Source organism: Ursus americanus, chromosome 22 (assembly GCF_024610735.1).
Source record: "Ursus americanus isolate L20-20 chromosome 22, mUrsAme1.1.p, whole genome shotgun sequence".
Lineage (NCBI taxonomy): Eukaryota > Metazoa > Chordata > Mammalia > Carnivora > Ursidae > Ursus > Ursus americanus.
Window position 1 is genome coordinate 26,923,716 of NC_142148.1, and position 54,548 is coordinate 26,978,263.

Genomic DNA, 54,548 nt, shown 5'->3' on the forward strand with positions numbered 1-54,548 from the left:
TATTTTCTTTCTTTTTTTTTTTTTAAGATTTTATTTATTTATTCGACAGAGATAGAGACAGCCAGCGAGAGAGGGAACACAAGCAGGGGGAGTGGGAGAGGAAGAAGCAGGCTCCCAGTGGAAGAGCCTGATGTGGGGCTCGATCCCAGAACGCCGGGATCACGCCCTGAGCCGAAGGCAGACGCTTAACCGCTGTGCCACCCAGGCGCCCCCATTTTATATTTTCTGATTTTTGAAACATGTGACTACATTATCTATTCAAAATAAATTAAAAGGAGGGCTAGTGGCAAGCAAACAAACCGCTAACGAGAAGTGCCAGGACCAGACGTTCTCTAAGCACTTGATTTTATTCATTTCTGAGCTCAACCTTGACCTTCAAACTAACTGAAAACTGATGATATTGATTTTGGGGTTCATGTTAAACTTTTTCTTGGGAGGGCTGATCTTAGTGTAAAAGCAGGGAATGTCTATCTAAAAAAAAAAAGAAAAAAGAAAAAAGAGAACAAAATAACAGTCAGTGAATGCACTCCTTCCCAGACTTCCCAGAGTTCTCAGGGTCCAGTCCTGGCCTTGGGGAGTGGGGGAGGGGATGGGACTCACTTCCGGAGGTTTGGTGTAGCCCCTCCCCCCATCATCTCTCTGCCTCCCAGGAGGTCACTCATTTTCCAAGGAGCAGGAAGGGGTGTGAGGGGTACAATGTCCATCCATATTGGCAGCTGGGGAGTCGGGATGCCCAGGATTTCACCGTTTGCCATCTGTCTTTGAGAAGCTTCTCTGCGAGGAGAGTGGGAAAAGGGATACGAGGCAGGGGTCATCTCTCAACCACCCTGGCCACTTGACGGCTGTGTAGGCCAGCTTCTACCTTGTTATTGTCGTTGGGCATCAGATCAGGAAATGGCCCACGAGGGCTTGCTACATGCTGGGCACTTCTCCCCTTGATCCCTGTGCTAAGCCCGTGAGGTAGGTGCTGTTTATCATAATCCCCATTTTAGGAAACCGAGGTACAGAGAAATAAGTGACTTCCCCGAGGTCACACAGCCTGCGAGGGCTAGCTCACCCTCTCAGTGGTCTCCCTTCCGACACCCCTGAGCCTGCCTCCAGCTGGGTCTGCAAACCTGCCCTCTCTCTCAGTAGTCCAAAGGAGTTCTGCAATGGAGTTGCGGGCACGGAGACACAGCATCGGGGTAGGGGTGTGTTTTGCAGTTCCCGGTCCCGTGGGAGGCCTTGTGGCGTTCTCCGCCGTTCCCGAGGGGAGCTGGCGTGGATCTTAAGTACTCAGCCTCTGCCTCCCAGCTCCCCGCCACTTCCCCCTGTGACGTTGGGCGTGTGCCCTGCTCCAGTTGACGGTGTTAGTAATGGGGGCGGGTCAGGGTCCTGTACTGGACTGCGCCAGGCGTCCTAGGCGGAGCACTGCAGGCTGCAGAAGTCGGCGGAGGAGAAGAGCCTCAACACGTTGACCAGCGGGAACATGAGCAGAGCTCCGAGCAGGGAGCCCAGCTGCACCGCCGCCCCGCACCACAAGAGGGCGCTGCGGCTGCGGTCACGCAGGATCACGCCCAGCATCACCTTGACGTAGCTCAGACAGCCAATGAACAGCACCCACGAGGCCACCTGCGAATACCGGGCGGCAGAGATGCAGAGTGAAGGGAGCTTTGGGGTGAGCCCTAGGGGAGAAGGATGCTTGCGGGGTGACCTAACTGGGCTCAGGGAACCGCATGGAATAACCTTTAAGGTCAATAGTCTTTGGGGGCGATCCCCTACGGCTAAGGGGGCCCCATGAGTTGACACACACCTCCAGGGCAAAGGAGAACCCAACAGCCTTTGTGTCCCCCCATGATCAAGTCAGGGGCATCTGGGAGAAGGCCAGGGCGGAGGTACACATGGCAGGAAGCGTGTAGCATTCAGGGGAGAGGTTGGAATGTCACCTTGGACCAGCCACCTCATCTTTCTAAGCCTCCATTCCCGAATGAGAAGCACCCCTTCCCGGACCCAACCCCACCTGGGGCTTCCTTCAGAAGCAAACACAAAGATTTTGGCCAACAGAAAGCACCTTGGCTCGGGGAGGGGTAGGGAGGGAGGCAGCTCCACAGGCCAGATACTTACAATGAGGATCTCTCCAGCCCAGTGGCCCTGCATGAGGGGGCAGGGGCTCATCACGGCCATGGCCATGTTGTAGGCCCCGAAGCCAGTCCCGAGCACGGTGAGGACCCCCAGGAATGGCAAAGACCTAGGGCAGAGTAGAGGAGGAGAATGGAGGAGAGGACCTCTGCCTCTCCTCCCCTGGGCACTGCATAGAACGGTCAGCGTCTCTAGGGTTAGAGGTCAGATCCATGTGGAAACTTCCAGGCCACCTGGCTCAAGCGGGTCAATGAGGTTCCTGAGGGGCAACATGGGTCTAAGTCACCCTGCGCATTCATGGCAGGAGAAAGAGAATGGACTGCTGCTGCGGGGACCTGGTTCAGATCCTACTTCCCATTGAAGCTGCAGGACTGGCCCCTGAGCCTGCTTCCTCACCTGCGCGAGGAGCCTTTCAGGGCTGCCGGAACCATGGAACAGAGCGTGCAGGGTCTGGCCCGGGGCCCCACCCAGTGTTTTGTCTGCTGCCATTTCCTCCTGCAACATTCCCAGCCTCAGCCAGGAAGCCGGCCTGACAAGAATGTGGCTTGGAGCCTGGCACAGCAGGCTGTGCTGTGCGACCTCAGATGACCCCTTCCCCTCTGGTGTCATCTACAACACGAGGTCTACATGATCTAGGGCCCTCCTGATGGCTGGCTTGGATGCATTCCATCGGTGTGACAATGGAGGACCCTGTCCTGTATCCCAGGTCGTCACCCCGGGGCCTCCCTGTGCACGCTTTTCAGAACACCAAGTCCTGGGTGGGAGCGGAGGGCCTGCCCCTGCCTCTAAGGACTCTTTCTACTTCAAGATTCTTGGAGTCCCTGGCTTTCAGACTGGGTATTTCTAACATTCTGGGCCCTCCTATTCCACACATCAGTGGCCTCTCCTTCCACTTCCCCAGAAATCTCCAGCCTCCTTCCAGTTTCAAGCCCTAAGGGAGAAAATTCAGGTTTCTGGCAATGTGACATTTTCTGTCTGACTCTCCTATCTTGTTCTCCCTCCTTCCTGGGCTGGGGAAGGAGGGTGCGAGCAGGTCAGAGAGGCCCACGAGGGCACGCAGGGCAGAGCGGGGGCTGGGAGGCTGTGCACCCTCAAGTTTCATGACCTCAAAGTCCGGGTGTCTCCTCCTAGGGTCTGAACCCCTGCCACAGAACCACTTCGGTTGTGTACTAAAATTTGAAATCTCGGGTCCCCATCTAGGCTGGCTCGATGTGCATTTATCAATTTGCCTAGCCAGTCTTCCAGAACTACGGCTGTAAAGGAGCCAGTTTGAGCTGGAGGCGGGAGGGCAGGGCTGAAATGCTGGGAATTAGACCACGAGATTAGACCCCTTCTGTGAGCCTCAGGTTTCCCACTTATAAATGGGACCCTCAGCTCCTATCTGCACATTCCTCCTCCAGGGCCAGTGGCCCGTCAACACCTCTGGACCTGCCATACACAGGTACTGCCTAAAATCATTACCAAATTAGCTCATTTTATGCTCCCAGCAACCCTAGGAGGTAGAACTATTATCCCCATTTTCCAGATAAGTATCCCTGAGGCACAAAGAGAAGTGATTTGTCCGGGACCCCATAGCTAGGAAGTGGTGGAGCTGGGATTTGAACCCAGGCAGTCAAGTCCTAGAAACCATGTTCTGTACGCAGAACCTGACCGTTGGGGTTTGGAATTCTGACTTCTGGAATGAAACAGATCCCAACAAGAGTTCCCCAGGGCCAGCTGGGGCAGACCTGTACGGCAGAAACATGGAGAGGAAGCAGGCGAGAGGGTTGGCCATGGAGCTGAGGGTGGCGGACAGGTGGTAGGCCACAGGCCCGTAGGAGAGGCAGGAGTAGGTCTGCACGGATGGCAGCACGCCGTTGGTGAGCGCGTTCACAAAGGCCACCAGGACGTAGATGAAGGCCAGGTGGGCTGGGTGGTCGGAGGCCGTTTTCTCCTCTGGAAGCCCCTGGGCCTTGCTGCTAGGCCCTGGGTCTGGGGGGCCCAGGTCGTCCCCTTCCCGTGGCCGGATGGAGTGGAGGGTGACCTGGGAGGTGAGAAGGTCTTCTATGGAAGATTCCCTGGGTCTGGGTTGACGCTGGAGGAGAAAGAACGCGGCGAGGCAGCAGGCCATCATGAAGGAGAGCAGGAGGAAGAAGACCAGGGGCGAGAAGTTGGCCGGGAGGTAGCGGCTTTCTAGATGGACGGCGGAACGTGTCGTTCCGGTCAGGTCCGTCCCCAAAGTGCTATTAGCCCCCTGGAGAAAGACAAAACGAGGGTCAGTCAGCTCCCTGGGGGATGTTGGGACACAGGTAACAGCAGCACCAAAATCATATCCGATAAACAGCGCGCACTGTTAGTAAGGAAGGGCGGGAAAGCTGCCTCCTCGCGGCCTGTGCAGTGGCACCATTAGCCCCAGTTTTGGAGGGTTTGGGGGTGTCAGAACGGATCGTCTTCCCTGAGGCTCACGGGGAGTATGTGGCAAAGCCAGTCCGCTTGCTTCTTTCGGACTTAGAAGCTATACCGTTTCCCACGCTGCCGCCCTCCAGGGGCTGGTGACCCCAATCCCGCCAGAGGAGGGGCAGTGCCACCCCAGGTTGCCCTGTGGGGATGTGGCCTGGTGTGGCCAGATCTCTTCTCAAGAGACGCCGTGCACCTAGACCATGCCTGTGAAATTTCAGAACATTTACATGTCTTAACTAATTCAAACACTTCCAGGTGGAGTGCTTGTAGGGTATGGCGGCCCGGGGCCCCTGGTTCGCACCCATGGCTGGCCTGCTGGGGTCTGGACGATGCCAGGCGTTATGGGACGTGTCCAACACCCTGGGGTGGAAAAAAGCTGAATGTTTTAACCACATGAAGCATTGAAGCAATGTCTAAAGTCTACGGTTCTGGGGTGCCTGGGTGGCGCAGTCGTTAAGCGTCTGCCTTCGGCTCAGGGTGTGATCCCGGCGTTCTGGGATCGAGCCCCACGTCAGGCTCTTCCACTGGGAGCCTGCTTCTTCCTCTCCCACTCCCCCTGCTTGTGTTCCCTCTCTCACTGGCTGTCTCTCTCTCTGTCAAATAAATAAATAAAATCTTAAAAAAAAAAAAAAATAAAGTCTACAGTTCTGGGCGCCTGGGTGGCTCAGACAGTTAAGCATCTGCCTTCGGCTCAGGTCATTCTCATGGGGTCCTGGGATCGAGCCCTGTGTCCAGCTTCTTGCTCAGCGGGGAGCCGCTTCTCTCTCTCCCTCTGCTGCTCCCCCTGCTTGTGCTCTCTCTCGGGGAACACTTGCTCTCTTTCTCAAATACATACATACATACATACATACATACATACATACATAAAATCTTTAAAAAAAAGAGTCTCCAGTTCTTAGCCCTCAAGTACCTTAGTATCAGCTGGGGACTTTTGAATAAATACAAGCTCACCATCCCTGTTTTGCAATTCGGAAATGCAAAAAGCTCTGAAAGTTCAGATTTTTTGCATGCCTCCGTTGGCAGCCACACTTGAATGCAGGTAGTCTATTTACAGCCTTCATGTGCCCCCCCCCCCCCGGGCAGGAATGCGCCCCCCCCCCTGCCGCAGGCAGTGACGTCACCGCCCTGGGCTGCTGTGTCCCAGGTGCTATGACAGACCAGGCCAGGTGTCTTCTAAAATCTGAAACTCCAGATTCCAACACACTTCCGACCTCAAGGGTCTCAGAGAAGCTCCAGCCCCCAGAGGGTCTGATTTCATTGGTTTGGATGCGGGGGCGGGGGGGCACTGCTGTGTTTCAGGAGCTCCCCCAGGTAGGTGCTCTGACGTGCAGCCATGTCAAGAACACAAGCCCTCTGCGTGGCCCTCCTTGTGACCAAGCATGGAGCGCCGTAATGGGTCATGCCGGGTACCTGTAGAAAGACAGTCCTCCCGGTGGTTGCAGTGCTTGGGGTGGTGTCTAGTGGCTGAGTGACATTGACACAGGTGGTGAGACCCGAGCCCTGGGCAAGAGCCACCAGGGCAGGCAGGAGGCCGCTGAGTCCCTCGCCCACGAAGAAGGTGGTGAGGTAGCAGGTGGGCAGCCGGCTCATGAAGGGCAGGAAGGTGACGGAGGAGGTGCAGTCCACCAGTGCCAGGAAGAAGGTGAGGACCATGAAGGCAATGCTGTGGTGGCCGTCCAGCACCCAGGAGGTGACATTCCAGAGGAAGGCGAAGAGGGCGCAGGCGACGGTGCCCACAGCCAGCACGGTGAAGATGATGGGCACCTCGGAAAGGCAGCTGGGCTGGAAGTGATGGAGCAGCGTGACCAGGAGGGGGCCGATGTTGGCCAGCTGGATGACCACTGTGAGGTAGGAGGGAAGATACCACCCCTCGGGCAGCTCCGTCACCAGCAGGGGCAGCTCCACCCACAGCCCGTTGATGGCCACCCAGGAGCCCATCCCGAAGGTGCAGACCAGCAGGTGCGTCAGGAGAGCCATGGTGATGTCTGTGCTGTGCTGAAGCCGCCGCCCCCCAGATCAGCCTGCAGTGGGGCCGGGGAGAAAAATGCCGAGTGAGGGTCACTGTCCGCCGAAACACGATGCCGTGGAGCCCAGGATTTCCCTGATCCTTCCCCTTCTCAAGAACAAGTTGGCTTTTTACGATAGGAACACACAGACAGATTCTTTTATAACTAACCTTTCCAGAGGGGCAGGCTTCCCTAACCACAGCTCATAATTCCAGAGACCACCAAAGAAAAGTCTGACACACGAAACTGTGTAAATATGAAAACACATAAAAGTAATCCAAGAACAAACAAAGCACCTTCCTAAAAAAAAAAGGCCAGAAATACCAACAATAAGATCAAAAGATGACAACCTGAGGGAAAATATTTGCAGTGTAAATCACAGACAAAGGGAACATCTTCCTCTTACGTAAATAGCGTGTAGAAATTAAGAACAAAAAGACTGAACGGATGAGTGGTCAAAAGATGTGAACAGTTCAGAGGAAAAGGTACAAACAAGCCTTAAACATACAAAAAGATCTGGGCTAGCACCCAGCTCTGCAACCAGCTAGCAGGGTGACCTCGGGCAAGTGACATTGCCTCTGTGCCTCCTTTTCCTCATCTGTAAATAGAGGATGACAGTCTTGACTTTATGGTTTGTAATGATATGCAAATATGTTAATGAGTCAATGCTTTTTAAACAGGGCCTGGAGCACAGTAAGCACTCACTAAGGGGGCTAGCTGTCACCCTCATGGTGAAATGCTGGGTTTGGGGACATGGTCATTTTTGTCCAATTCACATGAAAATTAATACATGACAATTACAATTTTTTAAAAGAGGAAAAAAACAGTTTCCCCTGAGGCACCACTTTGGAGAGAAATGTTGATGGGGCCAATCATCTCCCTTTACAGATGGGAAACAAGTTGGGGTCTGGGGAGGTGGGATTTGGAGCAGGGTCCTTGCAGCACTTGGTCTCCTGACCAACCCCCCCCCCCCCAGCTTAGTTCTCTTCTAGAAGCTACGGAAGCATCCCATCCCGGTGGCTAGGCCTCACCTGGGAAAGTCCCCACACCCCAGCGGTTCCTTTCCGGGTTCCCACACACAGAACTGACTCTCAGCCCCAGATGAACTCCCTTCCTCCTTCCGCTGAGCAGAGTGCATTCTGGCCTGCTTTCTGTCCTGCTCCCCCACCGTCTGTCTACAGGACTTAGGCAGGTGGCTTAAGCTCTGGTCTCTCACCTGTGAGGCCGGCCTGACAGACAGGCCTGGCTCTGCCCCCCTAGCCCCCCAGAGGACCCAGGGAGGGAAGTTCCAGGCAGTTGTCGCATGGGGAGGACTTTTTTCCAGGTCAGTTGTGTGCAGCTTCTTGGCTGTCCACTCCCGCCTGAGACCAGAATGTGGTACAGAAGAGGGAGAATCCCATAGAAAGAAAGCTGTCCTGCTCCAGCCCAGGCAGAGTTGCGCCTCTGATGTTCGAAACGATAGGGAAGGACAAAAAGGTAGAGGTTGAATGATATTCCAAGGCAGAGGCTGCTAGCTGTTCCCATTACTCACTCTTTCCTTCTTCCTTAGTTGTCACAGAGACCAGATTTCTGGCTGGGCGAATAGCCGCCCCGCTAAAGCGGAACATTTCCCAGCCTCCCTTGCAACGGTCAGCGGATTGAAGCCAGGCCCGTGAGGTTGTGAGGGACTTTGAGAAGTCTCCTTCAAGATGAGGGAGCATACCTTTCCGTCCTTCCTCTGTCCTGCTCTCTGGAACTCAGACGTGAGGGCCAGACCCCAGTGGTCGTTCTGTGCTAAGAAGGATGGTGTGGGGGCTAAGGGAGATTAGACCTTAAGGCTTTGTGACCCAGAGCTGCCACACCGGTCCTGTGTCGCCTGCCACTGAACTATTTTGTTTGTTCAACGCTGTTTACCTTGTAAATCAGCTGCTGTCTTGTTTAAGCTACTCATTGTATATACAGCAGAACAGTGGCCAAGTGTACAGAGAGAGATGTTCAAGGATATAGAGAGACTGATTATAGCAGCCCCCAAACTCAGGAGGACATTTGTCTCCTTTACTCTTGATGTCCCGACTTAGAAACTCAGGTCCTGCCCCAACCGGGATTTGATCAAAAACCAAGATCAAATAGGATTAGTTGTTGAAATAACACCTTGAAGTGACGTAGAGAGGCTAAGCGTAGAAAGGTTAAGCGTAGACTTGGGGACAAAGGTCTTTCAGAGAACTGCAAAGAGTTGGAGGGAGGGAGGGAGAAAAAGAGAAAGAGAGAGGGAGGGAGGCATGAGAGAGAAACAAAGAGCTCTCAATATGGGATTTGACGCCAAAGGTATAAATTAAGCCCCCGGGTCATTTCACATCGATACTGTAGTTCCCAGCGGAGTCAAAGCAGCCGCGGGTGTCTCTATGCTGAGTAACATTCCCTCACAGCCCCAGACAAGCCGGGAGAAGCAGCAGCGCAATCCGCGGCCGCGGCGGGGTGGTGACTCACTGCTCTCGGCCTTGACGGCAGAAGGTTGTGTAAAATAAACAAGGAAATAGAGGAGGCAATAAATGATATTTCCAATAAACGGGAATAAGTAAATAACTCAAGGGAGGAGGTGGATTTGCTAAAGATGGTTACTTTTATCATCTGAAAAGCTATTAAAATAATGAGAGTTCAGCCAGATATCCAGTTATGCATTTATAACTATGTGGTTTTCTTGCCTAGAACCAGTCAGAAAGTGAGACTTGCCATGGTAGTCATTTGGAGGAAAAGAAATAAAGCTGGATTTCTTTCTTACTTCTTATCCTTCACCCCTGAGAAAAAGGATTCCAGCTGGATCAAATGTTTAAATATTTTTTTTAATTAAAAAAAGAATAAAAATGCCCAAAGAACATAGAGGCAGAGGGAACTGCTTGTGCAAATGTCCTGGGGCAGGCGTGAGCCTGGGCCAGTGTGACTGGAGCAGAGGGCTTGATGGGGAGATAGGGGCAGACGGGCGGGTGAGGAGCCTGGGACTCCTTCATGTGCAACAGGCTCTGAGCACCGACAGACTAAATCCCCACACCCCACAGAGCTGAGCTGTCTGGGTTCTGATGCAGGCACCACATGGTTGTGCAAGTTGGGGGAAGTGATTTGGCCCTGCAAGTCTCTTCCATTGGCCGGAAAACAGTCGTGACGGTGGTATGGCCCAGCGTGACCCATCTCCTCTGTGGCTCTCCTGCCCGGGCCTGCTTCCAGGCAGCCACACCAAGTGCCCCATGCTCCGGGACCTGGGAGACACAAGGACCCCACTGATGGGGAACACAGCCATCAGTGACAATGGTAGGAGGATGTCCTCGCAGAGGGGCTGCATGTGCAGAGGTCTGGTGGCTTCACAGCGCTACGGGAGTGGCTTGCAATGAGTATGTTGGGAATATTTTTTAATATTTTTAATATTTTAATTTTAAGAGTACATAGCTCTTTTCTCTTTTTCCTATAGTGACCTTGCAGTTCTTGTTCATTCATTCGACCGGTATTTACTGGCCACTTGCTGTGTGCTGGACAGTAATTTCTGCTCTCAGGAAAGTGTGAGAAGTCACTGAGAGAAATAAAACCCAGAAATCTAGAGCAAGCCAGCAGTGATAAGGGCTGTAGGAGGGAAGCAGAGCTGGGAGGAGCGGGTGCCAGCCATCACAAATGGGGTTGTCAGAGGGAACATGAAGGAAGTGTGGGAGTGAGCCAGGCCAGGGGAGAGTGGTGCAGGGGGAGGGAACGGCAAGTGCAAAGGCCCTGGGGTGGCTGCAGCAGTGCGAGGTGGGGGGTGGGCAGGTCACGTAGGGCCCTGGAGGCTAGAGTTTGGGTGTTTTCTCTGAGCCCAAATCTCCATTCCTAGCCAGAGGGAGGACTGGCTTTAACTGTGTTTTAGCAGAAGCACACTGGCTGTTGTGAGGAGAGTAATGTGGGGCCAGGGCAGAAGGAGGAGTGAAGCCTGTTCATCTCTTAGGGAGCTGGTGTGGTAATCCAGGCAAAAAAGAGTAATGCCAACAATAGTAAGAACTCTAACAGTAGCCACCATTTACTGGCCAAGCACTTTACACACATTATCCATCGGATCCTTACAACAATCCCCAGGTAGGCAGTATGACCATCTCCATTTTATAAATGAGTTAATGCAGCTCAGAAAAGTGATTTGCCCGAGGTCACCCAGCTGGCCCCCTGGGAGCTGGGATTGGAACCTAGGCACGGCTGACTCTGCAGCCAGCCTGAGTAGAGTCCAGGAGGGAGGGGGTTACGAAGAGGTGGCAGGGGCTGAGCCAGATCCCTTTCCATTCACCCCCCCCACCTCCGCCACCCCACCATGGGCTGGGAAGGGGAGAAATAAGACTGGGAGACACGGCTGCTTTCTGGGCCCACCAGGGGCGCTCGGGGACCAGAAACCTAAGGCTCTGGAAGAGATGCTTAAGGCTTCACCCACCCCATGGCAGGTGTGCGCCAGGTACGGAGCCAGGACAGCCCCCCGCAAACGTGTCTCTTTCCTTCAAATTCTTGTATCTAAAGCTGAGAGTCCCAGGCCCAAGGGAGTGGGGCTGGAGGCCAGTGTGGCCTCAGTGTGTGGCTGGGCCACCTGCTGCCCCAGCCGGCAGAAAGGGCCCTGTCTTACCTTGACCATCCCGCGCGGCCCGCTTTGTTCCCCCACCGTGTTATCCGGCAACCGCTCACTTGCAGAGCTTTATCTGTGTCTTATCATTTGCGTGCTGACTGCTCCCACTGGAATATCATCTCCTTGTGAGCAGGGCCCCATCTCTCTTCCAGGGTCCAGGTGGCCACCTGGTTTGCAAAGGGCTGGGCCATCGACCGAGCCTGCCTCAGCCTTGTGGGTTGAGTCGGCCAGTGTGGCCCAGGCAGTGCCAGCCAGCAGTGTGGGCCCTGTCTACACCCGCTCCTGGACAAGTCCAAGTCAGTATTGTCCCAGAGTCCTTGGTGAATCCTGCAGGCCCCTGCCTGGGGCCTGGGATGTGGGACCTGGCCTGTCCTCATGAGACAGTGGGGAGGTTGTTCGGGTTGGAGGAAGGGTGGCTTTGAGTAGACAGAGCAGGGAGAGAGAGAGAACCGAAGCTAGAGTGACAGAGGGACAGAGGCAGGACAGGAGGAGGAGGTGGGGCAGAGAGGGCAGGGGGCAGGAGGGGAGCAGACAGAGGGAGAAGAGCAGCTGGGTGTGCTGGAACCCTGGCCCCACTCAGTCACCACGCTCACCTAACCGCTCCCATCCTTGTGGCTCAGGAGGCCCTCCCTTACCTCTCCTCACATCAGAGTCCCCCAGCCTCCTCCAACGCAACGTTCCCGTCTCACTAATGTGGGGAAACTGAGGCCCAGAGAGGAGGCAGTACATGCCCACACCGTGTCCCCCCCCACTCCCCCCATCTCAGCTTGTGGTGGTCATCCAGGCCTGTGCTCACTGGCTGTGTGTCCTCAGGCCGGCTGCTCACCCTCTCTGGGTCTTGGTTTCTCCATCGAAGAAAGGGTGTGGGGATGTCCCCGTCTTGTTGGGCTCGGCTGATAGGGAGGAAGCAAGGAGATAATGCGAGCCCAGGCTGGCTGGCAGGGACTTTGAGTTCCCTTCCTCCTCCTCCTCCTTCCCAGGGCCTGGAAGGGCTGCAGGCCTCCCACGAGGCTGACCTTGGCGAAGCAGCCTCCCTTCAGTGCCCATCCCAACCCCCAGCCCCTATGCCAGGCTGGTGAGAGTCCGGCCCAACCTGGCAGGAGCAGCCGTCTAGACTTCCCAGCGGCATGGAGACGCAGCCGGGCAGAGGTCAGTGGGGGTCCAGTCTTTTGACCCAGGAAGGAGGGGGCTGAAGTCCACCAAGCCAGCTCCAACCTGACCACAGAGGAGGAAGCCCTTCTTCCCTTCTATCCCTCCAGCCTCCAGCCCAGGAGTCTGAAACCAGGCGAAAAACCACAGACCACTGGCTGTCCCCAGATAAGTGCCCCCTGCACCCTCAGTGCCCAGTGCCAGCCGGCCCCTGCTATCTGCAGCTGTGTCTCACAGCCCTGAGCCACCCAGCAAGGCCTCCTTACCTGCTGGTCCCGTTCCCAAGTGGCTCTGCCTGGGAGGGGTGGAGGCAGACCAGTTAGTATTAACCTGCCCCGCCCAGCCCCGCGGAGGGGGAGAGGCAGGGGGTGGTGGGCGGGGCTGTCCCCGGCACCAAGAGCCTACTGTGTGTCTGCAGTCGCCCGAGAGGCCCAGTCCCTGTGATCCCGATGATACCACCGTACCAGTAAAAGGCTCACATTATCAGCGAGTGCTTCCTGCCATCCAGGTTTTATGAGGGCTGACTCCTAGAAGGCAGACGGCCTGCCCAGGCTGGCTCTGGCCTCCCCCAGGGCCATCCTAATTCCTTTCGCACAAGAACAGGGCTCCCCGGAGCAGAAACTCTTGGTTCAAACACTGGAGCTCAAGCAAGTCACTTGGAAAGTGGGGGTATTAATAGCATCTTCCCGGTAGGGCAGAAATCCTAACAGCCGCTGTGTGCCAAGCTGACTCTGTGCCAAGCCCTGAGCTTGACAGGCACGAATACATTTACTCTTCACCACAGCCTTTCGGGGGGAGACAGTATGATGATCCCATTATACAGATGAGGAAACAGAGGCCCAGAGAAGTCAAGAGTCTCGGCAGAGCTGGTCTCTGACGTCCACTGACAAACACCTGTCGGACCTTAGTAATAGTTCATATCTGATTAAATCGCTCAGGAATCCTAGGCAGTAGGCAGATGCTACTTTTAGTCCCTACTTTACAGATGGGGAAACTGAGACTCACGGAGGTGAAGTGACTGGCTCGAGGTGCTCTAGCTGGGAAGTGCAGGGTCAGATTCGAAGCCGACTCCAACTGGCGCTCACGCCGGGTCTGGCACCTACCGTAAACCCTCCCCTGAGAATTCTCGGCCCCTTTCTGCCTTGTTCTCTGAAATACTCATCTGCTTGAGGAGCGATCGCTCTCCAGGCAGATGCTTGGGATGAGAGGTGAGCAGAGCTCAGAGGAGGACACCGGACCCCTCTCTGAGCTGGCAGGGGCTCAGGAGCACTTTGGGTGGTGGGGACACAAGAATGTGCTCCCCAGGGGAGCCGCCACCAGGCCTCCAGCAGTGAGAGGCCGCTCCTGGCCCAAATCCCTCCCACCCACTGATGTTCCTTTCTGACTCCCACCGAAGGGCTCCCAGCTGCTGTGGACTCCCTTCTCGCCATCTCACAGGTGCCTCTTGTGGTATTTTTATTTTTAATTTAAAAACATATCTTGGGGCACCTGGGTGGCGCGTCTGCCTTCGGCTCAGGGCGTGATCCCGGCGTTACGGGATCGAGCCCCACATCAGACTCCTCCGCTGGGAGCCTGCTTCTTCCTCTCCCACCCCCCCTGCTTGTGTTCCCTCTCTTGCAGGCTGTCTCTATCTCTGTCGAATAAATAAATAAAATCTTAAAAAAAAAACACAAACAAACATATCTTTATTATCAACCCGCAAGGACTCCCCCGTTGCTCACCAAATTAAAAAAAATGCCTAAGCCTCACATTTACGTCCTTTCTCAGCTGGGACCAATAAACCATGACAACTTTTTTTTTTTATTTTTTTTATATGGGTCACTGAGGCCTTTTTATTCTGCACACAAAACCACTGGGGATCTTGCCTGTGGACACCTCAAGATTATAAAGTAGACAGACTTGGCTCCAGACACTGGGTGGGAAATGAGGTGAGAAAACAATGATTTGGGCCAATCACACGATTACAGAGCTCGGGTTTCCAGCAGGGTTCCAGATGGTCAAGTGGCTTCTGCAGCAGTTCTAAGGAAGCAGTGAGAACATCACAGGGAGGGGAGAGGGCAGTTGACTAGCAGAGGCCCTGGCCAGTCTCGGCTTGGGGCACTGAGCTGCCGGCGGCGGGGGGGGGGGGGGGGGAGCAGAGGTCTAATGAGCCGACTCAGGACCGCAGGATTCGGGGTGCGCTGCCTGGAGCTTACTTGGCGAGGGGGTTTCTGAAGTTTCTGCCGGCGAACTCAGCCTTGCTACCCCGTTCCTCTTCAATCCTGAGGATCTGGTTGTACTTGGCCAAGCGCTCAGACCGGCAAGGTGCCCCTGTCTGGATCTGCCCAGTGCAAAGTCCCACCACCAGGTCAGCAACGAAGGTATCTTCAGTCTCCCCGGAGCGATGCGACACCATGACGCCCCAGCCATTGGACCGGGCCAGCAAGTGGCCCTCCAAAGCTCTAAGGCTCAGAATCCTTTTCTTGAGTCGCAATGGGAACATCGTCCCGTAACCATGACAACTTTTATCACTTGCTCTTTCTTATATGTAGCGTTTCTTGCTTCCAGCCAGAACTGCTTACCGTTCTCTAAGTAATTACAGTAAGCGCAAGCCACCAAAATTTCCATATGAATTCTTCTGTTAGAACACCCTTTTTGGGGTGCCTGCGTGGCTCAGTCCGTTAAGCATCAGACTCTTGATTTTGGCTTGGGTCATGATCTCAGGGTTGTGGGATCGAGCTCTGAGTCGGGCTCCGTGCTGGGTGTGGAGCCTGCTTGGGATTTTCTCTCCCCCCCCCCCAAAAAAAGAATACCCTTTTTGCCCCATCTCTCTCTCTCTCTCTTTTTTTTCTCCATTGGTAAATAAAAAAACAAAAATGCATTAATTGAGTTCTTTGTGGGAAGCACTTTGGGGAACATAGAAGACTATATAGCTTTTCCTAAGAGCTTATAGGCCAGTGACAAGGACAGGACAACAACACACAAATGCTCAGCAACAGTATCCTGGCAACAGCTGCACCGTCTACGTGGCGTGTGTGTATTTCTGGGAGCCTAGCTCGGTGCTGAGCTCAGAGCAGACACTTAATAAACGGATACAAAATGCATTCATAAATGTATTTGCCCTGTCGACTTGTTGAGAACAACATTCCTCAGTTCTAACACCTGTACAGCGTCGCTGATTTCTTTAAGAATTTAATCTTCTCTCTTTCTCTCTCTTTTTTTTTTTTGAAGCAAACTTTCCTAGATTTTAATACATTTCATGGCTTTTCAAACCCAGGTATTATAAAGGAAGATCAATAAACTAAATTTTCAGATTTTATCATTATGCTCGTGTGAGCTGTTTTGTGTGAGCTGTTTTCCCCTGAATCGAGAGGCCTGCGTAGATCGACAAGGCCTTCACCTTTCCCTCACTCTCTGTAGCTTCCAGTCCCATCCCCGTCCACCCTCTCCCGAAAATCCAGTAAAGACTCAAGACCCCTTCCTCTCCCCCCCCCCCCCCCCCGCCTCCCGCAGGCAGATTTGAGATAGTCTCCCCTCCCGCCCCCATCTCCTCGTTTAGCTGCCTTGCAAATTAAACTTCTTTCTTACTGCAAACCTGGTCTCAGTGTTTGGCTTTGATGAGCACGGAGGGGGTTTGGGGGGCGGGGGGCTTCGTTCCCTCATTCAGTTACACCAACGGTGTCAGGCACTGTGAGAGATGCTTGGGACCTAAAACTGAACTGAAGAGACAAAGCCCTTGTCTTTGGAGGTCTGACGTTCTTGGGGAGCGAGAGGGACAAGAAACGTAATAAGTAAGGACATTATTTAGTGCGTTAGATGCGGTCGGTAGACAAAAGAAAGCAGGGCAAGGGGGACCCGGAGTGGCAAGCAGAGGCAGGCTGCAGAGTTGGGGGAGGGGGGAGCCAGTAGAGGCATTCTGAGAGGGACAGAGTCCCAGGCTGGGGGAGGGCAGGACTAGAGGTGAATCCATTATCCCGGTGCACTGGGATGAATTTAGGTGGCCCCCCACTGCTGGGCACATATAATTTACCACCGAGAACAATGCAGCAGCAAACACTGGCAATCTGTCTGTCTGTTGATGTGCAGTATACCTGAAGAATCCACTCCTAGCAGTGAACTACAACACTCAGAGATCATCCAGTTGCTTTCCAGAGGCTGTGCACCACGAGCACGAGTTTCCCACAACGAGCTGCCCTCCGGGAGTTCTCAAACGTGTACATTCTTCAGGCAGGTCACAAGGGCGCTCACATTCCACTAAGAGGGTTTCCAGAGCGGAGATCAGCTAATCCGCGACCGGGCCCCCAGGGCAGGCGCGGGAAGGTTCACGCCTAGGTGGTGGGTGGGCAGGGCCTCCAGATGGGTCTATGGGTGAATGGAAGAGGGGCTGGAGGCGCCGCTGCAGCTACCCATAGAAGCCACCAGAGGGCGCAGGGAGCCACCACCTCCACAAATGACCCTTTCCCGGGAATCTGGGGAATTAGGACCTTCGCTCAGGGGGTCCTGTAGGGTTTCAGTGCCAGGGTGAGGAACAGGTGGGGGGTGGGGGGTGGGAGGACGATGAGCAGGCGAGAGGGGGAAAGGGAGACGTAGGGTTGGAGAAGGTTAGAGAGAGGAGCTTCTGAGAGTGACTCTAAAGAAGTTTGCTCTCTACAAGGGCCAGTTTCTCGAAGCAACCCCTATCGAAGTGACTATGATCCCATATCTGTGAGTTGAATTCAAGAGCCCAGAACATAGTGGAGGAAAAAGTCACAGGACAAATACGTACAGTATGATTCCATTTGTGTGAAAAAAATAATTTCACAGTAATTCCACAATAATCCACACCAAATAATCCCACACCAATTCCACAAATAAATGCTACATATTTATTAGGGCTGTGTGTGTGTGTGTGTCTGTGTGTGTCTGTGTGTGGTGTTTACAGCATATAAATCCATAGGAAAAAATCTAGAAGGAGGAATTTCAAATTGGCAGCAGCAGTAACCTTTGAAATTGTGTGTGTGGAAGGGGTCAGGGAAAGGGAAGGGTGATGGGGAGTGATCAAAGAGGACTTTAGCCTTACCTGAAATAGTTTAATTTTCTGGGAGTCTAAACCCTGCTAGTTGTGTAGGCCAAAATTAAAAATTACTTAAAAAAAAAAGAAAAATGAAGAAAAAATAAAAGAAACCTCAAAGTCCGTCTTGTGTTGCATCAATAGAGGTCTTACATGCAGCTCAAGGGAGGTGACAGCCTCCCCTGTTCTGCTCAGAACACACCTGGGACTTCCTTCCCTCTCCTTGGCTTTATCTTGTGTGAAGAACAGTGACAGCTCAAGGGCATGCCAAGAGTTGAAAGTGGGGGAAATTGTGGTGCCTTCTGAATGGGTGCAGATGGGTGATCATGTCCTTTACTCAAGCTGGAGTCACTGGGCTGGGAGGGATATGTGTGACAGATGCATTCTTGCAGTCAGATTTCTGCCAGGTGCCCAGGGGCAGGGTTCCATGGGTGAAAGATGGTGGAAATTCCAGCCCAGATGGGGTAGAGATTTCTCATCCAGCTAAGTGGGGGGTGGTATGCGCTAATTTGGGGATTTGGGAAGTGCCTCGACCCAGAATGTAAGCCAAGGCAGCATGATGCTTCCTAGGAACTAGGAATACCTAGGGTGGACTCCCAGCATCCTATGGGAGGGTATGGGGGGGCCCCCTGAAAGACACCCTCAGCCCTGGAAAACAATAGCTGGGAGACCAGAAGGAGTGGCCGTTGAGATGAAGATCAGACCTGAACCCTAGGTGGGCCTCAGTATCTTCATCAGTAAAATGGGTGTGGGGTCGGTGTGGTCTCTGATTTTATCCAGCTGGGGATCTTCCAGGGTCTCTTCTGGTCCCTTATTACTCCCAAGCTGAGGACTTGCAGTTTCCATATTTGACCAGCAGAGGTCGCCTTCTGACAGGCTGAGAAAAGAAAAGCCAGGCTGGTCTAAAGGGGGAACCTGAGGCTGGGATTCTTTATTTGCTTTTTCACTTCTAGTAACTACTGATTGAGATCAGCTCTGCTCCATGCACTAGGGATATGGTAAGGAGCAAGGTCTCTAAAATGGTGCTGCTATCTTCCCTCCCAACTCCTTTTTTTCCTTCCATACTCCACATCTCACCCCTTAGCAGATCCAGAATTGGGCCACTCTGTCCCCCTCCACTGTCACCACTGCTGGCCAGCGCCTTCATGTCCTGCCACCTGTCACAGTAGTCTCTTCACTGGCAATCCCACTTCTTCCCTTTCTCTGCTTTCTCCCTTTCTTAGCCAAAGGGGCAGTCTTGAAACATGTCAGAGCCTTTCCTGCCTGGCTCAGAACCCTCACAGCCCTGCTCAGTTCTCCAATCCAGAACTTGCCTGGCCCTGTGTTATCCTGCCCCATTACACCTGACCATATGGCCCTCCCTTCTGCCCAGTGCTCTCCACTCCAGCCACGCTGGCCTCCTTGCCATCCCCTCAGGTGGCAAACTTGTTCTCTGCCTCAGGGCCTTTGCACATGCCCTCTTTCCCCAGGTAGCCCCATGGCCCCTCCCTCACTTTATTCAGGTGTCTGCTCAATCTCAGCCTTCAGAGGTGGGCCTAAATTAAGATAATCTGGTCACTGCCGCTCTCTACCTCCTCATGCCTCTCTAGCTTTGCTGGCTGTGCCCTGGATAGCATGTTGTGTGTTCACTGATTCACTGTGGGAGTGTCCATCTCCCACCAGTGTCCACTCGGCGTTGGGGGGACTGTGTCTGCTTTGTTCACAGTGGAGATCCTGGGCCTAGTTTGTGCCTGGCCTGTGGAAGGAGCCCCCTCTGCCTACGACCCGACTTGCTGAGGGCCAGACTTCAGCTTCTGTTTTGATGTACCAGACCTTCTTCTCTCCCTCTTCCCTCTGTAGGATTATGTGTCCGGGGTCCTCAGGAAGAGTCCAGGCCCTGGAAACAGGAGACCTGGGTCAGGACTGGGCCTCAATGTCCCTGCCTGTCCAATGAGGTAGACAGTACAAGAGGGCAATGCTTAGGCCCAGATCCTAAGGGTGAGATGGGCTGATGGGAAGAGGCTATGTCCTTCTGCCCCCTTCCCCCTGCAGACACCGGCAGAGCGGTCTGGCCTCTCAGGGCCTGGGGGCAGCTAAGCTGTTCCTCCTGCTGGGCCCCAAACCTGAGAGCAGGTATCCTGGGGAACAGGAGAGGAGCATCCAGCGGCAAGGGCCCTAGAACCCATCAGAGCACCAGAGGTCAGCACTGGGGCCGAGAATCAGGGTGTCCCAGTGGAAGGGGCCTCAGACAGCGCAGGGCTGCACGGGGCTGCACGTAGGCCTGGCTTGCCCAGCCCAGAAAGGTCTTCCTCTCTGGCTCAGCCTTTCCTGTCTCATTTCATGCTCACAGTTGCGACCACACCCAGGCCCTGCCCTCATCATTCCTTTTTGTGTTTTTCTTTAAGTCAATTGGCTTGCATTGAATGACATTGAATAATTTTAATCAATTAATTAATTATTACAATGAATAATTTTAGACACACAGAAAAATAGAGAATGACATTATGAACCATACGTCAACTCCGGATCAATGTTAGCATTTCCCAGAGCGCTGCCTCTATTTCTTTTTGAGATAATTTCATATGAATTATAGATATTATGAATTTTCACCTCAAATACTTTAGTCTGCTTCTCTAAAAAATAAGGCCGTTACCCCACATGACACGGGAGCATTGTTTCGCTCTAATATATTAATATTTCTCTGATAGCTATTATTTAGTCCACAACTGACTTCCCCAATTGTCCCCAAAACGTGTTTCACAGTTGACAATGGATTTACTTATTTATTCATTTATTTTATTTTATTTTTTATTTTTAAAAGATTTTATTTCTTTATTTGAGAGAGAGAGAGTGCGAATAAGAGAGCGGGAGCATGCCCACGAGCTGGGGAATGGAGAGGGGCTGAGGGCGAGGGAGAGAATGTCTTTTTATTTTATTATTTTTTTAAGATATTATTTATTTATTTGACAGAGAGAGAGAGACAGCCAGCGAGAGAGGGAACACGAGCAGGGGGAGTGGGAGAGGAAGAAGCAGGCTCCCAGCGGAGGAGCCTGATGTGGGGCTCGATCCCAGGACCCTGGGATCAGGCCCTGAGCCGAAGGCAGACGCTTAGCGCTTAACGACTGAGCCACCCAGGCGCCCTGAGGAAGAGAATCATCTCACGACCCTGAGCTGGTGACCTGAGCAGAAATGAAGAGTCTGATGCTGAACCGACTGAACCACCAGGTGCCCCAACAATGGATTTACTGTGGAAGAAAACTTGATGAAAGCCAGCGTCTTCTGCCATAAATAGAAGGTAACTTTGGCCCTCCTGGCCCGGCCTGGCCTGCCCCTGCCTCCTCTCAGACCTCACTCCTGCACCTGTTTCTGTCCCTCTGCCCAGCCGGCTCTCCCTTCAGAGCCTTTGCCGACACAGTGCCTGCTGCCAGGAATGCCTTTCGCTAGCTCTTCCCCTGCCAGCTCCTTCTCACCCAAGCCTCGGCTCGGAGAAACGTCACCTTCTCAGCAGGGCCCTGGAACACTGTTCCACAGCTCCTGTCTGCCTTACACACCAGGAGTAACTTCTGAGGCTATTTTACATACTTGTTTTCTTGTTTTTGTTTGCCGCCCCGCTGACTGTCGGTTCCACAAGGGCAGCGCCTTGCCTGTATTTCCCATGCCTAGAACACCACCTGGCACATAGTAGAGAATCAACAAATATTTGTGAGAGAAGGAAGAAAGGGAGGGAGGAAGAGAGGGAAGGAAGGAAGGACCAAATATCTACACGGAGAGCCCTGAAGAGGCAGACAGATTAGAGTGGAAAATGTAGTAATCATCATTTTTTTCGTTCAACAAATTTACTGAGCTCCTACAGTGGTGAACAAGACAATCGCTCTCCGCTTTCCGTGCCCACAGTGGTCGGGGGAGAAAGAGGAGCCACAGGGGTTACAGGGGGAGGGAAGGCAGGAGAAGCCCAGAGCGGATGCAGCGTCCAGGCAGAGACCGGTCAGCGGAGCCCATTTCAGGCCCAGCCCTAGTGGGAAGGGCCTGAGCACGTGCTGAGGGTTGGGGCGGGGGGCGGGGGGGGGGGGGCTTCCCGCCCCTCTGGGTGTCGGGACCTGTGGGATGGGCCCCAGCAAGAGGGAAAGGGAGGCGGGGTTTGGGCAGCGGCTGTGGGCTCATTTGCACTTGATTTGCATGGGGAGTGGAGGGGTCAAGTTGAAAGCTGGAGAGGCCTGAGCCAGTCCCTTGGGTGGAGGGTCTTGGGTGTTATGACAGACAAAGATTCTGTCTCCAGGCCATGACCTTCCAGTTCCAGAGGGTCCCTGTTTCTCCACCTGCCTCTGGCCTGGCCCTGCCATCTGGGGTTGGGACACTAGGAGGACAAAGGCCCCTTACTCTCTGAACCCTTTTCCCCTATAGAATCCCATCTGTCAGGCCCAGCCTCTGACCTGGGACAGCTCCATTAGCTCAGGCACAAGAGTGGGGGAGGGGACAGCCCCCTAACCCTAAGGGGGACCCAAGCCTCTCCTCCCAGCCTCTGCCATCTGTTCTGGGCAGCACTAGCTCCTCCTGCTTCTGCCACCTGCTTGATGTGATGGGGGTGGGGGGCAATCAACTCCCCCTCCTCCTCCCCCTCTGGGCCTTGGTTTCCCCATGTGTCACATGCAGAGGTGGGTTTGAGTTGCTTTTCCAAAGAGGAGTGACTTGGGTCTCGGTCTTGTAATTGTTGCTATACCCATAATCCACATGTTCTATTAGTAACTTCAAGTCTTTAAAGGGAACGTGCTTTCCTTTGCTTAAATGGATTTAATTTGAAAAGACATCTCATACTATCTCTGTAAGTGGAAATTCAGTATCACTTGTCATCATTAGAAAAATTCTGGGGAGAAAAAAATAATAGAATGGGACTAGAACAATGTTATTAAATTCTAGTCTTGCTTCAAGCGGAAGAAGCCCGACTCGTTTATATGATATTGCAGAAGAGACAAAACTGTTGAGAAAGAAGGCAGATGACTGGCTGCCAGAGTGAGGGGGAGGGAGGGGTCCCAGGTGCTGGAAACGTCTCCACTGTCGTGAGTGCAAGTGTATACATTTGTCAAAAATCAGGGAAGTGGACACTTGAAGTTGGCGAATTTTGTCATCTTTAAATTTCCTTTAACAAGACAAGTTTTTATAAGGAAACGAATAAAGGGGCGCCTTCTTTATAAAGAAACAAATAAAGAAAGCGTCTGCCTTCGCCTCAGGTCATGATCCCAGGGTCCTGGGATCGAGCCCCGCATGGGGCTCCCTGCTTCGCTGGGAGCCTGCTTCTTCCTCTCCTTCCCCTGCTTGTGTTCCCTCTCTCGCTGTCTCTCTCTCTCTCTCTCTCTGTTAAATAAATAAATAAAATGTAAAAAAAAAAAGAATCAAATAAAAATTCCAGTTTGGCCCTGAGTCTGAGGGCCCCTCTTGTGGTGAAACGGAGCATGTATAAGGGAGGGGCTAACTGAGGAACAGCAAACTGAGGCTAGAAAGAATGAAAGCCTCGAAGAGAAGACAGCTCTCACTCAGGGGCTGTGCTAACAATAGCCCCTGGCCCTTGTGTGGCAAAGAGCTGTTTAAATGAATTCAAACTCAATAAAATTTAAATTTCGGTGTATGAGTCACATTTCAAGCAGCTGGTGACCACTGTACTGGACAAATACAGAACATTTCACGCTCACGGAGAGTCTGGGTAGACAGCGCTGCCCTACAGGATTTATTTGATGCATATAATTTATTTTATTTTATTTTATTTTATTTTTTTAAAGATTTTTTATTTATTTATTTGACAGAGATAGAGACAGCCAGCGAGAGAGGGAACACAAGCAGGGGGAGTGGGAGAGGAAGAAGCAGGCTCCCAGCGGAGGAGCCTGATGTGGGGCTCGATCCCAGATGCCCTGAGCCGAAGGCAGACGCTTAACCGCTGTGCCACCCACGCATCCCTGATGCATATAATTTAAAACAGTCATGCCTCCATCTCCTGCTTCGGGAAACGCTCGGTTGGGTCTGACCTCAGTCTGTGAAAGCCACCACCTCTTGCCACATTGGATGGTGACCCGAAGACCATTTCACTTACACGGTCTAAGAGCAGAGTGTGGTGGGTATCTAGAGTTTTAGACTGAGGGGATTCTAAGGATTTGAAGACCTCAGGATTAAAAACATTCTGGGCTATTCAGATTTGAAATTTGTCCCTGCCCTCCCCCCACCCCCCACCCCGGGGGGAGTAGAGAGCCATGGGGACTCAGGGCCAGATCCAGCCGAATCCTCAAGCCTATCTGCTCCTTCTCCTGTTTCCTGCAGCTGTCAGCCTGTCTCTAAGCCCCAGAAGATTTCTGGAAGCCCCGATTTGTTCCAGACTGGGCCCCCGTTCAGCTGGCCCCAGGGTGTGAGCGTGTATGCTCTCTGCCAGGGCTTGGGATTTACCAGGGGCCCCCACGGTTGGGCTGTAGACCCTTTGATATTGTCATCAGCAAGGACGCAGTGCATTTATTGGGCCGTGTTTTGGCCAGGTCCTGTGCTAAGGGTCTTGCGGGCATTATGGGGACTCAAGGGAATTCCTTCCAATGCAGGCGCAGTTATGTCCATTAAAGACAAAGCGGCCGAAAAGTCCAGCGTTTAAGGAACTTTCCAAGTCTGGCAACAGGTGGGTGGTAGAACTGGGATCGGAACCCTGACCAGCCGACCCCAGAATTCCTGATCGTGGTCTTGGACTGCTGCTTTGTATCTTTAAATTCTTATTCTTTTTTTTTTTTTTTTTTTTTTTTACGATTTAAGCTCCTTTTATTTCTCTTTATAGACTCATCACCCTGCCACTTCTTAGCTACCATAATCACAGTCAGGAATATGGTGACTATTTCTTGAATCCATGTTTTATAGTGTATATTATGGTTTCCATGTGGGAATTCCTTCTTAACGTTGCTTGGGATATTTGTATATTTTTTCAAATCCCAATCTTTGAGAAAATCAGTTGAGAAATTGGGAAAATGGGAAAATACAGCTACCTGGCAGGAATGAAAGCTCGGTGACCAACACAGAGACATTGCCGGTTGGAAGGAATCCATTCATGTCAAGTTGGAGGCAGAAATACTGACGAGTGGAGCTGGAGGTTATGGTTACGACCTTCAGAAACCAGGTCAGGAGTGTGTAGGAGAGAAGTGGTCACCATCTGACTGGATCGTCTTGCGTGTGACTGGAGCCAGACGTGAGTGTGTGCTCGTGGTTCTGTCTGCTGCTAAGGGTGAGTCATTCTTGCAAGTAAAATGAATAGTTACAAGTTTATATGCATAATATACTTTAGACAAATGATGTCCCAAGAAATAACAAGTTTGAGAAGCAAAATAAGTCCTTTAATTGACAATTTTGGCACGTGGTTCTGTGTAGTGCTCTCACCTTGCCAGGACATTCAAACATTACATTATTTGAATATTGCCCGATAATGCTCATTGACATTTTTCAATATTTGAATATTCATCATAAATTATAGCTTACTGCAAAGCATATAAAATATTTTCATTGGAAGCAAAGGAAATTAGTTCACATTTTGCATCATGTATCCTAACATCCAACTTGAAGAGATCTTGTACACACCTTTAGAATTTGACTAGTGTTAATAGAAAATGAAAGCAATTTTCTACATGTGGAATCTTAATTATCTTTCACTTAAAAACATGACTTTTATGGGCATTTTTTGTGTTAATGTTACCTTTTAAAATGTTTTCTATTATTATCTTTAAATTCTAAACACCTCCCTGTGACCTAGAGCAATTTCACATCAGTCTTTTCCTGTCCCTCCATTCCAGCCATTGGCCTTTTGGTTCAAATATACCAAACTCATTCTTGCCCCCAGGACCTTTGCACATGCTTTCCCTCTCAGCTTTTCTCTAGATTTCCACATGGCTGTCTCTCTCTCTCTCTCTTTTTTTAAAAAATTTATTTGACAGAGAGAGTGAAAGAGCACAAGCAGGGGGAATAGCAGAGGGAGAGGGAGAAGCAGGCTCTCCACCAAGCAGGGACCCCGACTCAGTGCTTGATCCCAGGACCCCTGGATCATGACCTGAGCCAAAGGCAGACGCTTAACCATCTGAGCCACCCAGAAGCCCCCACATGGCTGTCTCTTTTTTCCCCCCTTCTCTCTTCTTGGGACAGGGGGAGAGGGTGAGGGAGAGAAAGAATCTTAAGCAGGTTCTATGCCGGCAAGAATCCAACGCATCTCGCCACCCTGTGATCACGACCTGAACCGAAATCAAGAGTCGGCTGCTTAACCAACTGAGCCGCCCAGGCGTCCCTGCCTCTTTTTTACGCCTCAGGCCTCACTTCCGAGAGGCCTCCCTGACCATAAAGCAGCCCCTTTTCCATCACGCCCGTTGCCTTACTCTGCTTTATTTTTATTTATAACATGTCTCGTTTGTTGGTGCAGTTACTCCTCTATTGTTGTGTCTCCCTGACCAGAATGTGACTCCCGTGCTCCCATCTCACTTCCTAGTAACTGGCACAGACCAGGGGCTCAGAAAATATTTGTTGAATGAGTAAATACATCCTGGAACCAGCCGAGAGGAGGTGAAGAGGGGAGGTCTGCAGGGGTGAGTGCAACTTGCAGAGTCCTCTCTCCAAACTGGCAGCTGCTGTCTCCTCATTGTCCAGACGGAAAGCCGAGGTTCAGAAAATGAGAGGCAGAGGAACGCCCAGCCCAAGCAGCAGCTCAGGGACAAGAGCCCCAGCTGGAGAGCCATGCTTATGCTCCCCAGGCCCTTCCTCAGGTGGCACACCGTGGGATTGTCCGGGAGGTCAGCTGGCTGCTACCATCACATCTGCTTACCTGATACGAAGTCTGCAGACTGTGAGGTCAGAGGACGTGCCGCAGGCCAGTTTGGCCCAGGGAGCTGTGGGAGCCCAGGGGAGAGCCATTTGGCCCAGGGGGCTGTGGGAGCCCAGGGGAGAGCCGCCTGGGCTGGAAGCTGAGAGGAGCTCCCCCACGGGGTTTCAACCTTGGCTGCTCGAGGAAACCTGATGTCCCCTCCCCTCTCCCAGAGGTTCAGATGGAGTTGCAACCTGGACATTGGGATTTGCAAAAGTCCCTAGGTATTATCTACTGCCGAGTAACAAATCATCACGAAACTCAGTGGCTTCAGACAACAAGAATCTTTTTTTTTCATCTCTCTTTTGGTTTCTGGTGGATAAGAACTGGGGGAGGGGGGGCTTGGCTTGGCTGTTCTGTCTTAGAACCTCTCATGAGGCCTCACCTGCGGGCTTGACAGGCTGCCTCTCCTGGGACCAGAAAGTTCAGACCCAGGAACTGTCCGTGGTCTCCAGTTCACCCCAGTGCCTGCCTCTCAAACCACCTCAAGGCCTCCAGAGGGCCAGGTTCCACCTGCCAAAAGGAAATACAGCCATGGGGGTGGGGGGTGCACAAAAGATAGGGAGCTGGTGTCCGAGGCTGATTTCATCTCCGTTTCAAGTTGAGTGGAGAAAACACTGCCAAGGTCGGGTGCAGGAGGAGGGACTGAAGCAGCTGCAGGCCTGCGGATGGGACAAGATGTTTTATTGTTGATCACAGGCTGGGTCAGGATGAGACCGTAGCGATCGTCTAGCTCCCTTTTATCTGGGCACACTAATGACAGCTTGTCCACCTTCTTTTTCTTGTGGGCTGTCCCGCCCCACCCCCACATGGACCGGGGTGGTTTTAATCACTGTGAGCTGGCACCAGGGGCTTAACAAATCCTTGAAGACAGGGAGCATTGCCAATATGCTGGTGGCATGAGAAGATGCTCAGAGTTCTAGAATCTGAGTGTGCCCCAAGAATGTCTTCTTCATGGGGCCTCATTTGGAGTCCAGGGGAAGTTCCTTCTGCCCTCTGTCTGCCTGAGGGAATAAGGCTCAGGATTTTTGTGTTCTCCTGTTTGTTTTAGACTCTGGGGCGGGTAGGGCAGAGGCAAGTTTTGAAGATGCAAGGATCAGCAGGACCTTTATCCAAGCATCTCAAATATCTCCCAACCCCTGATTAAAGTTGTACATCTCAGAGAAGACTCCAACCATGACACCATTGTTGTCATTCCCATTTTAATGACAGGGAAGCTAAGGTCTGGCAGGCTCCCTCGCAATGTGTTCGCAGGGTCATATGCTTCTGTAAAACTTGCCAAAGCGAGGTATTTAAACCTCACTCTGTTAAAACCACCATCTCCTTCCATTCTGACTTCCCCTCGTCTCAGATGATGTTGGAGTGAGTGTGAGCATTTTGGGGATTTGGCCACGGGGACCTTGACATTTAGTGTGGGTTTTGTGGGGGTTTAGTGGTTTTATTTATGTTGTTTCCAGTCACTTTTGTGAAAAGTTATTACCAACTGGTGATGACTTCCAGGAATACCCCTACCTAGCACACTGAAGTGTGTTGTGACATCTGCCACCACTGACACTGTGACATGAAAGTGCAGGGTCAGAGGTCATATCTCAATATATAAATATGAATGGTTTTACAGTGCCCAATACCACCAATATGTAGTAGAGGAGAGGTATGAAATGTATCCATTGAGACAGAAGAAGCTTGTTTGTGAAAAGTATTACGGAGGTATGCCAATTATGTAATTCACAGAAACAATGTTATTTTTCTGGATTTTGCAATCTTTGTGGAATTTGCTGTTTGTTGAGGTTTCTTTTATCTTTCTTTCTTTCTTTCTTTCTTTTTTAAAGATTTTATTTGTTTATTCCACAGAGATAGAGACAGCCGGCGAGAGAGGGAACGCAAGCAGGGGGAGTGGGAGAGGAAGAAGCAGGCTCATAGCGGAAGAGCCTGATGTGGGGCTCGATCCCAAAACGCCGGGATCACACCCTGAGCCGAAGGCAGACGCTTAACCGCTGTGTCACCCAGGCGCCCCTTCTTTTATCTTTCTAACCGAATAATCACTTTATTACCTAATTTTATATTTGTAATTTTCTAGTTCTTTCCTTAAACAAATCTCCCTTCTTTTATCTTTCTAACCGAATAATCACTTTATTACCTAATTTTATATTTGTAATTTTCTAGTTCTTTCCTTAAACAAATCTCCCTAAATTGTGTAAGCCTCAGGAAGTACGCGGTCTAGGTCTGCCCCTGCTCAGTTTTCTCTGTGTTTTTTATGATCACAGGATCCTCCTTGCCTTTCCTCATTGCTGCTGCCAATAGGCGCTGTGCATGGCAACATAACAGAACGGCTCAGAGGACTCCTGCGGGGTCCAGACAAACCTTAGTGCTTTCTTTTATAAAATGAAGTATCTCTCCCTCCACATAGTAATGAAGTCAACTGAGAAAATACGTGGAAAGCCTCGAGCAGCCCGGTGGAGCAGAGGGCAGTTAGCGTCACATCTGCTGTTTCGCTGGTCTTCACAGATATAGTCAGACTCCCGGGTTATGACGGTATCTACTCTGATTTGATCGGTGTCCATGCCAGAACATGCAGTCATTGTTAACGATTGATATATTATTGGTCCCTCTCCCCCTCCGGCCCAAGGTATGTATATAGTAAGTGCTCAATCATTGACAGTCCAATCAAAGAATGAAAGTCACCATCTGGATTAGAAAACACAGTTTGGCTCCAAATTCAACAATGCCCTAGACCCAAACAGTGACTCACAGCTATGAAATTTCCTCACCTCGAAGAGTACTTAGAGTTATTTTATTCCAATCCTTTTTTAAAATGTGTTTTTTTTTCTTGACATAATAAGTGTTGGAAATTGGAAAATCCACAAAAACACAAAAGAGAAATGAACTGTTATTATTATTTTTTTAAGATTTTATTTTTATTTATTCGACAGAGATAGAGACAGCCAGCGAGAGAGGAAACACAAGCAGGGGGAGTGGGAGAGGAAGAAGCAGGCTCATAGCGGAGGAGCCTGATGTGGGGCTCGATCCCATAAGGCCGGGATCACGCCCTGAGCGGAGGCAGACGCTTAACCGCTGTGCCACCCAGGCGCCCCTGAACTGCTATTATAAATAGTTATACACAAATACATGTGATATTACAATTACGTATTTAATACATAGTTGTGGGTATATAGTGCTTTGAAACACACTTTTAAAAAGCTTTCTTTGCATTTTCCTCATACTTTAAATATCTTTAATTACATCATTTTTAATGACTGCATAACATTCCTCATCAGGAAGTGGGGATAATTAAAGGCACCTATCTCAAAGGGTTATGCCATGAGCATTGACAAGAGTTATGTCATGTGAAGCTACCTGGCATGTAAAAAGCTCAATAAACTTAGCTCTTCTGCAGGATGAATTTATAAAACCAATCTTCTTTTGCTGAGCATTGGAATTATTTCCATTTTCCCCCCTATGGTAAATAACACTGGGCTATATTAATCTTTGCCCATATCTTAGGCCATTTCCTTAGGAAAGTTCAGGACTGCTGGGTATGCACTTTTACAATTTTCCCCTGTGCAGTTAGGGGAACAGAGAGGGAAAGGGGCTAGTCCGGGCTCACACAGCAAGCAGCGAAGTCGGAACTGGAGACTAGCTGGGGACCCTAAACGGGGCCTCATCTTGTTGGGGACCAGGAGAAAGTCCTGGTCAAGGGGAAAAAAACTAGCCTCCCGAGCTGCAGCGCCGCGGTAAGAGCAGGCCGGCGGGGCTGAGCCGAGCCTGAGCTGGGCTGCCGAGGCGGGCCGCTCACTCTCCGGGCCGAAGCTAAGCGGTCGCCTGGCAACCCGGGCGGCGCGGCGTTCGAACGGAAGCGAGGAACCAATCAGGATGTCCGGGGCAAACCATTCCGGCGACGGGGGGGAGAGCGGCGAGCTCACTTCCCCTTCCTCTGCGCCGCTGGGACCTCCGCTCTGGCGGGGGCCTTGGGACAGTCCGGTGCCCCAGTCCAACTCCCGTGCGCACAGCAGTTCCGAAGAGGCTCCTGCGGGCCCCCAGCAGTTCCGAGCCGCGTTACGCGCGGCCGTTCCCAGCCCGGGTCCGAGCTGTCAGCCTCTCCAAGACCCGCACAGGAGGAGCCAGGACTTGCCCGGCGCGGGCTCCAGGTGAGGGGGCGGGTGGTCTGGGGCACGAGCCCGGGTCTGGGGGGCTCCGTTCACCGAGCGCCTGCTGTCGGCGTCCTCCCCGCATCCTAGGTGCGGGGAGGCGGTGGTACCCCATTTCACGGAGGAGAACGCTGAGGGGTAGAGGGGCAAGTGTCTTAGCCCAGAGAGGTCTGCTGGAGAATTCAATTCGGGTCTTTCTGCTCCACCTCGAAGTCTCCAGTCTGGGTAGATCTAGATTTGCCTTGAGGGGCCTAGACGCGCAACTGGTGGTCACCTTCTCAGCCTCTTAGGCGCAAGGCTGCTAAGCCCCGGAGCCCTGGCTGGATCACCTCCCTCCTGCCCCGCTCCCGCACCGCCCTGTGGGTGCCCCTTCTGGGCAGCTGTCTTCCCTTCTCCAGAACGCCAGAGGTCAGACTCAGGGCTCATTTGGGGTCCGTCTGCCCACGGGGTCCTGAATCGCAGTGCTGTCTCTCTCAGAGGGCTGTTCTGGGGGCATTCGGCAGGACTGACATTTCTGGGCTAGATGCTAGGTGGGCAGCAGGTGCTCTGGCCCTGGAGCCGCTGTTAGATTCTTGGGAATCTGCCCCAGATTGGGGGAATGGGTAGAGGCAGCCACTCAACCCGAAGCCACTCGTCACCAGAGACTTTGGAGTTGAGGATGGGGCCGGGACGCATCCGGCTGGAGCATCTGACCTAGACCAGGCCTGCCTCCTGGGGATGTTCTGGGAACTCAGAAAGAAAATAAGTCTTTCATTTATTCTTTCAACAAATATTTATTGACTTCATATACCCTGCCCTCCCCCTTGTCTATTTTGTTTCTCTCAGTGGCATTTACCCATCTGATGGCCTATGTATTTCACTTATTAGGGAGCTGATTATCTTCCTGGACTGGAATGTGATAGGAGGAGGGGCTAGCGTGAGGCGAGTGAGGCCGTTGCCTCCAGGCCAAAATTGAGGGGTGCCAAAACCTCTAATCAAGATAACTAAAGCTAACAGTTATTATTATTTTTTAAAGATTTATTTATTTTAGAAAGAGAGAGAGAGAGAAACAGACAGAGAGTGTGTGAGCGGGAGGAGGGGCAGAGGGAGAGGGGAGCCCAACCCCCAGGAAGGGGGCAAGATCCCAGGACCCTGAGATCATGACCTGAGCGGAAACCAAGACTCAACCAACTGAGCCACCCAGGCAGTTAACCGTTCTTGACTATCTGCTGTGTGTTCTGCTGGTGGAGATCAACTCACGTGGCCTCTGTGGAACACAGTGCAGCGTCTCTGTCACGATCACAAGCATGTCCCCAGCCCAGCTGTTCCACTTCTTGGCGACACAGTGTAGGTGCAGTGACGGCCGCAGGGTGGTTTGTAATGGGGCAGGTCTGGACACACACTAAGTGGTCATCCGCGGGGGCTGACGGCTCTTTAGGGACTGACGTGCCTCCACATATGCTATTGAACAACCTGTATTATTAAGTATATTAATAACATATATTAGAATTAATAATATATTAACATTATTAAAACATGTATTATTGAGTAAAAAGAGCAAGGTGAAGACAGTACATGCAGCGTGTTACCATATGTGTAAAAAAGTAGAAAGAATATATGCTTATTATTTCTTGTGTCTGCCTAAAATCTCCCTGGAAGGACACACAATTGTCTGGTTTACAGTGGCGCCTGCAGGGAGGGGAACTGGGTGGCTGGGGACAGGAGTGGGGAGGAATTTATTTTTACTTCATTCTCTTTCTAGTTTTTGAATTTTGAGTCATGGGCATATAGCACCTGGTTGAAAAATTATATATATATATTATTTATAATAATATTTATTATTATTTATATAAATATAAATATGTAAGATTATATGTCATTACGGATTATATATTTAATCATAAGATTTTATATATATATGTATGTGTGTGTGTATATATATATATGTCATTACAGATTATATATTTAATCATAAGATTTTATATATATATGTATGTGTGTGTGTGTGTATATATATATATATATGTCATTACAGATTATATATTTAATCATAAGACCACTGCCCAGTCTGTGATCTGCCCTTGACTTGCCGTGTGACTTTAGGCAAGTTTCTTCACGTCTCTGGGCCGGGATAAGAAGCCATGATGGTGAACTCAGGCCTGGGAGGAAGGCAGTCCGGGACAGGAAGTGGACTTGCCCCTGAGTCTGCCCCAACCTCCACCTTCCCCATCCTTGTGAGCCAGGCCCTTCCCTGAGGCACTGCACGCGTTCTCTCTGTGTCTCCACTGCAAGTCCCTTTGTCCTCATTTTGCAACTTCAGATACACACCGAGGCACAGATAATTGAGTTGGTGGAGTTGGGCTGTCCGTTGGCTGATAGATCAGTGCTTGAGGCGCCCGTGCCCACAGCCCTCCTTCAGCCTGCTGAGATGTGTGCAAGGGTGCCCTGGGCAAGGCTGACTGCAGGCAGGCCGGGGCATGAGTGTCTGCGGAGACGCCAGAAATAGCATGGGGCCTGGCGTGGCCCTGGAGGATGCCCAGCTGGGTGTCTCTGACCCGGACAGCTGGGCTGAAATCGAGCCGGGCTGCCCTATTGGCCGGCCCCCTCCCTGCTGCCTGGAGCCTTCCTGATCCTCCTCTGGGGCAGGTGAGGGCCTCCCTGTCTCCACCAAAGTCAGGCCCTGGCTTCTGCTGAACGGAAAGAGAGAAGCAGGTGGAAGGAAGGGCTGGGGTGGGGGTGCAGAGTGTCATGAAAATTCTAAACATCGAAATCACACCTCTCGCCCCCTCAGCGAAGAATGAATAATCACTAACGCCTCCGGAGCACTCACTACGTGCCAAGTACTTTATAAACACGCACTCACATTTAATTCCCTCAATTCTGTGACGTCAGGTAGTTACCGCGGCTGTTTTTTTCTACCTTACAAAGGGAAACTGAACTCGAGAGAGGTTTGGTTTAGTAACTTGGACCAGGTCTCCCAGAGCAAGAATGCGAATCTGGGGGTTCTGGCTCCAGACTCTGGACTCCCTTTTTCTTTTTTTGGAAAAATATATATAATGTAAAATCGAGCATTTTAACCATTTGTAAGGTACAGTTCAGCGGCCTGAAGTACATTCACACTGTGTGCGGACCTCACCACCTCCAGAACTTCCTTATCTGCCTAAATGGGAACTCTGTACCCATTAAACACCAGCTCCCCATTTTCTCCTCCCCCCAGTCCCTGGAAAGCCCTTTCTACTTGCTGTCTCTATGCATTTAACTACTTTACATACCTCATGTAGGTGAAATCATACAATATTTGCCCTTTTTTCCCTCAACATTTGTCCTTCTGCGTGTGACTTATTTCATTTAGTATGCTTTCGAGGTTCACCCATGTTGTAGCAGGTGTCAGAACTTCCTTGCATATAAAGGCCAAATAATATTCTATCGTATGTTCATCTGTACATCTGTCCGTGGACCCTTCGTTGCCTCCACCTTTGGGCTATCATGAATACTACTACTATGAGCATCGGGGTACAATATCTGTTCAAGTCCTTGGTTTTAGTTCTTTTGTGCACACACCCAGGAGTAGGATTGCTGGGTCCGATGGTGATTCTTTTTTACAAGTTTTCCCTAACAGCCATACCGTTTCCAGCGTGGCCTCGCCATGTTATATTCCCACCCACAGGGCAGAGGGTTCCAGTTTCTTCATATCCTCACCAACACTTGATATTTTCTGTGGTTTTGGGTTTTTTTTGTTATTTGCTTGCTTGTTTGCTGCGGTATTGGTCATCTCAGTGGGTGTGACATGTTATCGCACTGTGGCTTGGATTTACGTGTCCCTAATGACGCAGAGGTTGAGTACGTTTCCACGTGCCTATTGGGCATCTGGACGCTTTCTTTGAAGAAACGTCTGTCGAAGTGGCCCTGCGTGCTTAGATTCGTAGACTCTGAGAGAAGTGGGTCAACATTCTGGGTGACGAAGTCCTCACCCAAGAGCTGGGCACCACAGCGTCCCATTTTGGTGGCATTTGTCATGCACAGGCTGGGAGGGAGGCACTGTTATAAGTCCTGTTTTACAGTTGGGGAAACTGAGGCCTGGGAAAGTTGACTATCTTACTCAGGGTCTCCTAGCTAATCACTGGCAGAGCTGGGATGTGAACCCCGGTGGGCTGGTCCCAGAGTCCATGCTACAGAGGTGGCCGTGGGGCTGGAGTGGGGAAGGGCACTGTAGCAGCAGACCCCGCATGTGCAAAGGTTTGGATGTGATGTCTCTGGAGAAAGAACAGGGCTCATCTAGGAGTGGCCAGGGCCCAGCTTGAGTGGGCGTGACTTGAGGCTGGAGGGGGGGGGAATGGGGGAATATCTGGGTGGGACTGGGGATTGGGAGGAGGCTTGGCGCTGAAGGGCCTTGGTCTTTGAGGGGGCCTGGGTTTCAGTCCTGCCACTTAGTCAGTGGTGTGCCCTGCACACACCTGTGTGTTTGCTCCCTGGAGGATGAAAATACAGAAACTGGAAACGAGTGATCGATAAGTGAATATCTAAAATGACAGGGTGGGATGTGTGTGGAAGGTAACAACTGGGTGAGAGAGTTGGCAGGAGCCTCAGGGTAGTCAGGGAGGCATCTCTGAGGAGGTGAGACCTGAAGGAGGTGGGCTAAGAAAGAGGTTCTAAGTCGAGAACAGATGGTACAAAGGCCCTGAGGCAGGAAAGACCTTGGCATGTTCAGGAACAGCAGGGAGGGCTATGTGGCTGGAGCAGAAAAGATTGGAGACGAGGTAGGAGGGAGGGCAGGGACTGGATCCTGGAAGGCCTGAGGACCAAGTGGAGAGTTTGGGTTTTATTCTAAGGTGATGTGGAGCCATAAGAGATCTAATTTCTGTTGGGAAAATATTGGCATCTTACCCCCATTTTACAACTGAGGAATCTGAGACCCCGGCCCACAGCCAGGAATGCTTCCTAAGGTGGCTTCTCCCTCTGGGACCCTGAGACAGAGGCTATAGAGTCTTTCGATGAGGGGCTGAAGCCCAACACTGAAGAGTCTGTCTCTTCCACTTCCCATCACTCCCCCAAATCAGCTCCTGGGTTCAAATCCTGGCTCTGCCATTTACCAGCTATGTGACCTCTGGCAAGTGGCCCCACCTCTCTGTGCCTCAGCTTTCTCAACTGTAAAATGAGTGTAATAGGAGTACCTCAGGGTGACTGTGAGGAGTCAATGAGTCAACATATATAAAGAGCTTAGAAAAGTGCCAGGTACTGAGAAAGCACTTAGAAAATTTCTTCCCTGTTATATTATGAAAATGTTATTGTTTCTTTGCTTTTACTGCTATTATTGCCTGACCGAGCCCTCTCCCCCATCTCACTCCCTCCCCCATTGTTGCCTCAGAAGAGGGCCAGGCAGGGACCCAGCAGGACATTGTGAGGTATGATGGTCTGTAGGCTGGCCTCCCTCTTTCCCCTAAAATCAGGCTCCAGGGCCTGGAGGAGGCCTCAGAGCTGACTCACTCCCAGGGGGAGGAGAGTTGTTCTGAGTCACTTCCCCTCATAGCCCTCCACCCCAATCCGGGTGCAGCCCCCACTGGGCACAGACATGGAACTGGGCCCTCTTTGGCTTCCCTGGGGCTCAGGCCCAAGGCTAGTGGGCACTTCCTTCTCTGGGCCTCAGGATCCCAGTGGAAACTGGCCTAATCAAGGGTGCTGCCTGACGTGACATAATAGGGCCTGGGTTGGCAGAAGAGACAATTATTGTCCCTCCCAAGGATTCCTTCCTGCAGTGTTGCAGGCTTCTCATCTGTAAAATGGGGATTAAATAGTTCCTCCCTGGGGGGGGGGGGGTTCCAGAGACTTACATAAGTACAGTGCCTGGACCTCAAACATTCTAGTAATTCTTATTACTGTTGTTGCCGTTGTTACTAAATGTTCCCAGCTTGCACCGAGTTTCTGTAGGAACTCACACTGCCCAGGCCTGGAAGGTGAGACTCTCCTCACTTTCCAGAGGGGTCCAGCAGAGGGGTCCAGCAACCTGCTCAGGGACACACAGGTAGAAAGGGGTGGCACTAAGGCTTGATCTAGAGGGAAAGTGCCCAGGTCGGACTCCTCAGGGTGACTTTGGGCAACTGGCTCGGCCTGTCCCAGCCTCAGTATTCCATTAGTCAAAGGCGGATAATAACAGCGTTCACCTCACCGGGGTTGTTGGGAAGATTAAAATGGGTTAATTAATACCAGGAACAGCACTTTCTCATGCTGGCACAGTCAACATTAACGGGGGCTTTCCGGCTGTGGGGGAGGGGGACTCAGTTTTGCCCTCTCAGAGATGGGCGCACTTGCCCGCGCAGGCTGCCGGACGTGCGGTTCTGGCCAGTGCGGCTGTCAGATGCGCGGCCCCGGCTCGCGGGAGAGCTTCCCGGGGTAGGTCGGGGCGGCTGGGACTGGGTCCCCGCGCCGAGGCGAGCCCACTGCTGGCGCGCCTGGGCTCAGGTTCCTGCCCCTGCCTGGCTTTCGTTCTTCCCTTTCGGGTGATACCTGGGCCGGCGGGTTCACCTGCCCGGGACGGCCGCCGGAAGTTGCGCAAACTCGTGTTACCTGAGCTCCAGGTGGGCCGGGCCGGAGGAGCGCTCGGTAGCGGCGCGCGCGCAGCCAGGTACGTGCGGGGCCCGTGGCGCGGGGCCAGGGTAGGGGGCTGCCCCGCCACCCCTCCCTTTCGGGAAGGCGGGGACAGGGCAGGGGCTCACCTTCCCGCCTGGACGAGACCTCAGGAATCCTGCCGTCAGCCCCCTGGATTAAGAGCCAGGTCGACCCAGGCTCAGAGAAGGGCGGCGAGCGGCCAGAGTCACACAGCGCGCCGGCGGGCTCTCGGTCTCCTCTTCCGCTGGGAGTCTCCAAGATTGCTCCGGAGGGGGGCAGGGCAGAAGCCAGACCGAGGATCTGAGCTCCCCCAACCCTTATTAAGGCTGACTCCAGGGAAGCAGGAGGGAAAGGGGTAAGGTGGGGCTGCAAGCCCCGGGGATGACAAAGAGAAGGGCTCACGGCTGGCGCTCTGGGAGCCGTTTGTGGGTAGCATTTGAAATACGTGGGTGGGGTGCTGTCGTTGAGAGGAGGCCTCAGAGAGGACAAGTCCCACCCTGGGGACTGGGACCCCGTCTGTAACTCGCAGCAGCCATCACACCTCCGTTTGCCCTCCGGTGAAATGGGGCTTATCAGATCAGTTTAGGATTAACCTCTATCACGTGCCTCCTTTGTCTGCGGCTCCGGCTCGGACTGGCGGTTCTGAGCGCGCTTAGAGACCACTGCCGGGGTGGGGCGGGGGGCGCGGTCTGAGAGTTGGGTCGTCATAGTCATCATGAAAACCAAGAGCCCAGTTCTTGGAGCGCAGTCTTTTGGCCAGGCGCTGGGAAAGTCCTCGACCTGTTTTATCTCTCCATCCTCACGGAGACCTGGAGGCTCAGGTCTATTTTTAACCGCATTTCAGATAAGGAACCATAGCGCGCAAGACGCGCAGCTGCTGGAGCAGGGCGCACAGCGGGCAGGTGGGCGAAGCGGCCAGCGGCCTCCAAGCCGGGTTTGGCTCCTTGCATGTGTCCGGGCCACGGGGGGAGGCTCTGCGGCCAGCAGGTCGGTCCGAGGGCGCGGAGTTTCTGCCCTGGCCCTACCCAGCTGACCTCCTTCTTCCCTCTGTTTCCCCAGATGGTGCCCGGGAGGGAATTGCCGCCGCCAACGGGTTGGACTGGTTTGGTAGGCGGCGGCCCGGGGGTGGGGCAGAGTCTAGTCACCTGGACAGCGCTCAGCAGGGCTGCCTTTCCTGGCAGACCCTTCTTGCCTGAGGTCTCCTGAGGGTCGCCCGAGTGGGGCAGCCTTACTTTGCCACCTACTCTATCCCTTCTGCCTTGGGAGCAGCTCTGGCCCTGGGCCAACAGCTCCCAAGGTTCTATTAATTTGCTATTGCTGCCCTTGCAGAGGTCTCAAACTGGGGGCGAGATTGGGGTGGGGAGAGCAGATCTGTTTGGAGACACGTTTGCTCCATGCTCCACGGGTAAGCTGCTATTTAAGAATCTGGAGTGTTCATGCACATGTGGATTTCCAGCCTCCTCGTACATTCCATACCTACCACCTTGGACCCATGTGCCTGCAGGGGTTGGATGTGTCCCTCTCTGATTCATCCAAGGTCTGCCCGTTCGCATTTCGTCCCCGTGGACACTCCAATTCAATAACAATTTATTGAATACCTATTGTGTGTTGAAAGCAATGTCCCAAAACAGATTCAGTGAGCAAAACAGACAAACCCCCTGCCTTCATGGAGCCGATATTTTAGAGGAATGGGAAGAAAGAGTAAAATGACATAAACGTAATAGATGAGCGAATTAGGCTTCATAGGCATTTGTGGCTTATTTATCCGCTCTGGGACCTAGGATGGTCACATCTCCAGTCTCAGTTTCTCCAACTGTGAAATGAGATGACAGTGACCCTTCTCATAGGTTTGTTGGAGGATTCCAGGAGAGGATGGTGTCAAATGTCTAGCACACAGTAGGGACCCCTGCCTTCCCACCCCAATCCAGACTCTCCTCATGTCATTCTGGGTGACCACGTGGGGCTGTCCCATAGAGCTTTCTGCTGTGGATGGAGATCTCTGATCTGCACTGTCTGCTGCAGTGACCAGTATAGTGGCTGTTAAGCACTTGAAATGTGGCTAGCGTGATTGAGGAACTGAAGTATAAGTTTTTATTTAATTTAAAGCTAAGTCAAGTAGCCATATGTGGCTAGTAGCATTGAATTAGACCACACAGGTGTAGATGACAAGTCCTGTTGGAGATTACCTAGATAAAGTCCTCCTCTCTCATTTTACAGATGAGAAGTTTCAGGACTTGGTCTGTGGGTTTTCTTGTGGCCCATCTCTGGGAGAGTTGGCTGGGGACACTTTGTGGCTCCAGCCCTTTCTTGGAAAAAGGATCAGGGCTGGCCTGATGCCTAGGTGATCATGTGGACACTTGTGCACTTGGGCATGGACCCCCTTGCCTATGGGTGCCCATCTTCTGGCTGCTGGCAGATCTAGGGTCTGCTGGATGCCCTCAAGCAGGATTGTGTGATTGCGGGCTTTTCTGGCATCTCTTGGAACAGCATAGCTCAGGGCTGACATTTCTAACTGACTGGCATCCTTGGATCACGGTGGGCCTGTCATTGAAGTCGCATACTGGAAGCTGATGAGCGTCTGGGCTTCACTGGGCTTCACTCCTCCTCCACCGGCTCTGCTGCTATGCCTGGGGCCTGGCATGTCTGGACGGGTGAATAGCACCGGGCAGCTTCCTGCCTGGGTGGGTAGGGGTGAGAGGTGGTACCAGGTTCCCTGGGGGCAGTCCAGGTAGCGTGGGCGGTTGGAGCCCTTTCTCTGGGTCGCCAGGTGCACCAGCACCTCCCTGCTTGGAAGCAAAGGGGGCAGAGCCATCAACTTGGTGGGTTAGCTGCATCAAGTTGTTTGAGCTCCCTATCTGCAAAATAGAACTGTTAAGGGGACCCATTGAGGTTAAGCTGGCTGGTGCCCAGCATATGGCCTGGAGCCCACTTTGCTTCCTTCAAAGCATGCTTGCTCTGTCTTTTCTGCCCAGGCCGCTCACGTCTTTCTTCTTTGGCACTTTTTTATTTTCTCTCTGCCTCAGCTGGGCCTGGTCCTCTGAGAAGGAGGCGGGCGTGTGGGTGGAGTCACAGGCCCCAGTGGTGGCTTTCTGTCTGCTGATTGGCTCCCTGTGAACTAGGGGCGTGGCTATTACCTTTTAATAGGGAAGGCATCTTCAGTCCCTTTCAGTCTTGGCCGAGCCTTTGTCTGAGCGTGCTCAGCCTCTTTCTCTCCTCCCCTGCAGCCGTTGCCGGCATCCAGCTGCCAACTTTCTGCCTGGATCTGTCTCCTCATTTCTCTGGTCTCCTCAGACCGAAGCCCTTGGGGTATGTAACAGCCATGCCTGTGGACACACTGACTCCGGGAGCCCGGGACACCTCTGCCCTACCTTTCCGCCTGCGGACCAAAGTCCCTGGCTACCTGCTACGGCGGCCAGCAGATGGTGGAGCGCGGAAACCTAGTGCCGTGGAGCGCCTGGAGGCCGACAAGGCCAAGTACGTCAAGAGCCTGCATGTGGCCAACACCCGCCAGGAACCTGTGCAGCCCCTGCTGTCCAAACAGCCACTCTTCAGCCCTGGGACTCGCCGCACAGTGCTCACACCTAGCCGTCGAGTCCTGCCTGGACCTGGCCGCCGGCCCCAGCTGGACCTGGACATCCTTAGCAGCCTCATCGACTTGTGTGATAGTCCCTCATCCCCTGCCGAGTCCAGCCGTACCCCTGGATGGACAGAAGGAGCCCACCAGGTGCCCCCGGCCACCCCTCCACGCCCGCCACCCAGTACGGCTGCCGTCCGCCGAGTGGATGTCCGTCCCCTGCCCGCCTCCCCTGCCCGGCCCTGCCCATCGCCTGGCACTGCCACTGCCTCCAGCCCAGCACGGCCCCCGGGTTTGCAACGCTCCAAGTCGGATTTGAGTGAGCGCTTCTCCAGAGCAGCAGCTGACCTGGAGCGATTTTTTAACTTCTGTGGCCTGGACCCGGAGGAGGCACGGGGCTTGGGTGTGGCCCACCTGGCGCGGGCCAGCTCAGACATCGTCTCCCTGGCTGGGCCCAGTGCCGGGCCCGGCAGCTCCGAGGGGGACTGCTCCCGCCGCAGCTCTGCCACTGTGGAGGAGCGGGCCCGGGAGCGCGTCCCTTATGGTGTGTCGGTGGTGGAGCGCAACGCCCGTGTGATCAAGTGGCTGTACGGGTTGCGGCAGGCGCGGGATGCCCCAGCAGCTGAGGGCTAGGCCTCCAGTAGACGCGGCATTTGCCACAGGACAGATCTGAGAGAGGCAGCTGGCTGGCCCTTGACCCCTTCTGCATCCATGCCCTGGCTCGGGGCAGACCGGAGGCTGCTGCCTTGTGTGAACTCAGTATGGAGGCAGAGGCTCAGAGGCTGGACCGGCATCCGTCTGGCAAGGACTGACCCTGGAGAGAGTTGCCTCTTGACCTTGGGCCACCCTCTACCCCTCGTGTGTAGGGGTTTTGACACGAGTCCTCTCTGGTTCTTCCCGTGGGTTTGGAATTGGGCCACTTAGCCTTCTCCACTGAGAGTGAGGGGCCAAAGGATCTTACTAGGCCTGTCTACCTAGTGGTTATGTTTCCTTCTTCCTTGGCCTCTAACCTTTGCTGACTTCCTCTTCCTTTCCCAGTGGGCCCTGGTTCCCTGGGAACTTGCTCTGGGTGGGGGCAGGGCCTTGGCAGCCTGGTCTAGGTGGGTAGACTACAGGAGGGACTGGTAGGAGTCTGTACTGCTCTGACTTCCCTCCCTTTGGTTAATAAACACAAATGCTTGTTTTTCAAGGGCTGGGTCATCAGACTCTTCTGTGTTCACAAGGGGAAGGGGTGGGAGACGTCTTGGGGTGGGGCCTTCAGAACTCCCTAATTGCTCATCCCAGGATCTGGGGAGTCATGAAGTCCATGGTTGGCCCAGCCTGAGACTTGAGACCTGAGGGGATTCTCATAACCCCTCTGGGTGGCCTGCGGGCCTCCTTCATAGAGGAGGAAACTGGGTCTGGCCACAGAGTGAATCTGGATAGAGCTGGAACTGAGGTCTTTCCCCTGCATCAGAAAGGACACTTGCTGGGGAAAAGCTGATGGCTGCATGGATCCTTCCCATTGCTGCCCAGTTCCCAAGGGGGCAGGCAGCTCAAAGAGCACAGACCCTGAACTAGAGGTGACACAGGCTGTAGACTGGGGGTTGGAAACAGGGGTTCTTAGAGGAGGAGGGACTGGGGGTGGACAGCACAAAACAGGCAGCCAGCTTGCCTCCAACTCTGGGTGACCCGGGATAAGCCAGTCTCCCTCTCTGGGCCTCAGGGGGCTGGGGGAAGGGGAAGGATGGCTGACACTGGGCTTTGAGGTCTCACCTCTTTCCTGTCTCCTTCCAGGCCGGTCTCTGCTGGGAGACACCACCTTGGCTCGTAGTGCAGCCGGGGCTAGGGCCGGGCACACAAAGAGTGAAAGCCTGGGTGGCCTCTGCCCACCCCCGGGGTGGGAGTGGGGAAGGGCTGGGTGGTGCTTCCTCTCCCGCAGGCTGCGTTGGCTGCAGCACTCAGAAACAGGAAGCTCTAATGGGGGCCCTGGTGACAGGTTTGATGTAAGTTTTATTTTAAGCATAAAGAGGAGATTTCCGTTGGGCTGTTGACAAACATCCAGGTCAGCCCAGCTGTTTGTCTGTCTGTCTGATAGTGTACGATCGGCCCCCAGGGGATTGGGCTGGGCCTGAATGGTTCAGGGAAACACGGGGAAACTGGATTATAGATGAGACTGGTGTTCAAGCTCATGAGAATGGAATCTACCCCCTCATGATACAGATGGGGAGACTGAGGCACAGGGTGGACTATAATCTGCCCACAGGCACCCAGCAAGACTGACAACGTGGGAGTTGAGCCTCCTGGTCCCCAAGTTAAAGGAGTGATGGCGTCAGGAGGGATAATCTGGGCAGGCTCTGCAGAGGAGACGTCCTTTAAGGTGGCAAGGACCATCTCCTCCAGGCAACATGGCCAGAATAATGTGCTTAGTAAGCGTTGCCCCTTCCTGCGAGCTGCCAGCCCCCCCGGAAACCCAAGAAAGTGGGTGTGTTGGCTGCATTTTAGATCACAGGACTGGTGGGGGATGGGCCAGGAGACCCCTTGTTCCTGTGGGAGGTTGAGTCCTAGGTGCAGACCCTTCACACTCATCCCGTCACTGAATCTTCAAGGTACCTTTCCAGGGTCTATCTGAGAACAGGAGGGGTAGTGGTTTGGGAGCCGTCACAGAGAGGGTCTGCGCTCCAGCCTGGGGTCACACCCCACAGTCAGTGGCACTCTGCCTCCCTGACTGTCCTCTCTTCCCTGTTCTGGGTCCTGGCAGCTTTTCCTACTGTCCCTTTACCGAGCATCTGCTGGGCGCCTGCGGTGAGTAAGACAGACACAGGTCCTGCTATGTCGGGTGGAAGGGAATGGGCAGCGAAGCAGCAAACACATGGTCGTATCATGTGGGCAACGACTCCTGCCCTAAGACCAGACCTGTTCCCAGGAGCTGGGCCGGGGGAGTCAAGAAGGGCATTGGGAGGGTCTGTTGGGAAGAGAGCAGGGAGGCATTCTTGGAAGTGGGGAAGGTGTTTCCTGGTGCCTGGTTCCAGGAGGGTTTCCCTTCTGCTAGAATTCTGGAGCCTATCAGCCTCCCCTGTTGGGGGGGGATCTGTGGAGGGAGTGGGTGAGGGCTTCTGCCCGCCTCAGGGATCTGCGGAAACAGCCCCTCTATTGTTCTGCCTGCAGTCCGAGTGCAAGGGGCAGTGAGCAGCTGCTGCCCCCTCCCCTGGGGCTGCCTGGCTTCCATAGCAGCGCCCCCAGGCCAGACTGGCCCCAGCTGCCCAGCCCCTAATTAGGCAGAGATGAGATCTGCTCCCAGATCTATTTCCCAGCCGCTAATTATATACACGTGGGCTTGGGAGCCCAGCAATCTGGCTGCTCACGCCTGTCATGAAGGTGTGATGGGCCCCTGGGAAAGGCACCTGTCCCCACCTGCCAGGCCTCAGTGTACCCTTTTGGCAGAGTATGGGAGGTAGCGAGAGGGCCCTATTCATTTCCCTGGTGAAATGGTTCTGGTTCTGCTACAGAGGCACGCAAGGGGACCAGGGAGAGGAGACACCCATCCTGCCTCACACCCTGTGTCCAGGGGGAGCAGGGTGGGACTGAGGAGTTAGTCTATAGGGCCCTGACTCTAAATCCCAGGGTAGGGGGGGACATAGGCAAGAGCAGGGTGACAGCTGCTCCCCCCCCCCCATAGACCTGCACATGGGCTTAGAGCTGTGTGGGTCTTCCCAGGTCCAAGACAGAACATCACGTTCAGGTTTTAAAAAAATACTGTTTTTCAGATAATGCATTCATATTATTTCCCCCAATACTTCATTAAGAAAAATGTCAAACTTTGGGGCGCCTGGGTGGCGCAGTCGTTAAGCGGCTGCCTTCGGCTCAGGGCGTGGTCCCGGCGTTCTGGGATCGAGCCCCACATCAGGCTTCTCCGCTAGGAGCCTGCTTCTTCCTCTCCCACTCCCCCTGCTTGTGTTCCCTCTCTCACTGGCTGTCTCTCTCTGTCAAATAAATGAATAAAATCTTAAAAAAAAAAAACAAAACGGGGCGTCTGGGTGGCACAGCGGTTAAGCGTCTGCCTTCGGCTCAGGGTGTGATCCCGGCGTTCTGGGTTCGAGCCCCACATCAGGCTCCTCTGCTATGAGCCTGCTTCTTCCTCTCCCACTCCCCCTGCCTGTGTTCCCTCTCTCACTGGCTGTCTCTATCTCTGTTAAATAAATAAATAAAATCTTCAAAAAAAAAAAAAAAAAAAAGAAAGAAAAGAAAAAAAAAAAGAAAAATGTCAAACTTAAAGAATAGTTGGAGGAATGAGACAGCAAACACTTAAATACCCACCTACTGGATGCACGGTCCTTCCTATTTTGTTAGATGTGCTCTATCAGGCATCTTTCCATCTATCCATCTATTAAGACAACCTATTTTGTTGAAGCTTTTCAAAGTAAGTTGCAAACATCAGTATGCTTCCCCTTAAAGGCACTTGGGCATGCATATCATTAGAGCTCAATATTTGTTTACAGTTCTTCCCCCCCCCCCGTGTGTGTGTGTGTGTGTGTGTGTGTGTGTAAAACTTACAACCTATGAAATGCACAGATCTTAAAGGTACCATTTGCTGGCTTTAGACAAATACGTACTGTTTCCCAAACCCCAGTCAGGATATAGAGCAACACCATAACCATGGAAGTTCCTCATGTCCCTCCTCTGTCAGTTCCTGTCCCTAGCTCATGGATATGTCTATATATCTGTACAAATTAAATAGTGCTAATAAAAAACATTTCCTTGCCGTGTCCTTCTCACTCCCGACCCCCAAAACAGCCACATTCAACTCTTTTAACTATTTCTGCTGGTACTTTATTCCATATTTCTAAGTAAGATGCTTTTCCTGTGTTTTTCTGAATTAATTTTAGACAAATATTGCCTGACTTTCCAGTCTGATGTCTTCACAGTGTCGCTTCTGTAGCTCGACTGCCTGGGTTTGAATCCCAGCCCTTCCCCTTCCTGGCCCTACGACCCCAGGCAAGTGACTTAACCTCCTTGTGCTCAGTTTCCTCACTTGCAAAATGAGAGTAAGGAGAATATTTAAGGTATTGGATTGTTATGAGGATTTAATGTGTAAAGTGCACCAGAATAATTACTCGGGAAATGGTCAAAAATGTTTCTTTTTATAATTATTATCAAGGAAGAGTTAACTTTTCTCACTCTCCTTTCCTTTTAATCTACGTTTATCACAATTTTCCATTAAGTGAATATTTAGTGTTATTTCTATTGTAACTATACAAATATTGTTTCCTGCCAAGCCAAATCTTATGTGATGGTTACATTTCCTTTCTTGTGAAACTCTTGGTTTTTCCTGGAGTTGCTACATGCCTTGCTTTTCATTCCTGTGGTTTCCTTATAACCAACCCATTCTTAATTCTCTGACATCCTCAATGTCCCCATAGTTACACATAGAAGTAATGTATTGGTTCCAGCTTCCTTCCTGAAACCCTTCAAGTGCTCATTAACACCACCCCACCACTTAAAAAAGAAAAAAGTAGGACCAGTTTTCAAAATAGAATCTCAAGCAAAAGTACAAGCTGTAATATAAGCATTTGTGAGCACCCCGTGGTGTCCCTGCCAATGGGTCTCTCAGAGGGATTAAAAACTGAAGCTGTGGGGGCGCCTGGGTGGCGCAGTCGTTAAGCGTCTGCCTTCGGCTCAGGGCGTGATCCCGGCGTTATGGGATCGAGCCCCACATCAGGCTCCTCTGCTGTGAGCCTGCTTCTCCCTCTCCCACTCCCCCCGCTTGTGTTCCCTCTCTCGCTGGCTGTCTCTATCTCTGTCAAATAAATAAATAAATAAATAAATAAATAAATAAATAAATCTTTAAAAAAACCCAAAAAACTGAAGCTGTGACCCCCATTGCCCGGCCTTTCCATTTACCCACAGGAACCTCTCAGCACCGTCTCCTCGCTATGCCAACCTATGGCTCATTTTGTGCCCTTTACTTTATTCATCCATTTGTTCAGCTAAAGTCTGCTGAGTCCTTCTCCATACCCTGCACTGTGCTGGGCGGCACCAGGGACATAGCGCTTGGGTGTTGTTGACCTACCCATTCCCAGAATGTATTTGTATCTATTGACATGTGAGCCTGAATAGTGGTCTGAATAGAGGTGTGTGTGGGGTTGGGTGATGGCTGGGAAGTGTCTGCATGTGACCTCTAAGGGGTGTGTCTATGTGGGTGCTGGCAGATTTTCTATAGAAGGCCATTTACGTACATTTACGTGCATGTGTGTATGTGTGCCGGTGTGGTCAACACAGTGTATGTTCACAGGTTATGTGTATCAGTTATTTTTTGCTGCATAACAAACCACTCTAAACCCAGTGACCTAAGATAACAATTTATTAGTCCCAGATTCTATCAACTGGCAATCAGGCTTCGGCTCAGCTGGGCAGTTCTTCTGGTCTTACCTAGACCCACTCATGTGCTTGCAGTCAGCTGGTCTTGGAGGGCCTCACCCACATGTCTGGCAGTTGGCAGGCTGTGTGAGGGGTGCCTCCGTCACCTCTGTGAGGTTCACCTCCATGAGGCTAGCTTGGGCCCATTCACGTGGTAATCTTGGAGTTCCACGTTGAGCAAGAGAAGACAAGCTCCAAGGCATACGAGCTTTTCAAAGACTGCTCGTGCTAATGTTCCATTGGCCAAAGTGACATGGCCGAGTCAGATTCAAGGGGTCGGGAAATAGACTCCATCTCTTAGTCACATTGCAAAAGGGCATAAGAACAAGCATGGGGGAGTGATTGCAGCTGGTTTTCCATTTAGCACAGCCTATATGTGCCTAGAGAAAGTCCCCAGTGTGGTGATCAGAGAACCCTGGATTTCCTGGTGCTGTTGCTTACTTGCTCTCTGTCCTTGGCCAACTGTCTCACCTCTCTGAGCCTCACAAACTGGAGAGAATGGACTGAAAGGAGACAATCTTTGTAAAGTTCCTGTGCTATTCATCTGTTAATGCCACACGTAGTTGTCGGTGCGTTCGTGTGAGGCACACCCTGGAGACACTGTAGTGAACAAAATGAATCTGAACACCCGCCCTTGGAGAGCTTGGTCCTGGTTGCAGACAGGTGTTAATTGACCATCCCAATTATTTTATGGTCACTGACATTAGGCCCTGGAAGTAAGGAGGGATTGCTGACCTGGCCAGGGAGATCTGGAAGCCTGAGCTATTTGAGCTGAGATATGAAGGATAGGTAGGAGTTAAACAGAAGAGGGGATAGGAGAGGAAAAGGATTTCAGATTGAAGGAACAGTTTGTGCAAAGGCCCTGTGGTGAGAGTAGATTCTAGGAACAGAGAGAAGGTGGGTGGGGCTGGACCTGGAGCACAAGGGCCAGACCGTGTAGGGTTATGGGAGCCTTTGAACAATGTGAGGGTCGATCTTGCTAGGGAGACTGAAATGAAACCCAGAGGTCTAACTGTGCTCTACCAGGCCCTCATGACGTGGATTCCTGTTACCCCTCCCATATCCCCTCTACCTATTCTGCTATAGCCATACTACCTCCATGATGTTCCGGGAACATACCAGACACATTCCTACCTCAGGGCCTTTGCACTTGCTGCTTCCATTGCCAGTGTCTAGTCTACCCCAGATATCCACATGACTCAATCTCTTACTTCATTTAGGTCTCTGTTCACATGTCACCTCCTCAGAGAGGCCTTCTCTGACCCACCCACTCACTGCCCTCTCTACCTAAACCATCAGCATCCAGCAGTCACTAGTTCCCTATCCTGGTTTTATTTTTCTTGCTAGAAAAATACATACCAGCCCCTGACTCACAGTAAACAGAAGCCACATGATCCGTTTCTTGCCTCTGTCTCTTACTAGAACGCAGCTCCAGGAGGCAGGGATTTGGCTTTACTCTAGGCTGTGTCCCCATCCCCTGGGGAGCAGTAGGTATTCCATAAATATTTGCTGGATTAAGAATGAGTGAGCAAAAGGCACACAGGAAGGAACTGGCTCCTGGAAATTAGGAGGTCTGGGTTCAAGTCCCGGTTGACCTTGATAATTGTTCACCTTTCTGTTCCTTGGTTTCCCTAGCTGTGCTTTGAGGCATTTGTGGTCTCTAGGCAGGTTCTGTGGAGGCGAGAGGGCCCTGTCAGGGAGGAAGGGAGCTGGGCTCCTCTCCCTGGCCCTTCTGGGGATGAAAATAGCCTCGCCCAACCCCTAGGTTGGCCCCTACCCTCGCTATGTCATCCGGCCGGAGCCAGGGGGCTCTGTCTGGAGCCTGCCAGCCTGGCGCTGGGCTGGGATAGCAGCTTCCTGACAGCTGGGCCAGGCAGCCCTGGGAGGTTCTTAAGGGCACACCGGGCCTGTTGGATGTCCCCAACCTCCCTCCCCACCTACCCATCCTCCCTCAGAGTCCACCGGCAGGATAGATCCCTTCATCCCTACATGCCTGCAGCCTTGGCAGCTTGCAGAACTTTTTCTTGGTCTGTGTCTAGTCGCACCCTGCATGGAGCTGCCTTACCAGGGGGGACACCAAGGCTCAGAGAGGACAGCTGCCTCATTGGAGGTTATGGGCTAGCACGCAGTGCAGTTACAACTGGAACCCAAGACTGGCCCAGCCCTGCCCTGCCGGCGTGTGTGTATGTGTGCGTGTGCATGTGTGTGTGCTGGGGTGGCATGACTGCCATTGGGCTTCACTATCTGTCCCCTCCTTCACTGCTGGCCCCCTGGGTCTCTGGTCTCTGATAGGGGCTGGTGGTGGTGGTTGGTAACACCTAAAGCCAGGCTGCCAGGGTTCAAATCCCACCTTTGCTACTTCCTAAGTGGACTATTGGGTCCCCCCATCCCTCCACCGCTGTGTCTGTCATTAGGATAAATCCCTTCATCCCCGACATTATCAGGCCTAACTTTATGCATTGACCAGGTTTAAAAAATTGAATTAGTTGCCAGTTTTCAGCATGTAAACAGTTGGAAGAATCACATAAACACACCAACTGAGGAACATCTATGAGGCCCCACGCACCTACCATGTGCCCGGCACAGAGCCAAGTTCTCCCCGGGAGCTCAGGCCTGGGAGAGAGTGCCCTTGTGAAGTGGCATCTTCACCCTTTCCTCCAAAGGAGCCTCAGAAAGGTGAAGCCATGTGCCCAAGGTCCCATGGCCAGGGAGGGCAGAGGCAGGGAGGGAGGTGAGTTGCAGGTTGCTGAGACCCCAGCATTCACCCCTCAGGGCTCCTTGAGACCCAATGGTGTTTATTGAGGCCGGTGTGTCACTCCCTGTCTGGGCCTTGGTGTTCCTCTTGGCGAAACGGGGTGGGGGCAGTGTGAATGGAGAGGGCCTGCCCCAGCCCATGATCACCCCTCCCCCCCATAACACACACACCCAATGTGGGCTCGGGGGGACCAAAGCTTCCAAGTTCTCAGGAGAGTCAAGATCTCAAAAATCAGGGGCGCCTGGGTGGCACAGTGGTTAAGCGTCTGCCTTCAGCTCAGGGCATGATCCCGGCGTTATGGGATCGAGCCCCACATCAGGCTCCTCCACTATGAGCCTGCTTCTTCCTCTCCCACTCCCCCTGCTTGTGTTCCCTCTCTCGCTGGCTGTCTCTATCTCTGTCAAATAAATAAATAAAATCTTAAAAAAAAAATCAGTAGGCTATTCTCTCATTGTTTAAATGCAGATAAGTCATTATTTAAATGTAAAAATGACCCCATACAAAGTGTAGATAATGTTATTTATTTCACCATTGTTTGTGATAACAAACAATTGAATAGGGCCATCAGTGAGAAGTGGGTAAGGAACTTGGGCCCAGCCACACAATGGAATCCCATGCAGCTGTCGGAAAGATGCCGTGCGCGCCCTTGATGTGAACGGCAGGGTGCCTGCGCTGGTGAACAGGCAAGGCGCGGAAGGACACGCGCAGCGAGCTACTGTTTTTTGGCAACGGAATATAGGTCCCCGCACTCTCCTGCTGGCATAAAATCTCCCTGGAGAGGTACACTGGGAGCCCTGCGCGTTGGCTGCCTGGAGCTAGGGGTGGGGGAGAGACTCACGTCTTAATTTTGTAACTTTTGAATTTTGAACCATGTGAATGTATTCCCTATGCAAAAGAAAAAAGAAAAAGAAAGAAAGAAAAGAAAGGGAAGAAAAGAAAAGGAAAAAATTTTAAGCTGAGAGAAATAAAGCTGAAACAAGAGATTTGAAACAGGCAGACATGAGATGTGCAGGTCCGGTCGCTTGCCCCTCCCCCCATACAGCAGCCACGGGCCACGTTTTGGGTTTTGCCCGGCTTCGTTTTGTGGCTCCACCCGCTACGGTAATATTTTGGTTTCCACACGCACAGCACCCACGGGAAACGCCAGCCAATGGGCATCAGGCTCTGGGCTGGGCCGCCTGCCAGGGTTGGTGGTGGGTATGACACAGCCCCAGGATGGCGTTGTCCAAATGCCCGAGTGATGACGCAGCCCCGGATGGAATGATGACACTTCCCACAGTCTCACAGGCCCTACTGGTCTGGTGTTTGTCTAGCAACTTCCAGGTGGGTGTGTGGACACTTTCAACAGCCATCCCCATCAACTAGCTCTGAGCCTTCAGGGACTAAACCCATCCATTCATCCATCCATCCATCCATCCATCCATCCATCCATCCATCCATCCATCCAATATTAATGAAGTACCTACAGTATGCTCTTCAAGGCCCTGAAGACAGAGCAGAGAACAAAACAGAAGTTCCCGCTCCTGTGCAGTTGACTTTCTAGTGGGAAGATAGGCAGTGCATGCCAGAGTGGAAATGTTCCAGAGAAAATGAAGCCAGCAAGGGAGGTGGGAGGACTCTAGGCTTTTTTCTTTTCTCCTGAAGTATATAACTGACAATACAACACCACTGACCCATTTTAGGTGTATGGTTTGGTGAGTTTCGACAATTGTATACATCTGTATACACTACAGACGAGTTCTAGAAGATTTCTATCATCCCAGAAAGTTCCCTTCTGCCCCTTTGCGGTCAGTCCTGGCTCCCGCCCCACTTCCCAGCTGGGACACGGCCGGGTCAGTTGTCCTTCTCTAGGAAGGACTGGATCTGTCTTTTCTGCAGGTCACGCGGATGGCATCTGGCTTCTTTCACTCAGCGTGAGGCGTTTGTGATTCACCCATGTTGTTGTGTGTCTGTCTCCTTTCATTGCTGAGTCGTCCATGGCACAGATGGACAGGGGCAGAGGGAAAGGGGGAACCAGACTCTCTGCTGAGCAGGGAGCCCAACACAGGACTTGATCCCAGGACTCCAAGATCGTGACCTGAGCCGAAGGTAGATGCTTAACCGACTGAGCCACCCAGGTGCTCTGGATTGTGCTTTAAAATAGCGTGGTCGGGGCGCCTGGGTGGCTCAGTCGGTTTAAGCATCTGCCTTCAGCTCAGGTCATGATCCCAGTGTCCTGGGATCGAGTCCCACATTGGGCTCCCTGATCAGCAGAGAGCCTGCTTCTCCCTCTCCCTCTGCTGCTCCCCCTGCTTGTGTACTCTTTCTCTCTGTCAAATAAAATAAAATAAAATAAAATAAAAAAATAAAATACAATAAAATAGCATGGTCCGGGCAGGCTTCAGCAAGCAGGTAACATTTCAGCAGACTGCAAGGGGCCAAGGGAAGCCTCATGGATGCCTGTGGCAAGACTGTTGTAGGCAGAGGACCTGGGCGGGTGGTGCACCTGCTGTGTTTGCTGGGTGGTCCACCCACTGAATACCCTGAGCTCCTGGGGCAGAAGAACAGCGTGGAGGCCAGGGTGGTGGGAGTGGAGTGAGTGGGGGGGACAGGGCTTGGAGGTGGGCTCAGTGTGTAACAGGGCTGCATGGGGTAGGGCCTGTAGGTCACGGTGAGGACGTTGGCTTTTACTCTGAGAACCCACAGGCAGTTTCTGAGCAGAGCTGGGACAGGATCAGACTTGTATTTGCACACCCTCCCCCGTGCCAGGCTGCCCAGTGGAGAATGGGCCGCAGGGCAGCCAGGGAGGCAGCGGGAGGCCAGTGAGGAGGGTACTGCAGCAGTCCTGGCCGGAGACGAAGGAGCAGGACTGGGGTGGAGGGGGCAGAGGGTGTGGACGGACAGATTCTGGATCTGCTCTGAGAGTGGAGCCGACAGGGCAAGTACTGGACGTGGGAGGCGAGGGAAAGAGGACACGAAGGGTGATAGAATCTGGGGTGGTCTCTAGGGGCTGCGAGTGACCCCCCCGGCCAACAGCCAGCAAGGAAATGTACACTTCAGACTGGCAACCACCAGGAGCTGAACTTGGCTGACCACCGGAAGGTCTCTGAGCCTCCACAAAGAAACAACGCCCTGCTGGCAGCTGGCTTTCAGCCCCGAGAGACCCGAGTAGAGACCAGGCTGTGCCACGCCTGGACTTGTGACCTGCAGAAACCGTAAGGGTGTGGTTTTCAGTCACGACGTTTGTGATAATGTTTACTCAACAATAGATGACTGATACAAGCATCCTGGAATCCTACAACGTCAGAGCTACGAGGGTCCTTAGCAGCCACTGAGTCCAACCTCCTCAGGTACAGATGGGGAAACTGAGGCCCAGAGAGACTCTGGGACTTGAACACTGATTCTTGCAGGGAGACAGTATCAGGCAGAAGCTGCCCCAGCCGTAGAGGCCCCGCCAGGCCCGGCCTCTCATCTCCTCAGAGGCTGCGGTATGAGCCCCTCTGCCAACACCTTGTCTATCAGGGCCCCGGCCCCCCAGAGAGCCGGCTTCCGGCCACCCACTGAATACCCTGAGCTCCTGGGGCAGCAAGCTCAGGCAGGCTCCCTGCTGGGCCAAGCCAGGTGGCCTGGAGGTAGGGTTCTCACCCCCACAGCAGAACAGGTCCTGAGGGTGCGGGAGCCAGGCCCAAATCTGGGACCCAGGCGAGAAGGACAAAGCGCAGGCTTAGGTCAGAGGGCCTGTGGTTAGGGTCCCAGCCCTGCTGCTCACCAGCTGCAGGACACTGGTCAGGGGTGCCCCTTGGCTGAGCTGCAGTGTCCTGTCTGTTACCTGGGAGCAAGAGTGCCCTTCTCCAGATAGTCAGTGAGCTAACGTGCTGAAACTCTTGGTGGGAGCACCGCAAATGCACAAGTTCATGTCCCCAAGCTCCACCTTCTTATGGGCCTTGGTTTCCCCATCTGTGAAATGATCTTGTGCCCTAGATGTGTTTGGGGGGCCCTTGTAGCTCTACCAGTTGGCCATTTGGGGGTTCGAATTCCGGCTCTGCCTCTAACTAGCTGTGACTTGGATAAGTCACTTAAGCCCCCTGAGCCCCAGTCTTCTCACCTGTAAAATGGAGCGATTAGTCATTCCTACCATTACATGAAATGCGGGTCAGAGACCTAGTCGAGTGCCTCAAAAAACTCTCAGCTGGTTTTACCACCACCATCATCATCCTCATCGTTCCGAGTGCCTGCTGGAAGGGGCGACAGGCTGGAGACCCCAGGGCCAGGCAAGTTTAGTTTCCTTGGAGACAAACATTTGTGGGCTGGGCCAGGCCTGCATATATTTCTGGTCAAACAAAACTAGTTCTTTCCCCCCAGCTCTCTGGCCCTGCACCATCTGAAACCAGGCCGCAAGTATCACGGTGCTTCTAAATGCTAAGCCCACAGGCAGGTTTTGGGAAACAACGATGCACATTCATTTCTGTTCCCAGTTCTGGGAACGCCTCCTTTTTCTCTCCAGAGGGATGGCAATAGCTTTGTGCAAATGCCTGGAGGTGGGAACGTGTGTCATAGGCACAAATGGGTGGACATCACTGCGATGTCCGCACTGGCCGCGTTTGAATTATGCCTGCTGCCTTCGGCGCACAACGGCCCCCCTGGCGGTCACAGACCCCTGACTGCAGGCTGGGCAGGCCAGAGTCTCTCCTGGGAAGGTGGTACTTGAATGGAGGGTGTATAGGCAGAGGGTGGTTGGAGATGTGTCACCCCTGGCCAGTATGCTAGAGAGGACAGCCTCAGGCCCTGCCGCTGAGGCCCCTACACATGCCTGACTTCTCGTGCTGGGGCTTTGTTCTTTCCCCGTCCGGGGGACCCCTTCCCATAAGTCCACTGCTGGCCTTCTTGGTTAGTCACTCTCTGGTGTTTGTCACCCAACTCCCCTTGGCCAATGTGGAGCC

General features: G+C 52.6%; 2 protein-coding genes and 1 non-coding gene across 7 annotated transcripts; 1 reads left to right on the forward strand and 2 right to left on the reverse strand.

The window, feature by feature from the left end:
• Positions 1-328: 328 nt before the first annotated feature.
• Positions 329-12,687, reverse strand: SLC52A3 (solute carrier family 52 member 3). 5 transcript variants are annotated; one of them, XM_045807560.2, is made up of 6 exons: positions 12,579-12,687; positions 11,164-12,056; positions 5,968-6,578; positions 3,846-4,351; positions 2,104-2,227; positions 329-1,611 (listed from the first exon to the last, which is right to left on the reverse strand). In XM_045807560.2, the coding sequence occupies exons 3-6, from the start codon at positions 6,532-6,534 to the stop codon at positions 1,399-1,401; spliced, it is 1,410 nt and encodes a 469-aa protein (XP_045663516.2). In that variant the 5' UTR covers positions 6,535-6,578; positions 11,164-12,056; positions 12,579-12,687; the 3' UTR covers positions 329-1,398. The 5 variants fall into 5 exon arrangements, with proteins under 5 accessions (XP_045663516.2, XP_045663538.2, XP_045663523.2 ...); XM_045807582.2 differs by lacking the exon at positions 11,164-12,056 and having other exon boundaries at positions 12,579-12,623; XM_045807567.2 differs by lacking the exon at positions 12,579-12,687 and having other exon boundaries at positions 11,990-12,569.
• A 2,041-nt stretch (positions 12,688-14,728) lies between these two features.
• Positions 14,729-14,800, reverse strand: LOC123800991 (small nucleolar RNA SNORD124). The gene has a single exon (XR_006782080.2). It is a non-coding gene; the product is annotated as a small nucleolar RNA SNORD124 (small nucleolar RNA).
• Positions 14,801-30,108: 15,308 nt separating this feature from the next.
• FAM110A (family with sequence similarity 110 member A) lies at positions 30,109-41,667 on the forward strand. Its single transcript, XM_045807596.2, has 2 exons — positions 30,109-30,322; positions 40,129-41,667. Exon 2 carries the CDS (start codon positions 40,224-40,226, stop codon positions 41,109-41,111), a length of 888 nt encoding a protein of 295 aa, XP_045663552.1. The 5' UTR covers positions 30,109-30,322; positions 40,129-40,223; the 3' UTR covers positions 41,112-41,667.
• The last annotated feature ends 12,881 nt before the right edge of the window (positions 41,668-54,548 follow it).

Excerpts from the sequence above, each read along its gene's own strand:
- SLC52A3 (XM_045807560.2), bottom strand. The coding sequence starts at position 6,534 with ATGGCTCTCCTGACGCACCTGCTGGTCTGCACCTTCGGGATGGGCTCC. Across the intron at positions 2,228-3,845 it reads TCCATGTTTCTGCCGTACAG|GTCTTTGCCATTCCTGGGGG; the intron begins GTCTGCCCCAGC and ends ACTCTGCCCTAG. Across the intron at positions 1,612-2,103 it reads GGGCTGGAGAGATCCTCATT|GTGGCCTCGTGGGTGCTGTT; the intron begins GTAAGTATCTGG and ends CGGTATTCGCAG.
- FAM110A (XM_045807596.2), top strand. The coding sequence starts at position 40,224 with ATGCCTGTGGACACACTGACTCCGGGAGCCCGGGACACCTCTGCCCTA.